Raw genomic sequence first — 61,545 nt, forward strand, 5'->3', positions numbered from 1 at the left:
AGAAATGGCTTGCAAGAGATGAGAGGGAATGGGATCAAGCGGACAAGTGGTTGCATGGCTAGATAGCATGAGATTGGACACCTCAGACTCAGAGAGCTGGGAAAAAGAGGTGAGTGTGTGTGGTGTTGGTGTATCTTGCGTGTTTGTTGTAGGTGCAGCAAATTGAGCACAGATTTTTGCAGTTTTGGTGCAAAAGAATGTAGCAAAGTCATCAGTAGTGAGTGTGGAGGATGCGGGTGGAGGAGGAGGATAGAGAAGGGAGGAAAATGTTTAAAAAGTAAGCGAGGATTGGTGGCACTGTTGACTTTCTGATGGAAGTATGTCTGCTTTGCAGTAGTAACCTCAGCCGAGAAAGAGGACAGAAGAATTTGGTATGTTATGAGCTGTTCAGGATTTTTAGTTTTTCGCCAAATTCTCTCTGCAGCCCGAAGTTTTGAGCGATACTCACGGAGAACATCAGTGAGCCAGGGTGCAGGAGGACTGGCACGGGCTGGCCTGGATGTAAGAGGACATAGTCTGTCTAGACATGATGCTAGTGTGGAGCAGAGTGTATCAGTGGCACTGTTCGTATCAAGTGCAGAGAGTTTGCAAGATGGAGGAAGAGAGTCTGAAACAATGGTGGATAGTCTATTGGGTGAGAGAGTTAAGACAATGTTAAGACAACGTTAGCACCTGTCAGTTCTAATTGTGGGGAAAACTGGATAATTTTGAGCTTTTGTCAGCAAATTTCATCTTCCAGGTTTAAAATAATTTTGGGGGCAAGATCAAAATCGGTGACGTAGCGCGAATCTGCTAGTGGAGTGATGACATGTCAGTTTCTCATTATTATTCATAGCGCAGTTTTCTTATACTATGAGAAGACCCTGCTTCTTAATTAATTATTTATGAGAGAGAGAGCACGTGCTTTCCAGAGGCAAGGCAGACCTGCCAAGCGGTGAGGCCCAATGATGACAGGGTGAGACCACGTCCGCGAACACCATGCAGTATTTAGCCGTTCATGAAGGGTCGTAGAATTATGTGTTTGTTTCCATGATTCACAGGGATTGTTGCATGTTTTTCGATAAAGCAAAGGTGTTGGTTTAGAGTAAGCATTTTTGTCAGGAGAGCTGTACCAGAATTGGAAAATGGCAGACTTTGTCTTTTATCAGTTGAGTTCATAACATTCAGACACATCCCCTATATTTGTGCTGCTGTGTTCACCTATTTTTAAAATCCCCCGGATTACCGGCAGGGTTAATGGTTGGAATAGACAGAGCAAGAAACCTGCTGCACTGCTATCCACTGTGTCTGCATTCAGACCCTGGGATTCAGTAGGAGAGAAGTCCTCCTCCTTTAGAGTGTTTATATAAACATGGTTATCTTTATAATGATATAACAAATTGTGGTTATGTGTATATGAAATTATCAATAACATATGTAGTAGGACATTAAATTACAGTTTATTTCTTTGCATTTTAACTTTGTAAACTATAAAGACATGGGTCTCCTCACGGTTTGTGTCTCATTTTGTCTCAACTGACAACAGTTGTTCACTCCCCTCTTTTTCCCTTGCTCTGCTGGCCATGCCCACTCCTCCCTCTGCCGGCAGAGCTCCACGCCCATTATGACGCATTTTTGGAAAAAATTCTGAGGTAGACTTGAACCGAAAGAGAGGGGTTTAAAGGCTTTCTAAGGGGTTTAAGGGACCCTTTAAAGGCTGAAAATAGTATGCAGAGGAAAGCTATTTCCTTTCAGCATTCTTAATAGCAAAAAGTCTAGCATAAAATTATGGCCAGCTCAACTAAGACATTAGCACCAACTAAATCTGGTGCAAAGCTCAGATAAAAAAACAAAACATTTATGCTAAAATAATAAGTTAAAAAATATAAGCAATAGAAAATATTTAAAGTGTCTGAGAGCCAGTGACACTCAAGTTCTTCCCAACACACCGCAGGGGCTGAGAGGATGTTTGTCATCATTGAGGACATGACAAACTCACGACCCAACTATTGGTTCATGCTGTGCTGGAAATACCTGACTCCTATTGTGTCCCTGGTGAGTGCATTTCATTGATTTTTTTTAGCTTCATGGCTTGTTAAAGGCCCAACCAATTTCTTAATGATTATTATTTAGTTGCACTATGCATACATAGCTACTGTATATTTCTCACATTTGTCTGATATTGTTCCTTGCAACTCTTTTTTTCTCCTCTGCCCATTTTCAGGCATCATTTGTCTGCTCTTTGGTGAAGTACAAGCCCTTGACTTTTAACCGCTGGTATGTGTACCCGGACTGGGCATATGTACTAGGCTGGTTACTGGCTCTGTCCTCTATTCTGCTGGTGCCTGTATGGGCTCTTGGGCGAATGTTTGCTGGGAAAGGAAGTCTGAAACAGGTGAGATTAAACAGTTGTACCCTAATATTTTTCATGAGATGAACAAACACTTGATATATCAGAAAAGCAGTTACACTTGAAGCATTAGCCTAAAAATGTATGTTGTTTCACTGTGTCTGCCTTAACAGCGTTGGCATCACCTGTGTAGTCCCGATACCAATCTACATTTTGCCTGTAAGGTACAAAACAAAATACAAGAAACGACCTCTACCACAGAGACGGAAGACTTGTTCAGGAGCAACACAAACTAAAACAATATAAGAGATCGGACGCATGATAAAAACAGTTTACTGGAAAAAGACAACTGGCATAAACATAATTTACAATGCTTACTCTAAGTATGTTTGTTATTGACAAAAATGTGAAAGAAAAACATTTAAATTAAAAATTATATATATATATATATATATATATATATATATATATATATATATATATATATATATATATATATATATTGTTTAAATTTGTGTATATCATAAATACTTAAGTTTGTTGCAATCATTTATGCATATAAATAAAACTTGGTAATAAAAAAACTTTTAACCACATGCATGACTCCATTATTTGTAATTCAGGAATCCTGTGGAAAAAAAAAAAAACGGTTTAACAGATATTTAACAGCCTATTTAGTCTATTGAGACCCATCCAAAATACTGGCCTATAGAAATACCAATTTCAGTCTCATCATCCTAATTCATATGTACTGTAAAAACTTTTAAGGGATAGTTCACTCAAAATCAAAACTGTAATTAATTACTCAACTTCATGTCCATTACAGTGTGTGCATTTGTATTTGTTAAATGCAGTGCTCATGGGAAAAGGTTCAAAAACAAGTTCATGAAACATTAAAGGTTATATAGGGGATTTTGGATACAGTCCTAAATAAGCTTGTTTAGGTGTGTTTAATTAGTTTGGTTGGAGCTAAACTCTGCATGACACCAGCCCTCAGGAAATGAGCGTGGCGACCCCTGCTCTACAGAATCACCCTGTAGCTACTCAACATTTCCTTATGTGCCTGGCACTCTCCAGCTGAAAGTACGAAAAAAGCACCTAGAATTTAAATACAATGTTAGACCTGGTAAGTTCCCACACTAAAGCAGAACATTAGGTAATTTGGATGGGATTGGATTCAGCAGTGGATCTTTTGTGGCAATGTGACTATTGTACCAGTCGCACCAAGATTTTTCAAATGATTGTATTGACAGAACTAGCAATCACTTGCATTGACATTGAATACTTTATATAATCATTCTGAGTGGAGGGAAGAATGGTTAAGAGATCTATGTTATTGGTAGGAAACTAAAGAAAGAGATTTAGAACCAGATGTCTGTATTATAGCTTTTTTTTGTATTGTCCATGGACAATAAATAAAGATAACAATACAATAGCCAATTATTATTATTATTATTATTATTATTATTATTATGATTATTGCAGCAGTTGTTGTTGTTATTATTATTATTATTGATTTAAAATTCAAGGTTCTAATGAGGTCAAGTGACAGGAAATTTAATTAGTCCCATATAATAATTATCATTTTCATAATTGTACATGCCTGTGCATGTTTTTGTCTCTTTATTTCTTCTTTTATGGCTAATTTGTATTTTACCCTCCGAAATTATTTTTACATTTTCATATTTTTTCACAATTTCCCAGTCAGTCTCCTTACTGCAAGTTAACATTTAGACTGTAATTAATGACATTCTTATGTATTCTAAATGAGCACTACAAAAAAAAAAAAAAGGAAAAACACACCAAATTTTATATCATTCTAAATACACAAATAATAAGTAAATATTAAGTAAATGAACAAGCATCTCATTTTCTGGTCTCTACAATTGTCCTATTCAATTGTCACAAAAACTCTTGGTTCATTTAAGTGCTTGCTTTTAGAAGAGAGATCCACCAGGAACCATTATATACATGTTTTCAGATCTTACAGTAACTCTTTTTTGGAATTTGAGTTCTTCTATTAACTTTCAAAGTGCTTCGGGGTCTTAGTGTAAGAAAACAGCGACTCCAGAACCTCAGTATTGATAAAAATGCTTGAAAGATCCCAATTGCTGCAAAAGGTTCCTGCAAGTTCTACAAAGACTGTCAGTGGTTCCTCAAGGAACCCCTTTTTAAGAGAAAGAGCTTTGAGGCACTTCAGTACATTTTGAAGTTCCTTGAGTAGAACAGAGTATTTGAAGCACCTTTACTTTTTACAGTGCATACGAAGAGGTCGACGAAGGGTTGTTCTATTAGTTTAAAAAAAAACTCTATTAGAAACTGGTATGATAAATAATAAAAAAGTAAAATAATACAACTCAGGATGTAAGCACTAAAAGTGGCAATGGGGAAAAACCAGCCTGATCTCATGAGAAAACGTAAGTATTTTAAGTTTTGTCAGTTTAGTGGCTAATTCGTACAAATCTGTACGAATTCAGACATACGAAATTGTACGATTTTAAAAAGGAGGCATGGCACGTAACCCCACCCTTAAACCCAACTGTCATTGGGGGATGAGCAAATCGAAGTAAATTGTACAAATTAGATCATACGAATTCATATGTATTAGCCACTAAAGCAAAAAGTTACGAATTGCCGTAAGATTGTGTTGGGAAAAACATATGGCTGCATCCGAAATTGTGTACTACATTTGAATTTGAATTTATTGTTAGAAACCATTAGAAAAGTACATTCCACATAGCACTCACCCTCACAATAACTTATGGACTACAATTCCGCCATTCATGGACTACATTTTCATACATGCACTCCGTTCACTAACACACATGCTTTCTCCTTTGGACTGATTACACTTACACCAGCTGAGGATTGTCAAAGACTGATTACACACACCATTTAAACATCACACACACTACCTGCCTTTGCCGAGTCTTGTTTACTGTATAGTGACTTTACAACGCGTTTCCTTAGTCTTGTTTCTCCGTGTATTTACCCTAGCCTTGTTTATTAAGTTATCTGTGTCTGCCGCCTGCCTTCCGACCTCTCGCCTGTGACTGTTTACGATTCTGGACTGCCTATATACATCTGTTTGCACCTGTGTTGACCATTGCTTCTCTGACATCGAATAAACCTGCACGTGGATCCTAACCTCAGTTGTCTGTCACTCCCCGTGTTACAGAAGACTCGGCCTAACTATGGATCCAGCGGGGATTAAAATCATGTGCCTGCGTCAGGGAGCCCGGTCAATCGAAGAATATGTGGAGGACTTTATTGAACTATCACATCTAACATCAATAAGTGAGGTATGTCTCATGATATTTTTTCATGGTGGGCTATCTGAACCACTATACTCACAGATGCCATTAAATGATCCTCACTGTTCAATAATGAACTATATCGAACTGGCACTACAAATGAGTGGGTCCCCCTTCACCGTGGGCGAGGTGGAGGAGACCCCTAAATATTTTTTGGGAGGGGGCAATGTACAGCAGGACCAGAGGACAACAGGGCTTGCTGCACATCCCAAGGACACAATGCTGGCATCACCATCTCTACAGTCCACAGTACATCCTCCAGCTCACAAGATGGCCGCTTCCAGTCCTCCAGCTCACAAGATGGCCGCTTCCAGTCCTCCAGCTCACAAGATGGCCGCTTCCAGTCCTCCAGCTCACAAGATGGCCGCTTCCAGTCCTCTAGCTCACAAGATGGCCGCTTCTAGTCCTCCAGCTCACAAGGTGGCCGCTTCCAGTCCTCTGGCTCACAAGATGGCTGCTTCCAGTTCTCCGGCTCACAAGATGGTTTCCTGTTCCGAGTCTGTTCCTGCCTTTGTTCCTGCCATAGTTCCTGAAAGACCATCGCCAGAGCCACTACTGCCAGAGCCACTGCCTGAGCCACTGCTGCCAGAGCTGCCAGAACCGCTGCCAGAGCCCCCAGAGCCGCCAGAGCCCCCGGAGCCGCCAGAGCCCCCGGAGCCGCCAGAGCCCCCGGAGCCGCCGGAGCCGCCAGAGCCCCCGGAGCCGCCAGATCCCCCCGGAGCCGCCAGATCCCCCCGGAGCCGCCAGATCCCCCCGGAGCCGCCAGATCCCCCCGGAGCCGCCAGATCCCCCCCGGAGCCGCCAGATCCCCCCCAGAGCTGCCAGATCCCCCCCAGAGCTGCCAGATCCCCCCAGAGCTGCCAGATCCCCCCCAGATCCCCCCCAGAGCTGCCAGATCCCCCCAGATCCCCCCCAGAGCTGCCAGATCCCCCCCAGAGCTGCCAGATCCCCCCCAGAGCTGCCAGATCCCCCCAGAGCTGCCAGATCCCCCCCAGAGCTGCCAGATCCCCCCCAGAGCTGCCAAATCCTCCAGAGCTGCCAGATCCTCCGTCATTTCCAGAGCTGCCAGATCCTCCAGAGCTGCCAGACCCTCAGTCACTGCCAGAGCTGCCAGATCCTCCAGAGCTGCCAGATCCTCAGTCACCACCAGAGCTGCCAGAGCCACCGCCGCCGCCTGAGCTTCCTGAATGGCCGCCGCCGCCTGAGCTTCCTGAATGGCCGCCGCCGCCGCAGCCTGAGCTTCCTGAATGGCCGCCGCCGCCGCAGCCTGAGCTTCCTGAATGGCCGCCGCCGCCGCCTGAGCTTCCTGAATGGCCGCCGCCTGGGCTTCCTGAATGGCCGCCGCCAACGCCTGAGCTTCCTCAATGGCCGCCGCCGCCTGAGCTTCCTCAATGGCCGCCGCCGCCTGAGCTTCCTCAATGGCCGCCACCGCCGCCGCCTGAGCTTCCTCAATGGCCGCCACCGCTGCCGCCTGAGCTTTCTGAATGGCCGCCGCCTGAGCTTCCTGAATGGCCACCAGGTTCATATGACCCGCCGACGTCTGATGAAAGTAAGACTTCAGGCCCTCCAGAGCTCCACTCTCCAGGCCCTCCGCAGCTCCACGCCCCAGGCCCTCCGCAGCTCCACGCCCCAGGCCCTCCGCAGCTCCACGCCCCAGGCCCTCCGCAGCTCCACGCCCCAGGCCCTCCGCAGCTCCACGCCCCAGGCCCTCCGCAGCTCCACGCCCCAGGCCCTCCGCAGCTCCACGCCCCAGGCCCTCCGCAGCTCCACGCCCCAGGCCCTCCGCAGCTCCACGCCCCAGGCCCTCCGCAGCTCCACGCCCCAGGCCCTCCGCCGCTCCACGCCCCAGGCCCTCCGCAGCTCCACGCCCCAGGCCCTCCGCAGCTCCACGCCCCAGGCCCTCCGCAGCTCCACGCCCCAGGCCCTCCTCAGCTCCACGCCCCAGGCCCTCCTCAGCTCCACGCCCCAGGCCCTCCGCAGCTTCACTCTCCAGGCCCTCCTCAGCTCCAGGCCCTCCTCAGCTCCATGCTTCAGGTACGCCTCCTCTACATGGTCCTGGCCCTCCATCCCTCCCCCTCTTCCGCCTCCGCTCCACCTCCCGCCTGATCTGTATTAGGAGTGTCTGGAAGCCACTCCTAGAGGGGGGGCTCTGTCATGATTACCAGCGATCTCTCTCTCTCTCTCTCTCTCTCTCTCTCTCTCTCTCTCTCTCTCTCTCTCTCTCTCTCTCTCTCTCTCTCTCTCTCTAACCACCAGAGGTCGCTGGTAAGCACTCACCCTCACAATAACTTATGGACTACAATTCCGCCATTCATGGACTACATTTTCATACATGCACTCCGTTCACTAACACACATGCTTTCTCATTTGGACTGATTACACTTACACCAGCTGAGGATTGTCAAAGACTGATTACACACCATTTAAACATCACACACACTACCTGCCTTTGCCGAGTCTTGTTTACTGTATAGTGACTTTACAACGCGTTTCCTTAGTCTTGTTTCTCCGTGTATTTACCCTAGCCTTGTTTATTAAGTTATCTATGTCTGCCGCCTGCCTTCCGACCTCTCGCCTGTGACTGTTTACGATTCTGGACTGCCTATATACATCTGTTTGCACCTGTGTTGACCATTGCTTCTCTGACATCGAATAAACCTGCACGTGGATCCTAACCTCAGTTGTCTGTCACTCCCCGTGTTACAGTAGTATTAATAAAACTCTGAACTACACTGTAAAACCCAACAGTCAACTTTATCAAATGAAATGAGTGTAGTTAACTCAAAATTTACTGAAAGTTAATTCAACTCATTTGAAAAGAGTTTTGAACTCAGTGTTGAAGGTAATGAGTTAATCAAATACCTCAGTTACGTCAACTTAAATGGACTAAGTTCACGGTAATCATGTAGACTAATTTTTTTTAACTCAAATGGTCTGTAGCAATCGGTTTTCCTCAAACGGTTTGAGTTGCCTTAGGTTTTACAGTACTCAGTTGGTTTGAGTTCTCCTCATTTATTGGGTTTTACTGTGCTCAAATTGCTACATTTATACAAATGGATTAAGTTGACAGTACTCATTAGGATTAGTTTTTAAACTTAAATGGTTTGTTGCAATTGGTTTTTTCAAATGGTTTGAGTTACCTTCACATTTTGGGTTTTAAAGTGTATATTTGGCATTTGTCATGATCTCGTAACCTACCCGCATGAGATGCATTGCTTCACCCTATTCATGAATTCTCTTGCATGGCATTATGGGATAACATATCGTCCATCGGTCAGGAGTAGGTAATCCGGGTACTTCTCGCATACTGTTTTTCGAATACTAGGAATTTGGACGTACTACTTGGCTCGCATGCTGTTTTTAACGTACCACATAGTATGGAAGTGTGTGATTTCGGATGCAGCGTAAATCAAAAATGTCCTACCATAAACATTTTTTAATTACTTTAGAACAGGAACTCAGGGCTGGAACCTGGAGACATATACCAAAACGCATTCAACAACTGACAAACAACAAGCGAAACAAAGGTGCTTAAATACAAGGTTAACAGACTGACAAGGGAACAAGGAAGGGGGACAGTATGAATGTATTCCAGTGACTGAACCTTTTACATATTTGAATGTCCCTGAAATGAATTACTGTACTTATTATTACGTTTTCAACCGGAGGCTGACCATAATAATGACGAATGAACTTTGTTAGTTTTAGACTTGCCCGTTGATTTTTGTTATTCAAATGGTGTCTTTCATCCTTGACTTTTGTAGTGTTATATCTGAAAGTAGGATCAGTGCAACTGGAAAAGATTGGCAGAAAAAAAAATGAACACAATAAAAGGACAAATAAAAGAGAGAGGATACTGGGGAAGAAAAGCAGAGTTTCTTCTGGCTGTGGCAGGAAGTGTGGTTGGACTGGGTAACGTGTGGAGGTTTCCTTACCTGTGCTACAGAAATGGAGGAGGTATGATAAAACCTAAATGCAGATTTTAGTAAAAACATGCCAATTTTATAATGTTCCTATTTATTAAGAAAAAACATTTTCTCTGTAATCTAGAATTGTAGTGGGTGTTTTTAATCTCAACAAAGTGCCTGATTTTAGAGCTTATTTGTGTTTTTAAAATGTAGACAGAAGCTTTCCAAATAAACTTGTGAATGATGGATACAACCATAATGCTGCAACACAAGTTGGTTGAGGTGGGAGTAAGTCACACATCTGCAGGGCACAAGTAAGTCTTGAGTCTTAACCTTCAAGTCTCACGCAAATCAAGTCAATTTTTTTCTCAAGACTCAAGCAAGTCAAGTCACTGCTTAATTCAAGCAAGTGAAGTCAAGTTGTACATGTAGCTTTGGTTAAGCAGGTCACTGTCAAGTCATTTAAATTGTTGATATTACTGAACTTTTAGTTTAAAATACAGTAGTTGTGTACTATAAAAGTTTTGTTTTTATCAAATAATATCAAATATGTTTGTATCAAGTGGAGGTTGAGTAAATTATTTTAATTTTTTGATGAACTGTTTCAAATGAACTGTTGCCATTACACACTACCATATTAAGCTCAGTAAAGACTATATTTTTAAAAGATGAATTTATTGGATGCACTTGGTCGTTATATAAACAGTCAGATGAGGTTATGTCTTATACAAGTACTTTATATTTATTTCTGAGAGAAATTAAAAAGCACTGCAGTGCTTTAGGTTGTCTCAGGTAAGTAGTCAACAATTACTGCTGTAATGTGTGCAATCTATGCAAAGTGTGAAGCTGGTCGGATGGTTCTGGTCACCTAAGGCCCTGCGCATGTGGAATTCTGAAAAGTGTAGTTGTTTATAACTGAAAACGAGAGCTCGGCTCACTCGCCCAAAGACTATGTGGAATAGTTCGGACTATTGAGCGAATCATTGGTACAACCCTTCCTACTCTTCAAGAACTGTACTTATCCAGAGCGAGCAAAAGGGCTGCTAAAATCACTCCAGACCCCTCACACCCAGCTTCTTTGAACTTTTACCTTCTGGTCGACGCTACAGAGCACTGCGCACCAGAACAGCCCGACACAGAAACAGTTTCTTCCCTCAGGCAATCCATCTCATGAACACTTGATGATAATAATTGCGGAACCAACATCACTACTTGCTAAACACTTTTATACACATATACACTTATTTAACAACACACTTTACATGCCAATTTGCACATAACAGCTGCACATATAACGTTGTATTTAGTAATATAGCTGTACATACACTTGTCAATTTGTATATTTGCATTCACTACTTACTTCTATTTTTTTAAACATATTTATTATCTGTTTTTTTTTGTCCTGTCTCTGTAATTCTGTTGCACTGTAGAAGCTCTTTCACAAAAACAAATTCCTCGTATGTGTGAACATACCTGGCAATAAAGCTTGTTCTGATTCTATGTGTGCATCCCTTCCTATTTGAACTTGATCGTGAAAACAACGTGATATGTAAATTGCTCTTATTCAAATATGACTGATTTGATTATTTAAATAAGGCAGCAGCTTAAAGTGATGTTGATTTGGGTGTTGTCCATTTTTCCTTTTTAAGGGCTCCTATTTTACCCATTTTACAAGCTGTAAGATAAGTTTTGGTCTCTCCAATGCAAATGCAAATGAGCTGGTTCTCCTCACCCACCGTTCCTACATGCGTGTCTGCTTCTGCTTTACATTAGATATGCAGTAGTCAGTAATAGAGTCAGACAAGAATGAAGCAGAGATCCAGTTTATTAGTCAAAAATACCAAACAAGTTATTTTAAATAAATTTGTTGTGGAGTGTATTCAAGAGTCAATGAGTCACACACAAATGCATTTCAAAGTTCTTAGTACACACACACAGGTTTAACTTCGGACTGTTTATGGCAAAATATACAATTTAAGATTATGATTTTTAAATATACAATAATTAAGGAAAATATTCAGACCCCCTTTTTTACTCTGTGTTACATTGCAGCTATTTGCTAAAGTCCTCTAAGTTAATTTTTTCCTCACACTGCACCCCATATTGACAGAAAAGGGGACAGAGGATGGTATCGCGGATATAACTTCTGAGGACGCGGGAGGTGAGGGAGGTGTCGCGGACGCCGCCCTCTCTATTCTGCTGCCCTAGGCAGGGATATAACTTCTGAGGACACGGGTGGTGAGGGAGGTGTCGCGGACGCCGCCCTCTCTGTTCTGCCACCCTAGGCGGCCGCCTAGGTCGCCTCAATGGAAGCGCCGGCCCTGGTCCTAAGTATTCAGACCCTTTGCTGTAACACTCTTATATTTAACTCAGGTGCTGCCCATTTCTTCTGATCATCCTTGAGATGGCTCTACACCTTCAGTTGAGTCCAGCTGTTTGAGTATACTGATTGGATTTGACTAGGAAAGCCACACACCTGTCTATATAAGACCTTAGCACTCACAATGCTTGTCAGAGCAAATGGCATCCGTGAGGTCAAAGGAACTGCCTGAAGAGCTCAGAGACAGAATTGTGGCAAGGCACAGATCTGGCCAAGAATACTAAAATAGTTATGTTGCACTTAAGATTCCTAAGACCACAGTGGCCTCCATAATCCTTAAATGGAAGACGTTTGGGATGACCAGAACCCTTCTTAGAGCTGGTCGCCTGGCCAAACTGAGCTATCGGGGGAGAAGAGCCTTAAAAAGTAAAGAAGAACTCAAATGTTACTCTGGCTGAGCTCCAGAGATGCAATAAGGAGATAGAGCAAAGTAGAAAGTCAACCATCACTGCAGCCCTCCACCAGTCTGGGCTTTATGGCAGAGTGGCCCGACACATGAAAGGTTACATGGATTTTTTTTAAAGGGCACCTATGGTATTAAAGGGCACCTTTTCAAGCTGTTTGGACAGAAATGTGTGTAAGTATAGTGTCTAAACTGTCGTACTGGGGTGAAATAAACACACCCAGTCGTTTTTTTTTTTGCAAATTTAACAACATAAAAACGGTGGACCAATTGGAGCGGTTTTCAGATCAAGTGCAACTTGACGTAGGAGTGTGGTCCCCCCGCCCACCAATATTGATTGACAGCTGTGCGTATTAACATGTCTCCGTAGCAGGGGCATAGCTAGACCCAATTTACTGGGGCACGTGCCCCAGTAAAAATCTCCAGTGCCCCAGTAAATGCATTGAGACATGATTTACTTCATATGCAAGTGTATTTGTTAAGAGTGGTAATTCCGTAATAAACACGTTATTCTCTATGTGCAACCGAACCAACGCTGGTGAAAGCAATGCGTTTAATCAAGAAGCAAACTGACGCATCTCCACATGTGCACAGAGAAACCGCGTGCCTCTCGCACGCACTGCTCTTCTGCCGGTGCGAGTGCCGGTAGTTAACATGTGTGCCAAAAAAGCAGGCTACTTGCTTGTCATGCGCTGCTCATGGGTTGTAAAACCGGCGTAACAGCCTTTTTTGTTTTGCAAGTCGACAAAACTAAAGTTTAAACAATATAATGGTGATCTTACCAAGCATGCATCCTGATAGATTTTTTGTATGAAGCAAAAAGGAGAGATGAGGAGTCAGGGAGGTAAAGACTTAATAAACCTAATTCTCTGCCATGTGTCAAGTCTAAGACAACAGATAATTCTATAACACATCTTTTTTTGTATTTTATTGAATTGTCTATAGAATTTAAGTCAAATAAAATGAATATTTACGCAAAATATTTCTTAAATGATCTTAGCATCACTCCAGTTGTTGCTAAACATTGTTTTCCAGTTACATTGAAGATTTTTAGAATAATAATTGTATAATAACAAGAATACTTTTATTTATAATAAATGTACATTTTTTTTTTCTTCGAGGAAGGGGGGGGGGGGTTTGGGGGGTAGAAGAGCTTTATGTCTATCAATGCCCCCGTTTAATAATAATGCATATGATCATATCAACAAGACAGGACAAGCGCAAAGCAACTGGAAATAAAAGGTGCGTTCAGTTTGCTAGGATCATCAATCATCATCAAACGTGATCAAGAATGAGTTTTAATAGTTTAAAATGTTTTAAAACAGAGCATGTGTGTAATGAATTATAGCGATTCACTTCATCAGCACAGCCACGTGTCAGAACAATTATAAAAGAAGACGCTTCAATTTATTATTGTGTACTTTAACATAACAGATATCCATACAGCAGTGTATATTTCCAGTATCATGTCACATATGCATGCAAAACAAGTGCAAAGCTTAACGCGCTGTCTCTCTCTCTCTCTCTCTGTGTGTGTGTGTGTGTGTGTGCGTGTGCGTGTGCGTCTGCGCTATGTGTGTGTGTGTGTGTGTCTGCGCTATGAGTGTGTGTCTGCGCTATGTGTGTGTCTGCGCTATGTGTGTGTCTACGCTATGCTTGTGTCCTCGCTGTGTGTGTGCGAGAACTTTGTAATGACATTGTGTGTGACTCATTGTTGCAACCCTTACTGTAGTATTTCTCACAAACGTTACATGAGATCTGCTTCCTGAGGCAGCCGAGGGCGGCGATTGAGGCATGTTGCTGAAAGGCATGTGGGAACGGTGGGTGGGGAGGACTTGCCTTAAAGGCCCAGTGCAAAAAAACAGCAACAACCTTTTCCCAGCTATAATACAGACACTTCAAACAGCTATAATAAATAATCTGATGGGTGTTTTGAGCTGAAACTTTACAAACACATTCTGGGGACACAAAAGACTTATATTAAATATAAAAAAGGGGTAACTTATGTGCCCTTTAAAACAGTGGTTCTCAAACTTTTAAGCCAGCGACCCCCAATGTAAGATTGTCAAGAACTCGCGACCCCCCACTACCAAAGCATATCCAAACAATAAAAATAACTTATTTTAAGTTTTATGAACAGATTTATTGCATTTAAAATCAACACTAATCAAAACTAACAAGCAAAAAAATATATATATGCATGCGTGAGGAAAATATGTCTCAATGAAATCCCGTTATCACAAGAAAACACATTTTTATAGCATAATTGAGTGACCAAAAGATACACGGACGAACCGCTCACCGGCCCTGCACGCACTGCTTGACATGAATTTATTAATGAATATGTTAACAATACGTTAACTGTACTGTGTTCTCACAGATGGTGTCTGATATTGCACAGATGCTTTTGACATATACCTTATTATTTTTATACATCATTTTAATAGCAATACCAGTCTTTTCGTGAGCTGCAATATTAGTTTAATCTTGGTCAGTGCAAGCCCTTTTGCGATGGTGTATGTGGTGCTAAATTTTACATATAGCTGCCACTTGCATGGCTGACAGCGTCTGGCCATTAAATAAGGGATTAAACAGAACCTATCGTGCTTAAAATGTGTAGATGTGGCAAACAGTTACCTGAAAATTCCATCCCACAGACTTTACAGTTAACACTTTAGTTATTTCCATAGCAGACTTGAAGCCAATGGAAGTCTTTTATCCACTCTTCGAAAAGTGTAGATGGTGGATTAACATTCACCACGTGATCAGTAATCAGATGTGCCATTATTTGTAGCTTTAGCTGGTTTCTAAAACTAAATCTGTCAGTGTTGTTTTCATTCTCTCATCTTCAGCTGTTACATTTTCGCGGTTGTATCTCCTGTCATCTGAAGGCAGAAGGCAATGACAGAATGATTTAGTCTAAAGCAGTGGGCCAATAAGAAGAGCGCGAAGGCAGGACAAGTGTTGCCGGCTTTGTTTACTGCAGCAAGTTGACATGACAACAGTTTTAAACTGTTCCTGAGTGCTGCGCTTCAAGTGCAAAGATGCATTCTGCCTGAATGTGTCCTAAATACTTAATGAATTCATCAGTGATATCTTTAAAAAATCTGAAAATATTAGCTTTCACTTGTAATACTGAAAAATATTTATTATAATCACTGAAAATTACACAATTTTTAAATCACTCTCGCGACCCCTTGAAATTATTCTGCGACCCCCACAGGGGTAGCGACCCCCAGTTTGAGAACCACTGCTTTAAAACTCCTGAAGGACCCCAAGATAATAAGAAATAAGATTCTCTGGTTTAAGATAGAACTTTTTGGCTTTAATTCTAAGTGGTATGTGTGGAGAAAACCAGGCACTGCTCAGCACCTATACAATACAGTCCCAACAGTGAATCATGGTAGTGGCAGCATTATGCTGTGGGGGTGTTTTTCAGCTGCAGGGACAGGACGACTGCCAAGTACAGGGAAGTCCTGGATGAAAACCTTCTCCAGAGTGCTCAGGACCTCCTCATACAGGGCCGAAAATTTATCTTTCAACAAGACAGTGATCCTAAGCACACAGCTAAAATAACAAGGAGTAGATTCACAACAACTTTGACTGTTTTTTAATGGCCCAGCCAGAGCCCTAACTTAAATCTAATTGAGGATCTCTGGGGAGACCTAAAAATGGCCAACCTGACCGAACTGGAGAGGATCTGCAAGGAGGAATGGCAGAGGATTCCCAAATCCAGGTGTGAAAAACTTGTTCCATCTTTCCTAAAAAGACTCATGCTTCTACTAAATACTGAGCAAAGGGTCTGAATACTTAGGACCATGTGATATTTCAGTTTCTTTTTTTAATGAATCTGCAAAAATGTCAACAATTCTGTGCTTTTCTGTCAAAAAATAAACTTAAATGATTTTAACAAATGGCTGCTAAATAACAGTGAAAATTTTAAGGGGGTCTGAATACTTTCCCTACCCACTGTATATGTATATATATATATATATATATATATATATATATATATATATATATATATATATATATATATATATATATATATATATATATATATATATATATATATATATACACACACACACACACACTCTCTCTCTTTTGGCCCACCTGGAAGCTAGTGCCGGGCCTGCTATAATCACACATTTTCAAACATTCACCATGATTAGGTACAGCAAAATTGCACAATTACAAGAGAATGATTAGCAATATTTTAGCAATTTTAGCAATAGCCAATCATCTAATCAGAAAGAGCTTTATTGCAAAGTGTTTTTGCACACACAAGGAATTTGTCATTTTGATAGGAGCTTCCAGTACCGAAGTATAAAAAGTACAAACAGTTCAAACATAAATAGAAAAAAAAAGATGAAATAATAGCATGTAATATATATAAAAAAAAAATTCCTTTTAATAATGTATTGTTGATCTGAAAATGTTTTAAGGCGCGCTCCTGATACCCTACCTGGTGTTTGTGGTGACCTGTGGGGTGCCTCTGTTCCTGCTAGAGACGGCTATAGGACAGATCACACATGAAGGGGGCATTACATCTTGGAATCACCTCTGTCCACTGGCTGAAGGTAAGAGTCTTAAAAAAACAATTACTTAATTTATTGATGAAAAATATATTATTTGTAAAGAAACAAAATGAATTTTAAAAACTTTAGCGAAACATTTTTTTTATAATACAAACTTTGTTTCTGTTACAATTTAAGCTTTGTCATTGTCAAAATTATTTTTGCCTTTATTCATATATTGGGGTATCATAAAGCTGAGTAAGTCCCCTAGCTGCTGCCTCTTCATTCTATAATTTGTAAATATGTAATATGGGTAGTTTTTCACCCTCCCAAATTTGAATTTAGCATACAGTGACTTTTGATATATCACTATTTAATTTCAATATTTATTTTCTTTTTGAATATGTGTGTATTTGCTTTTATCAGGTATTGGCTATGCAGGGCAGCTGGTTCTCCTGTACAGCAACATGTACTATATCATCATTCTGGCCTGGGCACTTTTCTATCTCATCTATTCTTTCAGTCCCCAACTACCGTGGGCCAGTTGTGACAATATATGGAACACAGGTGATCATCTGCTAAATTACAAATATGTAAGATGGACATGGGTTCAAAATTTAGATTTTAAAAAACTAAGGTAAACTAAAGTAAATTAGTTTCAAACATAGACTAAAGTAAATTTTTGAATCAGATTGCAGTGTTTGGAGTACACAGATCTGTGATTGGATTTGATGAATTTGGATTGGCAAAATTTGGTGCATCTAAACAGTGGGGGGAAAAAGACAGAAAAGCCCTTTATTAAACTGCCTTGCTAATGTTTTTGCTCTATGCTTGTCTTAAGATAACTGTGTAAAGCTTGCTGCAAAAAATCTGACTCTCAACTGGACAGTACTGACTAATTCAACACCTGCTGCTATTGAGTTCTGGGAGTAAGTACAAATTGATGCAAAAATGTTACATTAACTGTCCCAGTTCTGCCACCTTGGATGTGTATTTTCTGAGTCTGTGGAAGAGCTGTGACGCTGCTCTAGTCTTTTGTTGTTTCTTGTGTTTTCTGTGAGCACATGGCTGATGCTTTTGTTTGTGTTGCCATGTGCTCTCCTGTCACATTCTTCCTGCCTCTCGTTTTCTGCTTGTTGATTTATTTGCCACACCAGGGAGTTACCGAGTGGAGAAGCTCCAAATAAGCATACAACGCAGACTGTTGTATGCTGAGAGTGAAGCATGGTGGTGAATCAGTGATGGTTTGGGCTGCAATATCATGGAATTTCCTAGACCCAATACTTGTGCTATGTGGGCAGTAAGATTGATGACAGAGTGGTTTGATAAACTTGAAAGTGAAGTTGAACATCTCTCATGGCCTGCACAGTCACCAGATCTATATATTATTGAGCCACTTTGGGTAGGATCGAGTCAGGAAATATTTTCCTCCACCAGCATCACGTAGTGATCTGTCCACTATTCTGCAAGAAGAACGAAACGACTCATATATATATATATATATATATATATATATATATATATATATATATATATTTTTTTTTTTTTTTTTATAATATACAGAGGTTTATGGACAGGGAACTGTACAAGAGTCTATAGAACAGTTTAGTGTAGACATACTTTATGGACTGCTCTACACAATGTTTACATTTACATTTAGTCATTTAGCAGTTATGTCAAAATGTACAGAAAATGCCCTGATGCAAAAACAAAGACACATTCGCTGAATGTTTTCTGTTGTAAGCCACGGTTTGTTACATTTGATGAGGTTTTGAAAGGTTTGTTAAATAAATTAACAGTTTTTTTTTTTTTAAATAATAACGCTCAATAAAATATTCAATTGGATATGAAAACAAACATACGTGCACTTATAACCCTCACATGATGAAAAAAAAAAAAAACAACTTTATCTGTGCTTCCACATCCAATCATCATCAAAAAAAGCATGCAATGCTGAGTAACCTCTCTGAAACAAACTCTGAAACATAACCAGCTCTAAAACTGGTTATCTTCAGGGAGTAAGTTGCTAAGCTTACTTGCATACCCCAATCTGTTTTTGGAACCAAAACCTGAGATTATGCACTTACTTACACTGAAACGTACCTGTATGTCACATAACCAGCTTTCTGGAATACCTCCCTGTTGTATAAAGCTGGTTTTGGTTTCTACAAGTAAGTTCACATTTAGATTGAGCAAACTTTTGAGTTTTCAGGCTCAAGAATGCGGGATGGTTTTGATAAGGTTTTGTCATCGCTGCATCTATTAGTTTTTTTGTTGCTAATAATGTTTTGCATTTAAATTGAAATATTAACCAATAAATTTGCCTTAATCTATAAACACTTCAAATGGCTGCCTTTTGAGTCTGTGAACCTACCTTCAATACCCTATTAAAATAAATGATTGATTTGCATTGAAATATTAATTTTTCCTTTAACTTGCCATCTCAAACTTTCACTGTATTAACTGTGTTTAAGCATTAAATATTTTTCTGATAATGATATTTCTTAATCTTCAACAGAGAAGCGAATTCTCTTTCATCAAATTATTCAGAAATTATTAAAACTGACTCTCTTGTGTGCAGTGTGATTTGCTGTTTGCTGCCACATCATGTGCATGTGTTCCAGGGTTAATTACTAACTCTAGGTTAAACCCTGACTTAACAGAATGTTTATATCAAGCGTTGTTAAACAACTTAACCTCATATTAACCAGTTTGCATTTCTTTGAATTTGTCAACCCGAAAATCACTCTGCAACCTGAAGTTTGTTCAAACTGTTTTGTACAACAGGCCTCAGGCGTTTAGGGCATCGCTCCAGTTGATTCACTCCAGGATTGGAGTGAAACCATAGTTAACAATAAGCTCAATGTTAAATATAAAATTGCAAATGTTAAACCTTTACAAACTGCAAAAAGGTTAATTGTATGCTGGCACACTCTACAGACGCAGAGTTCTGTCTCTGTCTGGAGGTATTGAAGAGGTTGGTAAGATCAACTGGGAGATTCTTCTATGTCTCATTGCAGTGTGGATAATATGTTATTTCTGCATCTGGAAAGGAGTCAAATCTACAGGCAAGGTGGGTAAGAATATTATTCGAAAATGTGACCCAATGGTTTTGTGTTTTGTTTTGCTTGAAAATTAACTATGTGGATGTGTTAATGTTTAGCTACAAACCCATCCTGTAAAATACAATAAAATCAAGATTTGTTTTTTATTCTCTTTAACTTGTATTTAATTGACAAACACAAAGAAAATATTTCCAGAGTTTTTGCTGAAACTTCAATCTATTTTAGAAATGTAAAAGTTATTTCTTGTTGGCTGCAACAAACTCAGAATAAGTTAGGATAGAGGCAAAATAAAAGTGTAAAGGTTAAAGAACATCCAAATTTAATGATTTTAAGTGTTTCACAATAAGCAGGTGAGCTGGCCTAAGAGTTTTGTGTTTGGGTATAATATTGAGCAGTTAAGATTTGGCAAGTAAACCAGGTTTACGTATCACATTGTGCCAATGATATATCATGTCAGAATTGCAAACCAGGTTAAAAATGTCTTTAATTATTTAATTTGAATTAACATTTCTCAATGCATAATTGCAATTCACTGTATTGAAGCTGATGCTTTGAGTTTTGTTTTTCAGTAGGACACAGGATGATGAACTCGTTCAGAATCCTCTTGTATCAACACTGTTCTGCCTCCTTGCATCCACCTGCAACTTAAAAGGCAGATTGGGGATCATTGCATAGGATGTCCTCCGCTGCTACAAAAGCACGTTCGCATTCTGTAGACCCCACAAACGTCTTGGAGACACTAATGCCAAGTTCAGACTTCACGATTTTCCAAGAAGTGGCGTCACAGATGTTTTTACACTGCATGACTATCTGGGGTAGCGTTCCGTCGCTGCTATGTTTACGCTGCAAGATGGATCTGAGATGGGTTTCACACTGCATGACTTTACAATATAGGAAGAATCGCAGACATCTCACAACCAAACACACGTGAGAAGTGACATGGATTTAACGCGAGCTTTACGTAGGTAACATAGGTTAGTATATCTTTTGTGATTAACTACATAATGAAAAAGCAAGCCTTTATTGGGGTAGAAAATGTACTTATTTTGCTCACCTGGGTTTTGAAAAGAATTAGCACAGACACAGGTGCTCTTGCCAAATTTCCACTAGTTTTTCCTCCATTTCTTGGGTCCAAATAGAACGAAAAGAAACACTTTTAACATCTCCCCAGCCACCCGCAGGCTGCAGATACCCATACTAGTGGATGCTGCTCTCTCATTGGCTGTAAGTAATCAACAATGTTATTTTTAAATCAGAACACATTTCACACGGCATGATTTTGAATCGCCCACAGCTCCAGATATTTAGCATGCCAAATATCTGACAGGGGTCGGCAACTCATCAGCGATTCTCTCAGATCGCATCTTTGATAGTTCACACTGTGTGATTTCAGGCATTTGTCTGCAATTTCTCAAAACCTGTTGGCGAGTCAAAATCAGGGCTAAAATCATGTAGTCTGAACTTGGCATAAGAATACCACTCAATGGAGATACAATTCAAGCAAACCCCCGCCTGTAATACAGAGTCTTAACTGCTGTTTATTCACAGGAGGAAGAAGGAAGAAATTCTAACATGTCAGCAATTTTTGCTTTAACTGGCAATACCAGCCTGACCTCACAAGGAAACGTAACTACTTTACGTTTTATCAATTTACTGGCTAATTTGTCCGAATTTGTAAGAGCTCAGTCGGATGAAATGAAATGATTTTAAAAAGGAGGCGTGGCACCCAACCCCGCCCCTAAACCCAACAATGGGGGATAAGCAAACTCTTCTAATTGTATGAATGAGATCGTACGAATTAGCCATTTAATCAAAAAGGTTCCAATTGCCAATGGATTGTGTTGGCAATACATAACCCTGGCCGATCTTTTTCCTAAGATAAATCAATACCAATTTTGCAAATTCACATTTAGTCAAATTCAAAGTGAGTGAAGGTTTAGCCAAGCTCTCAAGTGTATTTAAATGATCCTACCAATAATTTGTATGCTGCGCAGTTCTGGATGTAAGACTTTTTGCATGCTGTCTTTAAAAGCAAAAGGGGTGGTAGAGTGCTAATGATTTATTTTTTCTTTTCTTTTTTTGTAGCAGCTAAGGACATATTATGCAATGCCCACATTCTCTAAGCCTCAATTTTGATCTGCCTTTTAAGTTGTAGGTAGATGTGAAAATGCTTAAGGAACTGATCATCCTGCGACGTATTACTCACAAAAATTCTCAAAGAATCAGCTTCACTTTAGTACAATCAGACATTGAGCTCTAAATCACAAATTCCAAAGGAGCCCACAAACTTTGAGCGACATACTGTACAAAAACAAATGACATTTGCAAATGGTTGCGAGTACCATTGACATGGATTCATACATTGTAAGAATAAAACCATCATAAACTGGCATCAAAATCATTTAACTTTAATTTAATTTATATAAATTTATGTTTTAGCTTATATTTGGTTAAACTCTCACTGTTAATATGTTGTATTGCATATGTAGGTGGTGTATTTCACAGCCACATTTCCTTACGTGATGCTGCTTGTCTTGCTGATTCGTGGGTTGACTTATCCTGGAGCTCTGCAGGGACTTGTGTTTTACTTGTACCCTGAACCAGCTCGTCTCTCTGATCCACAGGTAGCTCTACACCAGGGGTTACCAACTCTGATCCTGGAGAACTACCTTCCTGCAGATTTCAGCTCCAACCCTAATCAAACACACCTGAACCAAATTTTTATGACTTTAGGCAGTACTTGATAATTACAGTTGTGTTTGGTCAGAGTTCCAACCGAAATCTGCAGGAATTTTGTATGTGGCATAGTTGGAGCTTTTTATATCAATAGTTTTGGTGTGTTTATAGTGGGAACTGGTTGATAACTCCAGAGGCACAGTACCTAATTACATTCTTGAAAACAATGGGGGCACCCACATTTAATAATGTTTTTGAATTGTGTTTTGTCTACGTATTTCACAAAGAAGCACCATTCATTAATTAATTTTCCTTCGGCTCAGTCCCTATTTTATCAAGGGTCACCACAGTGGAATGAACCACCAACTATTCCAGCATATGATTTACGCATATATGCCCTTCCAAAACCACAAGCCAATACTGGGAAACACACATATACTCATTCACACATAATCACACACTACGGTCAATTTAATTCATCCAATTCACCTACACCGCATGTTTTTGGACGGTGGGGGAAACCGGAGCACCCAGAAACATGCAAACTCCACACAGAAATGCCAGCTGGTCCAGCTGGGACTCGAGCCAGCGAGCTTCTTGCTGTGAGGCGAAAGTGCTAACCACTAAGCCACCGTGCCATCTATAGAGGCACCATTTACATTATATTAAGTCATACATGTCTTGATACCCAGGGTTCCCTTTATTAAATGTAAAAGTAAAAGACCTTTAAACAAAACTACTTTGTACAATTTAATTAAGATTGTAAAAGCAGTTGAAAGTATTTTCTTATGTAAGAAATAACATAATTTAAATCAGCAAAACATATATCCAAATTTGGGTGACGTGTGTCTGTTTAGGTTTGGATGGAGGCAGGAACTCAGATCTTTTACTCCTATAGTGTGTGCTGTGGCATTCTGATTACACTTGGCAGCTATAGTAAATACAGCAACAACTGCTACAGATCAGTATTGGTACCACATGAAGAAAGAATAATTGCACAGATTAATTGCTGAATCTGATCTATTTTATATCCATCAGAGACTGCTTTTGGCTTTGCCTTCTGAACAGTGGCACAAGTTTTGTGGCTGGGTTTGCTGTGTTCTCAGTCTTGGGCTTCATGGCACATGTGCAGGGCGTCCCTATTGGAGAGGTAGCAGAATCAGGTACTGCAAGAAAATTATAACAAGAAACTAAGGACTTGTCATAAGAAAATGAAGTCAGAACTAATAACTACCCCTGGTTCACAAGACTATGTCTTAGACTAAAATGTAAGCATCAGCTGTTTAACTGAAAGAAACTGATCTTTCTAATCTTTTTATAGTGCTTTTGTTAAAACTTAAAGGTGCGAGTTGAACTTTGGCCTAATCCTGATTTAGTTACTAGTTAACACTGTCTGTCAAACCAAGCCTAAGAATATTAAATGCTTAAATTCAGTGGCCAGTAACAAAAACTGCTTGTAGTTTTAAAAAGAAGCCATGAATTGTTTTCCCTCTTAAGGGCACCGCTGGCCGGGATGAGCCCTATGAGAGCATTTACATTGTGTGAAAGTAAAGACTGGCAGCGGGGGAAGAGGAGGACTGTCGACGAAAACGAAGGACGCTGGGGGTGGATGGTGGTAGGGGTGGCTGGAGGGGGTTGGTGTTGTCGCAATACAAAGTGAGAAGAGGGGTGGGTTGAGTCACGGACAAAATGGAAGACAGGGGGAGAGTGTTGATTGTTGGGGTTGTCAGGGAATTTGGGGGAGCTGTGGCAGGCCCCTAATTGTATCTCTGGGGGCCTCAAAATGGCGTAGACCCTTAGAATCGTCCTAACTTTTTGCCCCCCAGCGGCGCCCCTGAATCCCCCTAAAGACTGGTCTTAACTAATTGGGACGAACTTTAATAAAGAAAGTAAGACTATGATTACCCATTTGTTAGTTGGTGAAATTAGTACTTAAAACCAAGTCCTAACATAGTGGGTATGCTTATGCAACCAGGCAATGATCTCTCTTTTTTCTGTCAGGTCCAGGATTAGCATTCATTGGTTATCCACAGGCAGTAGCCATGATGCCCATGCCTCAGTTGTGGGCTGTTTGTTTCTTCATCATGATTATTTTGCTAGGCCTAGATTCACAGGTGAGCAAAACTATCACATACACTAGATTTAGAAAATTTCTCTTGTTTTATTTAAACATTTGTACATACTGTAAATGTTTTACAAATAACATTTTACAAGCAGATTTTAGTGTAACTGTTGGTTCGTTTCCATTACTCTTTGAATTGCGCAAATTGAAACTGAAAATATGAAATCACAAAACCAACCCTTTTTTGGTGCAGTTCATAAAATGCAGCAATAGAAACTTATTTAAAGCTCACATGGCATATGTAACATACTCTTTCTTTGTGGTGGTGTAAAAGCAAATTTTATTTAGATATCAGATTTATACAGTTTGTAAAATATTCTGCATACAGGCAACACATGAACACAGAATTTAAATTGCACTAAAATGCGCAATGCAATGCATTAAGTGCATTTCAAGCATCAGAGGGCATGAATATTCTTTCATTCAAATTTTATTAATGTATTTGCTGGAATCGCCAACTATTCCAGCATATGTTTTAAGCAGCGGATGCCCTTCCAGCTGCAACCCATAACTGGGAAACACCCATACACATTCATTCACACTCATACACTACAGCCAATTTAGTTTATTCAATTCACCTACAGCGCATGTCTTTGGACTGTGGGGGAAACCAGAGCACCTGGAGGAAACCCACGCCAACACGGGGAGAACATGCAAACTCCACACAGAAATGCCAACTGACCTAGCCAAGCCTCGAACCAGCAACCTTCTTGCTGTAAGGCTACAGTGCTAACCACTGAGCCACCGTGCCGCCAGCATGAATATCAGTCTGTTAATTTTGGTCGCACACATATAAAGTAGGATATGATCCACTGAATCAACTGAATTGGCTCTATCACTGTCGCTCCTCTCCACCTGTAGCTGGTGTGTGGTGAGCGCACTGGCGCTGTTGTCCTGTGGCTGCCGTCGCATTATCCTAGTGGATGCTCCACACTGGTGGTAGTGTGGAAAGACCCCCCTCATGACTATGAAGCGCTTTGGGTGTATGGTTATAAACAATAAATGCGTTATATAAATACACATTACATTACATATGATCCTAACTGCAAATGTGTATTTTCATTTGTTAAATTAGCTTTAAGTAGTTTTACTTAAATTAGGATGATGCAAAAATGAGTATACCGTTATTTGTGTCTCAAGTACAGTGCACTTGTATTATCATTAAAGCTTGTGTAATGTGTACATCTCCATCTGTGAAAAATAATATTGATTTGACTGTAACATGCAAACCTACATGAAACCCGTCTATGAAAATTACTTGAGAGGACATGTTTTAGTCGCATAACAATATGGAAATACTGTCATTTGACAATAGTTTTTTTTAATTGACACTTAAAGACGTGCAAGTTTGTCATTTAAATGTGCCTCATACATGCAATGTTTACTCATGTAATGCATTTCTGTTAAATCCTTCAAAGTTTGTTTCAGTGGAGTGTGTGATTACATCAGTGATGGACTTGTTCCCTGGGGTTCTGCGCAGTCGCCGAGAACTTTTCCTCCTACTCTTCTGTCTAACTTGTTTCTTCGGGCAAATCAGCATGGTTACAGAGGTCAGGGGTGTGTGAGTGTGTGTGTGAGAGTGAGGGTATCTGTTAAATATGACAGCAAAACAGCAACATGACATATAAGCCTTTATATTGCACTTTAAGCTGAATACTAATATCTTGAGAAATATCTAGTAAAATAAGATAAAATAAATCAGTTATTAGAAATGAGTTATTAAAACTATTATGTTTATTAATGTGTTAAAAAAATCTCTCCATTAAACAGAAAAAACAAATCAAGAGGGCTAATAATTCTTACTTATATAAAATATATATATCTTGTTTTAATGTTGTATTGTGACCTGCAGGGGGGGATGTATGTATTCCAGTTGTTTGACTACTATGCCTGTAGTGGAGCCTGTCTTTTGTTCTTGTCACTGTTTGAATCACTGGCCATTGGTTGGATCTTTGGTGAGTTTCATTCGAGCTACAGAAACTGATCTTAGCAGACTATGTTAAAAAGTTATATACAAAATATGAAAGACTGCAATGACAATAGTTGCTCGATTTTTCCCTTTGCACCACAGGGGCTGAGAGAATGTTTGACGTTATTGAAGACATGACAAAGTCACGACCCAACTACATATTCATGCTGTGTTGGAAATACTTGACTCCTCTTGTGTCCCTGGTTTGCATCTCTATCTAGGATTTATAAATGTTTTAAGAGATCACACTTAGCTGATGATTGATTATAAAGCGTGTTTGGCATGCTGTCCCAGGAGAGAGCCCTGGGCTCATAAGATCTTCGAGCCCAGAACTCCCTTCCGTTTGCACGGCGTGTGGCGGAGTTTGAGCTCAGGTAGGTCTCGAGAACTCCCCTGCTGTTTAAAGCTAGGAAGCAGTTAGGGATTGTTATGAAGATATAACTACTTACTAGGAACACGTCTATAGTGGCGATTTGGATTAGTCAATTAACTTAAGTTGCGTGTTTATGGATGGTGGGAGGAAACTGGAGAACTCGGGGGAAACCCAAGTGAGCATGGGGAGAACATGTAAACTCTGCACAGAAACGTTGACTGGGTTGGTAAGGACTAGAACCAGTGGCGTTCTTGCTGTGCGGCAACAGTGCTAGCCACTGGGTCGCCGTGTCACCTATCTAGGAAAGGAGGAGTAGTAGGGGAGGAAGGGGGGATTCTTCAAAATGAAGATGACTATGGTATAGAACTTAGGTTAGTTGTGGAGACTTAGGAATCGTCTAATTGGCAAATCATAAATTGGATAATGCGGGACCAGCATAAGCACGTGATCTTCTCAAAATTAGTTAGTAAAAATCACACTGAAAGCAATACATATTAGAAAAAATAACTATATATATATATATATATATATATATATATATATATATATATATATATATATATATATATATATATATATATATATATATATATATATATGAATTTGCACTTTACAATTAATATTAATAACACAATGTTTAATAAACTATTATTTTTTTTGTCATATCAACACAATATATATTTTGAAAACATTTATTTAAAAGTTAACATTTAAAAGTCAATTTCCTGGCTGAAATAAATTTGCAGGGGTGCAAACTTTTGTTGAAATTTGCTGTTTTCATCCTGAAACAGGTCATGAGTCTAATCGCAAAACCTGCACTTAGATCAGGGAATGGGCACAATCATCCTGGAGGGCTGGTGTCCTGCAGAAATTTGCTCCAACACCAGGGTTGGAGATAAAAAAATCTCAGCAGTACACTGACCCTCGATTACAGAAGCTGTCCATCCCTGATTTAGACACATGTCAGTTCGAGAGCAAATGCATGACTGTCCTCGTACATTTCAAAGATGGCCTCCGAGTGAAATGACTTGCTTTAAAGGGACTTTGGTGCATCTTCATCCCCACCAATCAGTAGTCCCAAAACCATCATGTATATGTCACTTTTTTCAACTTTTGAGGAGTTTGCACCCCTGATTTGTCATCTCTGTTTTTTTTTAATTAGACATATAGTATTTATTTATTTGCCGCTATTATTTTAATTTTCAGTCAATTAAGCAGTTTAAATTGTTTTTAAACAGAGAAATTTATTAAATATTACAATAAACAAGTAGCGAAATTTATTTTATCCATACAGGAAAAATAATTGTAGAGTAATGAATGTGTTCAGCGCATGTTGTATGTCCATGCCAGCTGAGGGAGCACTCACCTATGTAGTGAGTGATTATTCCATATTTAAAATTTCTGTACAGAGATGTTACATTTTGATCTTCTTTTGGTCTCATCCAATCATGTCATCCAATTTTGCAGTTCAGAATTTACCTTGTCGTACAAGCTTGCGTTTCCAGTCTGCTGCATTTGCATGCATTTGAATGGATGTCTGCGGGGCTTTAACCAAAAAGTTTTGACAATTTAATTATTAAATCCTTTTTTGGTAACACTTTATAATAACTACACACTATGAACCATTTATTAAGCATTAGCAAATAGGGAATTAATTATCTGATAAGCGTTAACTCTACATTAATAAACGTTAGTAAGCAGTTTATAACTGCAGCTACAAATGCTGTATTCTTGACTTATAAGCACATTTATAATGTGCTTAATAATTGTACTTTCATACTTTGTTAATTATTTATTTTTTATTACTAAATTAAGTATTGCATTATTTACAAACCAGTTATTTAGGCATAGTTGGTGGTTTTTTAAAGATCATTCAGAATGAGTTAGTAAATGATTAATAAACTATTCAAATTAACATTTATATGTTATTATTCAGGCATATAATAAGAGTTAATTTATATGTTAATAAATGCTTTATTAAGTCAACTTCATCCAGTTTTGTGACCTAATCTAAAGTGAGGACTATTCATGCTTTATAAATCCCTTATAAATTACAAGTAAAGGGTCAGTTATATTCTAAACAGGAAAAAAGATCATAAACAACATTATTCATTTCTGAAGATACACAAATGAAACTATATTAAACAAAAATAAATCTCTGCAACCTTATCTAAAACAAAATTACTGTATAGTTTAAACATTGCATTTTATTATATTGTTAAATTAGTATATTGTGTATTCAGCAATGTTTAAACTTTACAGTAATTTTACTTTTTAGATAAGATTGCAAAGATTATTCCTCATGTGATACCAAGCCTTTACTTGTCATTTATAAGGGATTTCTAAAATATAAATAGTCCTCACTTTAGATTAGGTCACAAAACTGCATGAAGTTGAGTTAATAAAGCATTTATTAACATACATAGTAACCATTACTATATGCCTGAATAATAAGATATATAAACGTTGATTTCAATAGTTTATTAATCATTTACTAACTCATTCTGAACAATCTTAAAAATTACCAACAACTCTTAAATACTAATGATTTGTAAATAATGCGATACTTAATTTAGTTATGAAAAATCAACCAGTCACAAATTATGAAAGTACAATTATTAAGCACATTATAAATGTGGTTGTAAGTCAAGAATACAGCATTTGTAGAGTTAATGCTTAACAAATAATGAATTCACTAGATGCTAATGCTTAATAAATGACTCATAGTGTGTAGTTATTATAAAGTGTTACCAACTTTTTTATATTATAATTATTTATGATATATTTATTATATTTGGTTTATTTTTTCTTCACAATGGCTTTCTTTTCTGTTTATTTTCAGGTTTCTTTTGTTTACTCTATTGTGAAGTACACACCTCTGACTTTTAACCGCTGGTATGTGTACCCAGACTGGGCATATGCACTAGGCTGGTTGCTGGCTTTGTCCTCTATTCTACTGGTGCCTGGATGGGCGCTGGGCCGAATATGTGCTGGGAAAGGAAGCCTGAAACAGGTGAGGATGAAAACACATTCATGCATTCATCAGGATTACACATCTAACATTTATGGTAATTGTTTCATTAATTCCTGGTGGAATAATATGGAGAATTCTGCAAAATGATGCAAACTAACAATTTAAGCCAAGCAAGCTTACCAAACCAAAAATAAATGTCTAAAATCCTAATATTGTTTCCTTTGTCTGTTTTTGACAGCGTTGGCAACACTTGTGTATTCCTACACAAACAAATATTTACTGCAGAGATGGAAGACACAGTCAGGAGCTATTCCAACTAAACATTTAGGCACCTGAAAAAGAAATGATGCAAAAAATATGATGATAAAATAACCAAAGCTATGTTTCTGGGAGACACTTTGTCTTTTCTTCTATATGTTTAAGTTTTTAGCCATGGGTTGAATCTTTGGTAAGTTTCACATAAACTAATAATTGTAATAGATATATAATTATAGTAGTTATAGAAAAAACATTATAGTAGCTAGCATTCAGACTAAAGTTTTGAATTTTAGCCTGCCTAGTGATGGTAAAGATCAATCTGAAAATAAAGCCATAAATAACATAAGAGCTCATTACCTTTTTATCGTAATTTATATGACCATTCTAGATTATTTATCCCTTACAACTGTTAAAAATGTCTATAAAAGTGCAAAGCTTTAAGCTTAAGAGGTAAAAACACAACCAATAGAGCACAAACATGAAAGACCCATGATGCAATCATGAGCTATATCATTTATTAAAATATATGTGGCCCAGTGGCTCAGAATTTTGTATACCTATTTAATATTAATGTTCAGAGATATAACTTGTTTATCTCAGGAGTTTCCCTAAATGAGACTCTGAAAGTACACATTCACATGAAAATCTTAATAAAGGCATAAACACATTAAGGGAGTTTATTTGCTGAAATTCATACTTATATCTGTTTTATTTGTATTGTGCAAAATGTTTTTGTAAGTCTTCTGTACATGTAGGGGGCAAAAAAGCTCCTTTTTGGAATGCACTTCTGCGTAATCTTAATGAGATGATCAATGAGGTGTGCTAACTGTATGTTGTACTTTCATTCATTTCAAGAGTTCACATTTAGCTGATGATTGATTATAAGCAAGTTTGGCATGCTGTCCCGGGAGAGAGCCCTGAGCTCAAAAGGTCCTTGAGCCCTGGGCTCCCTCCCATTTGCAGGGCAAGAGGGGAGCCCAACTACTTACTCAGCTCCGCTCCCTCTGCAGTCACTTCCTGTTTGTGGTGTATTTTAGCAAGAGCTCAGGCCATGCTTCCTTGCGAAGTATCTGTCTTTGCCCTCTTGTTCTGTTTTGGACTGCTTATTGTTGCCTTAAACTTTTGCCTGCCTTCTCACCACATCTTCTGGATTTGCCCCTGTGTATCTGGATCTGTTTTGGACTGTTTGTTGTTATACTGAACCTCTGCCTGCACTCTCACTACGTCGTCTGGATTTGCCCCTGTGTTTGTTGACTGGATTGGACTGCTTATGTGTTTCCGACTTTCCGCCTGTTTACTCACTGATGTCTCTGCCTAAACCCTTTAATAAAACTTCTGCATATGGATTCTAATACTGTCTCAGACTCTCCGTTACATAAATTTAGATTGATCAGCTAAATTGTAGTGCATGTTTTTGGAATGTGGGAGGAAACCAGAGAACCAGGGGGAAATCTTTGCGAGCACAGGAAGAACATGCTAACTTCACACAGAAACAACAGCCTGCCTGTTAAAGGACTAGAACCGGTGACGTTCGTGCTGTGAGGCAACAGTGCTAACCACTGGACCACTGCGCCGCCCTGTGAAGGGAAAGGTGGAGGAGTAGGGGTGGATTCTTTAAATCGAAGATGACTGTACTGAGAACTGTAGGGAGAAAACCTGGCTCTTTATAGTGATTTAGGAATCGTTTGATTGGTGGATCATACATAGTTAATGCAGAACCAGCTGTGTTCAATCATAATCGCGTGATCCTCTCAAAATTAAATTATAAATAAACTTCACTCATTTTCCTTTGCCTTAGTCCCTTATTTATTAAGGGTTGCCACAGCAGAATGAACTGCCAAATTTTATTTATTTTTTTGCATTTTAATATTATAATTTGAAATAATGTACTGTTTATAAGCCTAGATATGATGATAGCTGAGCTAGGCCGTGGCCTCTGGTGCTCAATGGCATTTCCATTTGAGTTTTGACCCTCTGAGGTTCCTCTAGTTCAGGGTTCATCACACCTTTTCTGCCATTTCCCACTTTGGAGGTAGAGGAGGGCTCTGTGCCCCTCCTTTTCCAAATCACATAAACAAAATGGTCTGTCTTGTCTTGAGGTCGTTCATCAGTAGGTCGTGTGCATGAATTGGAGCACTGTTAAGGAAAGTGATGAGCTTGGTTCACTACATATTGGGGCACACGGAGTATGAAAACATGTTCCATACGGAGTATGGAGTCACAGTTCTACCAGAAAGACCAGGGATATAAATATGATATTGAATTACATTTATTTGATAAGGATTATCACATATCACATTATTATAACATAAGATTTCTTTGGCGGAGGCCCCATCTATAGCTTGAATTGGAAGCTTTTAGATCCAGCGATGACTGCCAAAGACAAAGGCAGGGCGCTGCCTACCCCCCTGGACAGGGCCAACATGGTGGTGGTGAGGAGGATGGTGGGTGAACATCCACGCCAGTATCTGCAATCGAATGTAATCAATGGGCAGCTTATATATTCCTTGTGTCTCTTGGCTATTGGTTGGAACTGATTGTAATGAGTGACATGACATTAGGTCTTTCTGGTAGAACTAGCGCTGAAAGCTAAGTTTCTAAAGTTCAGTTTCAAATGGTTTATTTTATTTTCAAGATTTGAGGTGAACTATTTGCTGCTGCTTTCATTATGGCAGTAAATGTCACCTAAAATGTCATTCGAACTCACATTATTAGCATTTAACACCGAATAAAGCACATCAGGTGTACCTGAGGTGATCATTTTCATTTATCCTGTTGTTCAGCTGTGTGTCTTTGTTTCTAAAAAACAAAAACTCCTTTATAATATGGAAAATATTCCTTCTATTTCCCAATGATGGGTTGCGGCTGGAAGGGCATCCGCTGCAAAAAAACATATGCTGGAAAAGTTGGTGGTTAATTACATTGTGACGACCCTAGATTAATAAAGAGACTAAGACGAAAAGAAAATGAATGAATATTCCTTCTATCATGTGTCGCTGCTTTAGGACACGGTGTAGGATCGGTAGTCAGGCACGGTCTGTTGATGACGTCAATCTGGCAACCTGCGCTTGTGTGGATTTGTCAAAGGAGGGGCAGAGTGAAAATGTGTATTGAACCAGGAGTGCAATACCTAGTTCAACCACAGGGTGTAAAACTTACATACTGCACCTTTAAATTTTTGTAATGTTATGCATGAAACCAAAACTCGTTAATACAATATAAACACAAACACATGAATAATTAAACACTCTCATTAAGCAATACCACATTAGATGTAAAAAAGACAAAAAAGCAATGGGAACAAAACTGTTTCAAAACAGATCGTAAACACATGAGAAATCTCACACAGGTACAGTGATGTTACAGTAAAACCATAAAATTGTTAAATGTTGGTAACAGCAGTTCACTGTGTGCATGCATATGTTTTACATATGTAAATGTACATATTTAAATTAAAGACTTATTACATGTTTTACCTGAGGCTTACCCAACCATCAGGCTTATTAATTTTGGGCTTACCCACTAACTTTTTCAGATTATGTCATTTATCCTCCACTTCTTCATGGTTGCAGCTGATAGCGTGATCAGTGGAAACTGGAAGTGAAGAAATGAACACAAATAAAAGACAAATAGAGGAGCGAGGATCCTGGGAAAGAAAAGCAGAGTTTCTTCTGGCTGTGGCAGGAACTGTGGTTGGACTGGGTAACGTGTGGAGGTTTCCTTACCTCTGCTACAGAAATGGAGGAGGTATGAATATAGCCTAAATGCAGATTTCTTTATACACACTTTTGAACATATCTGTTTTTTGTTTGTGAAGAGAAATATGCCAAAACAGGATCACATAGTATAAGTGTAGGGTGCTTTCATACCTGGATTTTTTTCTTTTATATCGTGGTTACTTTGAGAATACACTACCTGACATAAGTCTTATTGCCGATCCCAGTTTAAGAGCCACAAATAATAACTTGACTTGTAGTTTATCATTTGGAAATGTGACAGAAGGTAGATTTTTCCGATTAATCATCTGTTGATCTGCATCCCAATCATCACAAATACTGCAGAAGACCTAGTGGGACCAAGATTCTCACAGAAATGGGCTAAGATTCTCACAGAAATCAGTCAAGTGTGCTGAAGAAAAAATTCATGATTTGGAGTTACATTTAGTTTGGGGGTGTGTGAGAGATCTGCAAACGTTGAAGAGGCCGTTTTCTTTCTATAACGTTGCTGCTCTGTCTCAGTGTGGATGGGGAAAACGGAGACATCTGAAAATGGAGGCTGACATATGATTGGGGCTTTTTCCTAAATATTAAGTACCCTACACATAGTTCAGTCTTTCATCCTTTCCTTGTAAGTCCAGATTTCGCAAGTTTGATTTGGAAAACAAACTCCAGAGGACACATGGGGTAAATCTTCAAAGGGAAACGTGTACTTTATAACCTCATTCACATCACCCTGGATTTGTTGTTTTACTTTCTTAACAACAAAATGAAAACATGATATAAGGAACTGCCTATTTTCATTTTGATATCAGCAACTTAACAGACAGAAATGTTGAGGCTTCGTGTAGCTCCATATTTATATGACCATCATCTTCATGCATATTTATCACAAAACGGAGCCTATAACATTACTGTCTCCTTTCATTTTCATTGAAAATACGAAACATAACCTGTCTCTTTCACTGAATATCAGCTTTAATAATCAATAATAGCCATTATAAAAGTATAACGTACAATAAGTTTATACAATATAGGAAATAAAGGCAAGCAATCAGTCAATATGCAGAATCAGTGTTCGCGGTTACATTAATTAATATATTAACCCAACTTATCTTTGCGCTCAACCAAAGCACGTTACCTGAGAACAAGTAATAGATTCAAAAGACCAAAGTCGGGGAATATGACATTAGATATAGACAAGATGAATTAAATATCACGTTTAACACCTATAGTGAGATTAGATCTAGCGGTAGATCCTTGATGAACAGTCCGACGTGCACAGCTCTCATATATGGGTAGATGTGCTCAAAGCATGCTGCAGTGCATGTTAGAGTGTGTGTTGTCACATGATGTGTGTTTTCAGCAGTGTAATGTAGATGCAGAGTTGTTTAGAAATGCCAGTGTGAACACAGATCGTTTTCATTCTAAAACGCCGTTTTAAAACTAAAATGTATTAATGTACACAGGACCTAAGTTATCAAGGTATTTGTGCTGCCTATTACATTACAAACCACAGGAGAGGGCAAATTCTTCAGTAGGTTAGTGCTCCTTCTCATACTTCAACCTCCACAGTTCCTGAAAGCAAAGAAGGTCAAGGTGCTCCAGGATTGGCCAGCCCAGTCATGAAAATTATTGAGCATGTCTAGGGTAAGATGAAGGAGGAGGCATTGAAGATGACTCAAAAAATCTTGACGAACTCTGGGAGTCCTCCAAGAACGCTTTCTTTGCCATTCCAGATGACTTTATTAATAAGTTATTTGAGTCACTGCAGAGATGTATGGATGCAGTCCTCCAAGATCATGGGAGTTATACACAATATTAATACTTTTTCCACTGCACCATGACTTTATATTCTATACTGTACATTATTTCTGTTAAGTGACAAGACTTTTGTCTAAGCAAAGTCAGACCTTACTGTCCTATTTAAATAATTAAAAATCAAGGCATGATCATATTTTATTTTGGTAAAATCCGTGTACTCTACAGGCCTTTGCCTGCATAAGCCACTTCTGATACCAAATGATCAACAAGAAGTCAAGTTATTATTTGTTGTTCCTAAAACTTGGATAGGCAACACGACCTTTGTCAGGTAGTGTGTGTGAACACTGGAATTTCATTGTGATTTGTATCAAATACTTTAGTGATCAACCCACTTGTGAACAAACTCTGGTTGAGAAATCAATCCAAACCAGTTGACCAATTGACTGCATCACAATATGTGATGAATTGTAATGGCTACACTGCCTGACAAAGAGAAAGCCAAGAAAATAACTCTATTTCAGAACAATGCACATCTACATGTAAAAATGCCACAGACCTGTTTGATTTTCTAAATACAATTCACAGCTGAAAGGTGTTGCTGCTGCATTTCTTCCAAGGATTTTACTATTTGAAAAGTGACTTTAATTACAGCAAAATATCTATGATTAGGGCATATTTACAGTATCTATTTTGCAATTCAATTCATGATTTGTAGTCCTCATATATGGTGGCTACAGCTTAACATACACTGTAGTTAATTACTCCCATTTTATGTAAATCCATCTACACAAGTGTCGCCAAACTGTCAATAACAATCGACTGGTAGATCTTACTCTCCTGTTTGTTTTATGATTTGGCTAAGATAAATGCCTTAAGAGTTATAGTCATAGACTAGAAGTTTAGGCATTTTTGGCGTGCTGTTCCAGGAAAGGGTTCTGAGCTCAGAAGGATACTCTAACTCGTGTTATTCCCCTCAGAAGAGAGAGAGTGAGAGTGGTATGAGTGCAGTGTATAGCCCAGCCTCCGAACGCTCCTCCATTAAAGGGTCATGAAACACCAAAACACTTTTTTATGACATGTTGACAGTCATATATGCATCCCACGCTGCTAAAAACACTGTTAGAACACATATATTTCACTAACAAGTGAAAATTGTTTTTTGCATTATTTCAATTAAATTCGTTCCTCCGGATTGAAAATAATTTTTGAAGCTACATCACGGCAATGAGATTCTTGTGTAAATTTCAGTGTGGAGACTGGATGTCTGTACTGGCAGGTCTGTACTGGAGTTTTCATTATTAATTCATGAGAACCCTACTGAAAAAAACAGCTTAAACCAGCCTAGGCTGGTTGGCTTTAGCTGGTCAACTAGCCTGGTTTTAGAGGGGTTTTGGCCATTTCCAGGCTGGTTTCCAGCCTGGTCTTAGCTGACCAGCCTAGTCAGGCTGGGAGCCCAGCCAAAACCAGCTATGTTCAGCTTAAACCAGGCTGGAAATGGCCAAAACCCCTCTAAAACCAGGCTGGTCAACCAGCTAAAACCAGCCTAGACTTTTTTCAGCAGGGAAAGACTTGGTTCGAACCATTCAGCGCGATCTATTGTGAATGAGGTGCAACTTTATTAATATGCATGATAGCTTCGAAGACAGTGTTCAGATGGCAGAGAGATGCCACATTGTGTTGCCAACCATAATTAAAACAAATGTAAGAAAAAGAATTGTTTGAAGACATTGGGTCATCAGTGTTACGTTTATAAATGTGCCACAACGAAGGTTTTGTTCCATTTTCCCGCATTAACAGAGGATCCACATTTGTGGATTACAGTGGTCTGCTAACACACGACGAAAATATGTTTGCAAAAAATATTTTTAACCCGAGAGCTTTTCACATCTGGAAATGGTGAAATCTGGATTTGCCGCTCATCTTCTTTTTAAAAAAGACACAGTTCCAGTTGTTGTTTATTTTCCTCTCCCCACAGATTTGGTAGGTGTGTGATCAGTGTTCTTTGTTTATGTTTATTCAGATGGCAATGTTAGTTAGCATCATCAGCAGGACTCTTTCAGTTTTTAAAGACACACCTTAGTCAAAATGATTTAGTTACAAAGTTTACAGTAATACATTCATTCATTCATTCATTCATTTTCTTTTCCGCTTAGTCCCTTCATTAATCTAGGGTCGCCACAGCAGAATGAACCGCCAACTTATCCAGCGTATGTTTTACGCAGCGGATGCCCTTCCAGCCACAACCCATCTCTGGGAAACATCCATACACACTCATACACTACAGACAATTTAGCCTACCCAATTCACCTGTCCCGCATGTCTTTGGACAGTAGGGGAAACTGGAGCACCCAGAGGAAATCCACACGAACGCGGGGAGAACATGCAAATTCCACCCAGAACTGACCCAGCCGAGGCTCGAACCAGCGACCTTGCTGTGAGGCGACAGCGCCACCTACTGCGTTGCCGTTTACAGTAATGTCACTACAATATTTGTACTGAAAGATCCACTGTAAATGCTGCTCTCCAAATGTAAACAAACAAACATCTTAATCAAACTATTACCGTCATGTAGGATTTTCACTGTGCATGATTTTCGCCAAATTTTGTGACAGGCTGGTGCATATACACATGGCTGTTTGACGCTATTCTCTGCACCTACTGAGTCTCTGCATCTACCGAGAAATGCAGAAGGGTTTTTTTCTCCCTTATGGCGTGCGGTATCAAAATTCCATTAAAACAACACTCTTCCAGTAGTTCCTCACATCCAATATCTCATTTCTCACGGGGACATGCATGAAATGTTCCTGAATAAAGGTGAAATTGCCAAACTGCAGTTACAGTCGACAAATTAAGAATAAAACACCCGATATTACATTAAACGTAGTCACATGTCTATCTCCACTGCATCTGTAATTTGTTGCCACTGTGAAAATCAGCTGTTGTTCATGTAATGAAACTCCCCTTTTCATGCAAACCCTTCCCTCTTTCGCCTCTCGACACTCCCACTTAAACAAAGCTGGACTCACCAACTTTCCTGACTTTTTTCAAACTAGAGGTACGAAAACACCCTGTTGAGATGGGTGTACATGGCCCTTTAAGTAAATTAATTTGAAAGTGCGAAGATGGGGTGCTAGAGGGATGCTGAAGATCGAGAGAGATAATGGGATCGGGCATACAAATTGTGTCTATGTTACACTTTATAAGATCATTCACGAAAGGAGGGTCACTCAGCCAGTCAGTCCATACAAATAAAAAAATAATAAACTTTTGTCATTGCATTGCACATGTGAAGATAATAGGCCTGGACACTGCACATAAATCTTCATCAAAACCAATTATGAACCCCTTTATATAATGCATTGTTGAACTGCTCTGCTCTCAGGGGCGTTCCTGATACCCTACCTGATGTTTGTGGTGACCTGTGGAGTGCCTCTGTTCCTGCTGGAGACAGCTATGGGACAGTTTACACAGCAAGGTGCCATTACATGCTGGCGTCACCTCTGTCCACTAGCTGGGGGTAAGGCAAATCATATGAATGATTTCAAAATAATTATTAGCATCTTTTAAAATGTGTTTTTTCTTTCCTAACTAAATTTACCTTTATCAATATATGTGCATTAGTGCCATGATGCTGGTTATGTCCCCAGCTGCTTTCTCTTATCTGTATAATATGCAAATATATAATACAGTTAATATTTTAAACTCTTATATTTGCATTTGTTTTTCCAAAAGTTAGTGTTGATAAATTAGTTTATGTTGATTCCAATAATAAGTGTGTTTGCTTTTGTGAGGTATTGGCTATGCAGGACAGCTGAAAGTGGTGTACGGCTGTATGTATTATATCATCATTCTGGCCTGGGCGCTTTTCTACCTCATCTACTCTTTCAGCTCACAACTGCCATGGGCCAGCTGTGACAATACCTGGAACACAGGTAAATTATTATATGCAAAATAAATCAACTGTATTTTGTGTGTGTGTGTGCGTGTGTGCGTGTGTGTGCGTGTGTGTGTGTGTGTGTGTGCGTGTTGTTGTTGCTGTTAAACCAGCAGTCCAATGATGTTTAAATTGTTGATTGACTAGTTTTAAAGATATTCTATAGTGAATCAGTATGTATGACTAGGACTAGATAGGCGACGAGGTGGAGCAGTAGGTAGTGCTGTCGCCTCACAGCAAGAAGTTCACTGGTTCGAGCCTCGGCTGGGTCAGTTGGAAATTCTGTGTGGAGTTTGCTTCATTTAAAGAACTGGGCTGCAAAACCTTCTTAAGGTTACATCATTCATAAGTTGTACCTTATCGTTAATATGTGTTTCCTGAAGCATACTTGGTTAAGTATAACCTGATTAAGTCATACTTTCATAAGCTTGGTCTGGACTCTTAGCTATTCCTTATCACTCCTTTTTTACATTGTTCTCTGGCAATGATGATAAAAACTGCAAAAATAATAACAATAATAACAATAAAAAATAGCTCCATTTTTAGATATTGCTGAAATTCAGCTTCTAATGGCTTCTCTTTCTTTTTTCCACTATACACACATACACACACAGTATTGCGTTTTGAGTATTTTCTGGGAGTGTCACGAAATGTCGTGTCACGAGATCTCGTGAGATTAAATCGCAACGCGATTTCTCGTCGAGGTAAAAAGTTGTCTCATGAGTTGAGATGTTAGCAGGATGGAGCTTGAGGGTGAAATTAGCATTGAAGATTGGAACCAGGATTGAATTTGAACCGCAAATCAAGTGCTTTGCACACACCTGGTAAGGCTGGCCTCTGTGTTGCACATGTCACTCGGTTGGACAGGAGTGACGTAACCACTTTTTTTCTCACCGGAGTTCAGAGGCTGCTGCGTTATTCATGTCCAAGCAGAGGCTGCAACTGCAACCGCAGCCAAATAAATTAACCATGGACAGTACTACGCGATGGAATGTCACTTTAGATTTACTATTAAACTACTACCATTGTGTGGGACTTTTAGCTGTATTTTGCGACAGGACAGTCCACACAGCTGCTTGACAATTTTCTCTGCACCTACACACATCTCTAAGCACACACACATACTGAACTGCTGGAGACTCAACACACCTGCCTTCATCATTACCAAACACGTTGAAAGCTGCGGTCACACTGGGCTTTGTGTGTGCAAAATTCTGTCATGCGGTGCTGCTAAAAGAGGCGGGATTAAACAAGATGATTAGACATTTAAAAAAGCCAGCGATTGGTCCATGTTTTAAATTTCTGTCCAGAGAGGTCCGGTTTTGATCCTCGATTGGTCTCATGCAGTCAAGTGATGCGATTTCGCAGGTCAGAGTTCACCAAGCTTGAACTTTGCACCGCAGCAACATGCGAAACTTGACGCATGACCTTGTGTTTCCGGTCTGACGCATTCAAATAAAAAAATAACGCAAAAATAAAATTATATGCATGTTCATTAAAATGGAAGTCAATTCAATACAAGTTGATTAAAAAAACACCAAATTGTTTTGCATTTTGTGATTTTTTTTTTTATTAATTTTTTTTATTATTTTTTTAATAAAAATCTTTTTTCCATTCATATATTGGCAAAATATTTGAATTCTAAGACTATTCCATTTATATGTTTCATCATTAAGGATTTCTTTAAAAAAGTGTAAAAATTTCGTTCTCGTGAACCCAACCTCGTGTCTCGTCTCGTGGAGTAGGCGTCTCGTCACACCCCTAGTATTTACACATGCTGACCCCCTTACTAAGGGAAGTTTCATAAACGAGTTTCGAGAGGAACACGTGATATGATCAACTTCAGCTGATCCTCATCACTAATCATTAGCTAGCCTATCGGAGCACTCCAAAACTACTATATATATTCTAGCTAAAACGTCATTCTCTATCTCTGTTTTCAGAAAACCAGCAGATAGCTATCATCTCGCTATTCCACTAAACATGGATAAGCAACTGACCACCGGCAACAACCCTACCAACAGCTGCAGCCGCAGCTACAGCAACAACAACAACAACATTGAAGCTAACGAGGGCGACGCTCTCCCAACAACTCCAGCCGTAGTCCAACGTATCATCATCCAGCCCACACCGCAGCACGAGCCCGATGCTCCAGTGAGAGGCCGCAGGCCCATCCGCTCAGCAACAACAAGATCATCTCGCTGACTCCAATCTCCGTCTCCTACAGCTTCAAATCGCCACTTACCTTCACCAGCCTCTTCCTATGCCTCCACCACTTCTTCACCAATCACCACCAGGAAAATGACCGCAAATGAACTCCGCCAATGCATCACAGACGCCGGCATTACAATCCCAAGCCGTTGCAATAAGTCCGAACTCACCAAACTCTACGCATCCATTTCCTCATCGACCAGCCTCCCAAAGACACCAGAAAGTCCGGCTCCCGCCACGCCCCCTATCCTCAGCGCAGCAATTCTCAGCCAGCACTAAATCAACCAAGACCATCAAGAAAAGCACCAAAGAAATCAAAAAATTCAACATCTCATCACTATCAAGAAAACAGGAACACTATTGAAGCCATAGACATACAAAATGATGACATCACCCAAGACATTAATCCTATTTCCTTAACCAACAACCCCCCCTTCTGGCCACCAGCTCCTAATTCCAATGAATCCTCCAGCTCTCACCATCCAGCTACATCTACTTCTTTCAACCAAATCCAGTTTTCCCTTCCTTCTAATCTTCCCATCCCTCCAACTCAGCCTATTCTTACTCATCAGCCTATTTTTTCCCGTCCTAATGCCTTCCCCCCCACTGCCGCCTTTCATTCCTCTACCCTTCCCCCTGTTTCGCTCCCCCCATCCCTTCACAACGCACTCACTTCCAGTACTAACCCCCCCCAGCAACCCTCCATTTCTACTCATATTTCTTCCGCATGCCCTCCATTCACCCTAGCCACCGCTACCCCCCTCCCTATTCCGCAAAACGCTCCAGTTTTGGAACCTCCTCCCATTTCCAACACTACCAAGAACCTCATAATTTCAGGTGCAGATATAGATCTCTCTACACTCCTCTCACCCATTGCACCTCCCACGGCGGAGCGCCAGATAGATTGCGGCGAATTCTCACTCACCCTAAAATCATCCGCCAGCACTCAAATCCGTACACTCTCTCTAGCAGAATTTCATGTAGCATTTTCTAGATTCACAGAAACGATATGTTCAGTTTTTCCCCATAGGAGGCGCGAGCTGAACGATTATATGGCCATCATTTCGGAGCTCACGCTCTCTTATGGGGGAACTCATTTCTATACCTACCATAAACTATTCTCAGCTAAATGCGCCATCCGTGTCTCACAGTGGAATCAATGCCCTTACTGGGGGGCTTTGGACACTGATCTCCACAACAGAGTTTTCCTAGGTTGCCATAATCTTTCCTGCGCGATCTGCCGTTCTAGTTTCCACACCACCACTTCCTGCCCCCTAGTATTTCCTTCCCCCGACGCAGCTCCTCCTCTCCCCAAATCCACTAGCTACGTTCCCCGCCCATCTATCCCTAATATCCCCTCTCTTCTTCCTACTCAACCCTCATCTTCTCATAACTATCCCACCACTCATCCCTGCTTTAATTTCAATGCAGGTAGATGCTTCAGGCAATCATGCAAATTCCTCCATACCTGCAATTACTGTGGCGGCACGCATGCCCGCATAATCTGCCAAATAGCAAAAGCTAATAAAAAATCTAAACATTATCTGTCGACTCCTGTTAACATTACTCAACTTGCATCTGAATTAAGTTCGCACCCTGATTCAAACTTTTCTGAATTTCTCATTACAGGCCTAAACAATGGATTCCACCCCGGCGTGTCAACTCTCCCTTCCTACAATCTCGCATGCCCTAATTTACTATCCGCCAATGCAGAACCAGAAGTCGTCCAACAATTAATCAAAAAAGAGATCGATAATAAATTTATGATCGGTCCCTTCCTTGCCCCCCCATTTAGCGTCTACAGAATTAGCCCTATCGGCGTAGCCACCAGAAAATTTTCTGGTAAAAAACGCCTCATAATCGACCTCTCATCACCCCACAATTCTCCTTTCTCTAGTGTAAATAGCACCATTTCTTCCGAAGATTTCGCCTTAAACTACCACGACATAGACCAAGCTATTTCCCTAATTAAACTAGTCGGCCGAAACGCTTGGCTTGCCAAAGTGGACATCTCCTCTGCTTTCAAAATAATGCCATTACACCCTGATTTCTGGCACCTCTTTGGCATTAATTGGAGATCCAAATTTTACTTCGCAGTGCGTCTAACTTTTGGATGCAGAAGCAGTCCAAAAATTTTCGATATGCTTTCAGAAGCTATCTGCTGGATCCTATCTAATAACTATGACATTCCGTATCTAGTACACCTTCTCGACGATTTCTTAATCATTTCTCCCCCAAATTCTCCTCCAGCTAAACACCTTACGATAACTCAAGAAGTTTTTGCTAACCTGGGTATTCCACTCGCAGAAGAGAAAACCGCCGGCCCTAGCACGTCGCTAGAATTTTTAGGTGTTAACCTAGATTCGGAAAAATTCCAAGCATCTTTACCCAAAGAGAAAATCGATCGCATTATCTCACTCTCTTCCATATTCCTGGAAAGAAAGCATTGCTCAAAGCGCGAATTACTGTCCATTTTAGGACACCTAAATTTCGCCATGCGCATCATTCCGCAAGGACGCTCCTTTGTCACTCACCTGCTCCAACTCGCAGCATCGGTTCACGGATTAGAAGATAACATATCTCTATCCGATCCGTGCCGTAACGAACTAAGTCTCTGGATTTCCTTCCTGAAATGCTGGAATGGCTGCTCCTTTTTCTATAGCAATCTAATAGAATCACCAGTCGATATTCATTTATACACAGACGCTGCGCCCTCTGTAGGTTTCGGAGGCTATTACCAAGGACGCTGGTTTGCTTCCTCCTGGCCCCCCCAAATGCAAGAAATTCCCCCACCTTACCAATCATCAGCACCATTCGAATTATACCCTCTAGTCGCCGCTTCCCTATTGTGGGGTGACGAATGGTCAGGCTCCTGTATATTAGTCCATCGTGACAACGAAGCCGTAGTTCAATGCATTAACAAAGGGCGCTCTCACTCACCAGCTCTAATGCCGTTTCTCCGCCGCCTTATCTGGACCTCTGCCAAAAAACAATTCATCATAACAGCTAAACATATACCAGGTTTTCATAACCAAATTGCTGACTCTCTTTCTCATTTTTTGTTTCAGAAATTCTGGCTGCTCGCCCCGGAAGCAGAACCAAATCCGACTCCAGTCCCTCCTTATTCAGAGATGATATTCCCGTAAACCACCCCATGCATCACTTACATCAAACATCCATCTCCCTCATACTACACGCAGTAGCCCCCTAGAACTTTACAATCCTATTTTACAGCCTGGAATACTTTAAAAATTTCCATTCCCTCTACAACACCTCATTTCCCAATTTTTCATTACTCACCATTTCCTCATTTATCACATACCTCCATACCACCAAAAACATTCAAGCTAGCTCTATCAGAAGCTACTTAAGCGGCATCCAATTCTTCCATAAATTAATACATGGCTCCGTATCAGATTCCATAGCTAATTCACAAACCAGCCTTCTTATTAAAGGCATCCAAAAAGCTAACCCCCCCCCACCCAGATTCCAGGCTGCCCATCACACACCGTATTCTATCCAAATGCATTTCTACACTACGGAAAACTATCTATCAACACATACCGACCGAACCCTAGATGCCATGTTCATACTCTCATTTTTCGGATTTCTCAGGTGTTCCGAAATTTCCATTGCGTCAAAATTCGACCCAAACATCCACCCCACCATCTCAGACCTAGCTTTGATTGACGAAGAAACAATTTCTTTCCACATCAAGCAAAGCAAAACAGATCAATCACGCATAGGACACTCTATTTACATATTCAACATCCCCTCCTCTACACGCCCATTCCAAGCACTCTTAGCATACATGCACTACAGGAAAACCCTTAGCTCCAACCCCATCTCTCCCCTTTTTATAGATGACTCATTCCACCCAGTTACACGCTTTTGGTTTCAAAAACACCTAAAAGCAGTCCTTCGCATCTCAGGTTTTACACCAGAATCATACTCTAGCCATTCATTCAGAATTGGTGCAGCCACCACAGCAGCACACAAAGGATTATCACAAATGCACATATAAACACTAGGAAGGTGGTCTTCCGAAGCTTTCAAATCATACATCCGCCTTAACCAAAGCCACCTTAAGGCAGCCCAAATGACAATTTCCAGATGAATCTATCATCTTGCATCAACACTCTGATTTGCCTAGAGTGAAGCTTTACAAATATTGGTTTTAAGGAAACAGGCAAATATAGCCTACACTCCTTCTAACTACGCTTCCTTCAACCCAAACTCCTTAAATTTTTTCCGCCAACTAGTGCTCCCAGGAGTCTCCCCTAATCCCTGACTCCTTTAAGAGCCAGCCTTTAATAGCTCACAATACCCGAGCTGTGACTTTGTGCCCGAGTCACGTCACTTTCCCCCTTAGAGTAAAGCCTTTCAGCTATAGGATTTAAGGAAACAAGCAATATAGCCTATTCCCCCTTTTTTTCCTTCCAACTACGCTTCCTTCTATCCAAACTCCTTAGTTTCCCGCCACCCAGCGCTCCCAGGAGTCTTCCCCACTCCCTGACTCCTTTAAGAGCCAGCCTTTAATAGCTCATCTTACCCGAGCTGTGACTTCGTGCTCGAGTCACGTCACTGCCCCCCCCCCCCCAGACAAGCTATATGTGCATGAAGCAAACGCGTACGCATACGCATGCGCTTTCGCACCCAGTGCATACACATGCGAGTGATGTGGACATGCGTCTGCCTACATCCACGCATTAACGTTCAGCCGGCACCCCTTTGCCTAACCTCTAATGGTAGTCTTCACCGCCAACCGACTCCCGCTAGAACCAGCCTTTAATAGCTCATGGCCCGAGCTGTGACTTCTAGCTTCGAGTCACGTCACTGCCCCCTAGCTAACCCAGCTTCATTTGCATATGCACGTGCATATAGCAGACAGGTACGCATTCGCGTGGTAGTCTGCGTTTGCATGCACGCATGCAGGCATGTATGCACGTGTACGTGCCGGTAATGTATACATGCGGCCTGATACTCCCATATGTCTGGGCGCATGTCATACAAGGCTGGCCCCCCAATCTCACCCTCTAGCAGGAGTCTTCACCGCCCACTCCCTTCTCCCCGACTCCCGTTAGAGCTCAGCCTTTAATAGCTCAACAGTCCAAGCTGTGACTTCGAGCTCGAGTCACGTCACTACCCCTCCAAGCCCTAGATTAACCCCCCTTTTTTATGCTTACGTGCCCGTTCGCATATGTATGTATGATTTTGTGCGCGTGTGAGCATGTACTAATATATGTCCTTTCTTCCTTCCATACTGCCATATCCAGCAGCCGGATATAACATCCCTTTTTTGCCTTTTGGGGGGCGTTCTCCGAATACACGGCTGCTGTCCCGAGTTGATCTGCATTTTGGGGGACATTTGAGAAACACCTGATCTCGTGTCCCTCCTAATGCTCATTAACCAGGCGGGAGCCTTGGGCTCATTTATCTCCGAGCTCAGGGTTCTCTCCCGGGACAGCATGCCAAACCTGCTATTATAGTTGAGCATTATCTAAGTGTGAACTCTTGAAGGGAAGTTTCATAAACGAGTTTCGAGAGGAACACGTGATATGATCAACTTCAGCTGATCCTCATCACTAATCATTAGCTAGCCTATCGGAGCACTCCAAAACTACTATATATATTCTAGCTAAAACGTCATTCCCTATCTCTGTTTTCGGATCCATCCCCCCCTCCCAACCCCCCCATATCCTTACATTATCCCTCCTCCTCTTTGATCAGGCAACACGGTGGCTCAGTGATTAGCACTGTTGCCTCGCAGCAAGAGGGCCACAGGTTCAAGGCCCATTTGAACCAGCTGGCACTCCCTGCGCAAAGTTTACATGTTCTCCCTGTGTTTGCATGGGTTTTCTCCGGGTCCTCCGGTTTCCTCCCACAGTTCAAAAACATGTATATAAGTGAATCAGAATACAGTCACAAGCACCCAGTGTATACATGCCTAACCAACCAGCCAGAAGCGGGGGGGACATTCGAGAAACACCTGATCTCGTGTCCCTCCTAATGCTCATTAACCAGGCGGGAGCCTTGGGCTCATCTATCTCCGAGCTCAGGGTTCTCTCCCGGGACAGCATGCCAAACCTGCTATTATAGTTGAGCATTATCTAAGTGTGAACTCTTGAAATATCTTATAAAACATTTTGACAACAAAATTGGAAGAAAATTTCAAATATGGTCCTCATTTAAATGCGAATTCAATACCCTGCATATTAATAGCATCTTCCTAGCACACAAAAAAAAATATAGATCTTCAACATTAAAATTTGGACTAGATCAGGATTATGAGTAAATAGTTCCTCAGAGTATTACCATGCATATCAAACATTTTAGCACTTCACAACATCTTATGTAAGAATGTAAACCTTAAGCAACCTCTTTAAGGTTGAGGAGCACACTAAAAAGTGCTATACCTTAAGTTAAGATGTCACTTTAGAGTCTTCATAGCTTTCTAAGCGACAACGTTATCCAAAAATGCAGTCCAATGTTGACCCAATTTCTTTTTCAACTTAATGTAAAGAATGGTTTCAATATTGTATATTATACATGAAAAATATTTGCATAGCTTTTCCATGTTTATGAATTGTATGTCTGCAGTATCTATGTATTTGTGTTTATCAATTTCTCACTTACTTTCTCTGTTTTAGATGGTTGTGTAAATCTTGCAGCAAAAAATCTGACTATTAACCAGACGACATTGGTGAATACAACACCGGCAGCTGTTGAGTTCTGGGAGTAAATAATATATCTTTAAAAATAGAATTTACAATAAGCTAAATGTTATATAAAATCTTAAAACGTTTAGAAAATAAAAAAAGAAAATAACTCATCTTTCTTTCTTGACACACTACAGACGCAGAGTTCTGTCTCTCTCTGGAGGTATTGAGGAGGTTGGTAAGATCCACTGGGAGATTCTTCTGTGTCTCATTGTAATGTGGATCATATGTTATTTCTGCATCTGGAAAGGAGTCAAATCTACAGGCAAGGTGTGTAAGAATATTATATAGAATCGTCTGCTTTATTTATGCTTTGGATGGGCAATGCGGTGGCGCAGTGGGTTGCACTGTCGCCTCAGAGCAAGAAGGTCCCTGGTCTGAGCTGGGTTAGTTGGCATTTCTGTGTGGAGTTTGTGTGCTCCGGTTTCTCCCAAAGACATGCGCTATAGGTGAATTGGGTAAGCTAAATTGGCCATAGTGCATGTGTGTGAATGGGTGTTTCCCAGTGATGGGTTGCAGCTGGAAGGGCATCCGCTGCGTAAAACATATGCTGGATAAGTTGGTGGTTCATTCTGCTGTGGAGACCCCAGATTAATAAAGGGACTAATCTGAAATAAAAATGAATGAAATGAATGAATTTATGCTTTGGATTTGGATCATTTTTATTTTTTAAACTGAGGTCACTCTGGGAATTATTGTAGAGTATAGACTTGTTGTCTTTTAGAGAATTATTCCTGTTTTTACTTTGCATTAGTATCATTATTTCTTGTATTGCACTTGTAGGTGGTGTACTTCACAGCTACATTTCCTTACGTGATGCTGCTTGTGTTGCTGATTCGTGGTTTGACTCTTCCTGGAGCTCTGCAGGGGATTGTGTTTTACTTGTACCCTGAACCGGCCCGCCTTGCTGACCCACAGGTAACTGTCCTCAACCTCCAAGATACCTTATAACCAAATAAATGCAATGGCTCAAAAAAAAAAAAAGAATGAAACTGTGCAACAACATACTATACATTCAAATTTGTGTGTTTGTTTAGGTTTGGATGGAGGCAGGAACTCAGATCTTTTTCTCCTATAGTCTATGTAGTGGCTCCCTCATTTCACTTGGAAGCTATAATCAATTCAATAACAACTGCTACAGGTTAGTATTCGCCATGGAAATGGCAAAACAATAAATAATGCACAAATTGATGGAATAACTAAAACATGTTGTATTTATGTGTTTTATATTATTGTTGTCCACCAGAGACTGCTTTTGGCTTTGCCTTCTGAACAGTGGCACCAGTTTTGTGGCTGGTTTTGCTGTGTTCTCAGTCTTAGGCTTTATGGCACATGTCCAGGGCGTCCCGATTGAAGAAGTAGCAGAATCAGGTACTTTATAAAAATACAGCAGGTAATATAGTGATGACAAAATGAATGACTAAGAATGTGAAATGTTCAAAATCAGACCTCCCTCTGTCTCTGTCAGGTCCAGGATTAGCATTCATTGCTTATCCACAGGCAGTAGCTATGATGCCTTTCCCTCAGTTGTGGGCTGTTTGTTTCTTCATCATGATTGTTTTTCTGGGGCTAGATACACAGGTCAGCTCAAACTAACACATACACATATTTATGAAAATATCTCTTTGTTCATTTAAATCATTGAAATATACTGTATATTAAATGCATTTAAAAAAAACACAGCCTTTTGTGGAAGCATTACTTTTTTGCATTTGCTTACTAACAGATTTTATCATTAAAGCATCCTTTAATCTTTGCTTATGTTTTCTACATGAACTAAAAAACACTTGTCTTGAAAGTACAGTAAATGCACACTTTATCCACATCCAAAATGAAGTCATAGCATTGCAGTCCAAAACAAACCCTAAAACACCTGTAAAAATGACGGTTTAAATAACTACAGCTCAAACATAATCAATTTATAAAATTACAATCAAATTAAACATTTTAATTCCCGCTAAATCTATCAGAATAATCATAAACCTTTTGTTTTTTAAAAAAAATAAAGTTCTAAATATAAATAATATATAATAATAATATAAATATATTTAAATATTTTTTGTGCTAATTAAAGGCACAGTATGTTATTTTCACCACTAGATGGGGTGTATTCACAATAAACAAAGGCATATTATGATGATGCTGTTGATCATAATAATTACATTTTTAATAGTTCTGTTATAATGCTGCTCCTTGCAGTAATGAAAGGCACAATATGTCAAAATCATCTTCAGTGTTTTCCTGTTTTCTAAAAAACCAAACGTAATTAACAGGAACACACAGCACGCGATCCATTTTACTACTTAAATTTGCTTATTGTTCCCGAAAGCATTCTTCAGAACATTTGTGTAAAACTTGGCCTGATGGGCTTTATAACGTTTATGCTTATCGAGTTTTATCCATGGGTTCTTGGCTATTACCCGGTCTATTAAGGCCACTAGATAGAAGAGTCCAACTCAACTTCTGTCCATAAAACATATGGTTTGTTTTCAGAGCGTTTATCAGCATAATCTCTGGATGAATTCACAGACTACTCTTTTGCGTCTCTCTGTTTTTATTCCTTACTGTCTTTTTTCTTTTCCTCTCCCCTCTGTACACGAGATATCGCAAGAGTAGAATCTCACATTATTTAAACACATTTTTAACTCTTACATTTGGTATCATGTAACTACATAAGTCAGCTAAATAAATAAGACCCTTCTAGTGGTTTTTGATTATTTTGATACAAATATCTTACATAATTAACCGCTACTTTTGTCAGTTGATTTAAACATTTATTGAAACAGAATTTAACCTCTAAAACAGTGTTTCCCAACCCTGTTCCACGAGGCACAACACCAGCAGTACATATTTTGGATGTCACTCTTTTCTGACCCATTAATTTTAGATTTTGAAGTCTCTTCTAAAGTTTTGATGTGTTGATTCAAGTGTGTCTGATGATTAGGAAGTTTAAAAATGTGAACTGTTGGTGTGCCACAAGGAACAGGGTTGGGAAATAATGCTCCAAAAATCTAGATTTCAATGTGCTTGAATTTAGAAAAACTCAGTGATTTCTTTTAATCTATTCAAAAAATGTACAATTTAATGTCTGTCTTGCCAACACACCAGTCAAAAGTCATGGAAATAAAGTTATTAGCACAATCTTTCTGGTTCATATTTTCTACACTACAGACTTTGTGAAGTTTTGTAAATGAATTTCAAGAGGAGCACATGATACGATTGATCTCTCATCCGTAATCAGCGATAATCCAATTAGATCGATCCAAGCCTAAAATAAGTAGACCGATTTTACCCTACTGCCTTATCTTTGTTTGGAAGTATCTCCTCTTCCACCCCATTTCTTCTTTTCTTCCTTTACCAGGGGGAGCTCTTGAGAACTGCCGGTTCTCTGACTCCCTTACATGCTAATTGACCAGGCAGAAGCCCTGGGCTCAATTTTCTCCGAGCTCAGGGTTCTCTCCCAGGACAGCACGCCAAACTTGCTAATAGCGTCAAGCAATATCTAAGTGTAAACTTCTGAATACTGTTATAACCAAATGATTTCTTATAATATTTACTGATATTAACATTCTAATGCATTTTCTGCTTTATTCTTCAAAGTTTGTAGCAATGGAGTGTGTGATTACATCAGTTATGGACTTATTTCCTGGGGTGCTGCGCAGAGCTGGACGTCGAGAACTTTTCCTCCTACTCTTCTGTCTAACTTGTTTCTTTGGGCAACTCATCATGGTTACAGAGGTCAGAAGAGTGTTTGTGTGAACATGCATGCGTGTCTGTGTGTCTATATGTGAAAGAGAGTATGAGAGAGACAAATAGTCCAATATTGGTGGCACCACATAATGGACTTTAGATTTGATTATTACATGTAATATCAAGCTGCATGGTGGCGCAGTGAGTATCATGTTCGCCTCATAGCAAGAAGTTTGCTAGTTTGAGCCTCGGCTGGGTCAGTTGGCATTTCTGTGTGGAGTTTGCATGTTTTCCCCATGTTTGCGCTGGTTTCCTCCGGGTCCTCTGGTTTCCCCCACAAGTTCAAAGACATATAGTACAGCTGAATTGGGTAGACTAAATTGTCCATAGTGTATGTTTGTGAATGAGTTTGTATGGATGTTTCCAGGATAGCACACCTTCTTATATTTCCTGAAAGCAAAGAAGGTCAAGGTGCTCCAGGATTGGTCAGCCTATTGAGCATGCCTGGGGTAAGATGAAAGAGGAGCCATTAAAGATGAATCCAAAGAATCTTGATAAACTCTGGGAGTCCTGCAAGAACGTTTCGATTGCCATTCCAGATTACTTTTCCAGATGAAGTTATTTGAGTTGTTGCAGAGATACATGAATGCAGTCCTCCAAGCTCATGGGAGTCATACACAGTATTAATACTTTTTCTACTGCACCATGACGTTATATTCTATACTGTACAATATTTCTGTTAAGTAACAAGACTTTTATCTCAACAAAGTCAGACCTTACTGTCCTAATCAAATAATTAAAAATCGAGGCATGATCATATTTTATTTTGGTAAAATAAGTGTAATCTAGAGGCCTTTGCCTTTCACATAAGCCACTTCTGATACCAAATGATCAACTAGAAGTCAAGTTATTATTTGTTGTTCCTAAAACTTGGATAGGCAATAAGAACTGTATTTGCTTAAAAGCCCTGTAGGTAAACAAATATTCCACTTTTTTGCAGGGGGGGATTTATGTGTTCCAGTTGTTTGACTACTATGCCAGTAATGGAGCCTGTGTTCTGTTCCTGTCTGTGTTTGAGTCTCTGGCTATAGCTTGGGTCTTTGGTGAGTTTCAAACAAACTACAAAAAAACCTATTTTACCAAAAAAAAGTAATGACAGTATTGTTTTAAATTATTCTCTACACACCACAGGAGCTGAGAAAATGTCTGATGCCATCGAAGACATGACAAAGTCCCGACCCAACTACATATTCATACTTTGCTGGAAATACTTTACACCTTTGGTGTCCCTGGTCTGTATCTATAAGCAGAGCTTGTTCCCTTAATTACCAAAATTACCCTAGTAACTGGACAATTTTGCCTGTGTAAATTATGGTGAAACATAACATATCAGACACTGCCATCTTGAGGAATAAATGCCAACTGGATTTTTTTGAGTCATTACTGTAGATCCAATGTGTTGTACAAGAAAAATATACTTAGACTTTTACATACTTAATGAAGCGACAACAGACATTTATTTAATACTGTTTTAAATAAAACATTCTTTCTCCACATCATCTTTCTCCTCTGTGTTTATTTTCAGGGTTTTTTTGTTTATTCTATGGTGAAGTACAGACCTTTGACTTTTAAAAACTGGTATGTATATCCGGACTGGGCATATGCACTAGGCTGGTTACTGGCTCTGTCCTCCATTCTGCTGGTGCCTGGATGGGCGCTGGGCCAAATGTGTGCTAAGAAAGGAAGCCTAAAACAGGTGGGGATGAAAACACATTTACTCATCATTTTTATATTTACATATCTGAAGACATCTTCATGTATCCTTTAATCAGTTTGTGCGAATTAACAATTTAAACAAAACAAACAAAAAAAAGAAAGAAAACAGAAAACAAGTAATTAAATTGAATGTTCCAAAAATGCTAATGTTGTTTCCTTTTGTCTGTGTTTTTTACAGCGTTGGCGCCACTTGTGTAGTTTGAATACAAATCTCCCTCTGTCTTCTAAGAAACCAGCTGAAATACAGGATCAGACTTTTACTGCTGAGATTGACGACTTAGTCAGCAGCAGCACAAACTAAACCATTATATAATTTCAATATACATTTTTGAAATAATTGGGAAAAACTCAATAATGTATTGTTATTACATAAACTTTGTTGAGTGAAAATATCTGTAAGCATGTTTGGAATCATGACTCTGCAATAAATCACTTATCTAGCATAATACGGGTCAATGCAGTGAATTAATTGTGTGCTGGTCGGGAGCCAGCCCCAGGACTGGAGTTGGGAACCATTGCAATAAGTCTCTAGCTAATCTCTTAAGAGGGGTCTGGCTGCTGAATTGGTGCCGATGTAATCTGCACTGCATCCAATGCTTTTTAATGTCCTCCCTAACCCTCACAGTGACGTCACTAGCTCCATTGAGAGCATTGTGTCTGACATTGCATCTCTGGGTGATGCAATCTCAGCTTGCATCTCAGGCTGCATCCAGATACTATTGAATCTCTTAGGGTGTACTCACACTAGGCTATCCGAAACGTGCCCAGGCATGTTGTACCCCCCATTTCCCGGTTCGTTTGACAAGTGTAAGTGCTCTGAATCAGGTTCAGTTGGCAAGCCCTGACCCAGTTGAAAGAGGTGTGCCAGAGGGTGGTTCAGATGGGCTTTGGCGCGATACGCTTTTAGTGTGATTTTGTTCATTCTGCTTATGCTGTGAATGAGGTTCTTATACTGAAATGCCCTCATTCTTTTTCTGATCCTTTGTTATTGAATGTGTTTTTATAACTTTTGCCTTTGTACACATTTCTTGCCATGTTATGCGCTTTGTGCGAACAAACATTTCAAATCTTGAATTTTTTTAACTAGTGGGGACTAGTTGTTGGAACTTAGGTCTGTTCAGGGGGCTAGGTGAGGGCTGTCTATGTTTAGCCATTAATCAAACTTCCAAACTTGCTCTGGGCCCAAATGGTTTGGCACACTCTAGCCCATAGGTCTCAAACTCTATTTCTGGAGGGCCACAGCTCTGCAAAGTTTTGCTCCAACCCTAATCAAACACAGCTGATCCAACTAATCAAGGTGTTCAATACCACTAGAGATTATTAAGCAGGTGCGAGTTGGAGGTGGTTACCTATGCAGAGCTGGGACCCTCGAGAAATTGAGTCCTCTCTGTATACTGCTCTCTGATCGGTTGTAGATCATCGTACTGTCAGAAAAGTGACTAATTCATACAAATCTATACAATTTGGTTCATTTGAAAACTTACAATTTTTAAATGGAGATGGCTCCAAACCCCTCCAAGGATGGCTAAGTCTCTTCATAATATCAAACCCTGAGAACTGTTGTGAAAATTCTACGAGATGAGACCACGAGAATTGTCAGGCACTAAAACAATAAACTTTTTTGATCTGAGAAGAAGATCTGAAAACCAGCTGTTCAACTGTTCATCCTGTGCCCCCCTTCCACTGTAGATGTCTTTGACAATACAAGCATGGGCTGGAAACACAGAGCTACACCTCACAGGTGGGAATGCGAGGAATCACAGGTGGGAATCACTCCTCTCCTTTCACCCTGAAGCCCCCTTCCTGATCTTTACGTTGCCTTATCCATTAGAGCAGATCACTCACATTTCACATAAAATGTCTAAGTTTTTAATATGGTGTATCTTGTAGCTCTATATTCATGTTTGGTATCATTTTAAATGTCTCTGTGTGATTGGTAAAGTGGTCTTCATTTCACTGTAATATTTAAATACTTGTATTTAAATATTTGTATTTGTTGATTTGGTTTTTGGCTTTGATAAAGCAGGTGGTTCACACCTCAAACTCATTACCAGGCAGGGGTCTTGGTGATGCTTTTGTTGTCTTGAATTTATGGCTGTTTGTTCTGAGTTGAGTATGTCAGGAAAAGGTGCGAGATGGGTCCATACCTGCCAACACTTTTCCTGGGAGTCTCCCGTATTTCAGACCCATCTCCCGTATTGTTCTGTGTCCCTGAAAACATCCACCCCCCTCCTCAGCTTTTTGGTACAGTCCCCATGCGCACCAAACCTTCAGTTTGCATGCAGCACAACGCTCCCCCTTCATACCAAACCCCCCCCCCCACTCCTCACTTCGCGCACAACATAAGCACCACCATCCCCCGCTCTTCAATTCGCGTGCACCCCCCCCAACCCCCAGTCTCCCGGATTTGAGGAAACAAATGTTTGCAGGTATGGATGGGTCTTTGGGATCTTGTAGCCAGGATTCCCCATTGCAGTGTATGAGCCTCTGAGCATTTGCATCAGAGACTCACATGCTCCAACGTACTTTATGCATTTTGGCATGATACACTTTCACCTGGAAAATAAAGTGTTAAGTTTTGATTCATTCTAAATTCTCCTGAAATCTTTTATATCCAGTGGATTAAGTGGGGTCTGCGATACCATTATGATGTGACATGATTACATTTAGATTCTCGAGATGTATTTGACTGTACGCAGCCATTTTGGCACGACAGCGTGAAGATCTCTTAATCATCTAATCGCTGATATTAGCAAGTTGTATGGGAATGACTAAATCAACTACTTTTTTAGGATGAGTGAGCAGTAGGCAACCAGACTATTTGAGTATTAGTTAACCCTGCACGTCCCTTTGACTACCTTCAGAGTGTCGAGATAATGTCCGTGAGAGTGTACGCAAATCACGGGGCGTGACAATTCCGTGCAGTGTTTGATCCCTAATGCACATATAACTCGAGCATGGAATCAGATATAGATCAAAACTCTAAATTGAGTCATAAATGATGAATGTGATCCGTTCTTACAATTAGAAATACTGTCTAAATTTGAAGGTCACTTAAAATTGGAGGCAGATTAATTTCGGAGCTGACAAACAAATGTAAATAAATTCTAATAAATAACAGAATTCTTTTCAGATGCACTAGAGATGGCTTACATGCAGTTAAGCTTCGACCATGCTGTTGGTTTTGTCATTGGGCTAATAGATGAACTTCTACAGTTGGTGACAGTCCCTCCATGATCTCCCAGAAAAGCGAGTGATGTCTTTTCAGCGTGATATGCTACAGAAATGCTCCGAAAAGAGGTTTGAGTTTCTCTACAAAGATAAATACATCCCATATAGACACATTTTGTAGAATGAGTCGGAAATGCTTAATATTAGATCGGAGTCCATAACTCTGGAGCTGAGAATTAAACAAAACCACATTCCTTGTCAGGGATATAATAGCAGCAGAGTTGTAAAAAATACTGAAACCCAAAACCTAACATCTCTTTAAGGGATTGCATTTAAAAATTGGAATAACATCATCCAAATTTTATTCTGCCAATGAAATGCCAATTGAATTGGCGGAGCTTAGCTCCACAGCTGAAACTGATGAGCCAATTAGGGCTATATCAGTCGGCTGCTGGAGCCAGCTCATCAGAATTTGCCTGCTGAAGAGCCGATCGCTCAGCTCCCAGCTGGAGACTCAGGTGCTGTGGCAGTGGAGACACACGTCTCCGTTCCCTATTCGGGGAACGTGGGTTACATACGTAACCAGGACGTTCCCCTTCATAAGGGAACTTCTACGTGTGTCTGTATAAACAGACTTTGGGAGACTGTATGGAAAGCGCCACAGCAGCTAAGCTGAGTCGATGCTGGGGGCCTCGGAGGAATTCTCTATGGTTTGCCTGGGAAGGGGAACTTACTAGTAGAGTAGGAAAAGTGCACGCTCCTCCGGGTTAGGGAGCCTGGCGCAGCAAGCGTTTGTGACACCGAGCTGCCCGATGGCCAGCTGTGAGCCAGTGCATCCATGCCGAGGGGGGCCTCGGTCAGGAAATAAAACAGCTGGCAATGTGCGTTCTCGGTGGCAGCAAACAGGTCAATATCAGCTGGACTGAATCGGGGTAGAGTCTCCACTCTCCTCGGGACACTAGCTGCCGTGAGAGTGCATCGGCTGCACAGTTGAGCTCGCCCGGAATGTGAATGGCAAGCAGCGATTTCAGCTGCGTGTGACTCCAAAGGAGCAGACGGCGAGCGAGCTGAGACATGCGGCGAGAGCGTATACCCTCCATACGGTTGATATAAGCCACGGTGGCCATGCTGTCCGTCCTGACCAGCACGTGTTTCTGCTCCAGCACCGGAAAAAAACGGCGGAGAGCCAGATACACTGCCAACGGCTCCAGGCAGTTGATATGCAGGCGGGGTCCGGACCACGGAGGGACGTGCCAGCGGAGGGGCAGCTCGGGATTGGAGTGCTCATCCTGGGAAGTGGTGCATCCTGAGGAAGAGCTGAAAATAAGAGAATTTCTCTTGCCTTCCTCCCTGGATCAGCCTGGGATATGGGAGCGTTTAGAAAGCAAGCTTTGTCAACGTCTCTCACATCGGCCAAGCTCAGCCAAGGGTGGCGTTCCTGGACCACTAATGTGGCCATCGTCTTCCCCAGGGCACGAGCAGGTAGTCATGAGAGCATAATCAGTTGCCGTGCGGAGCTCATGCAGCAAGCCTGGGGGAGAACCGCCCTCCTGCATCTTGGCCAGCTTCTAGGCTTGGTAGCGTTGATAGGTGGCCATAGTGTGCAGAGCGGAGGCGGCCTGGCCCGCAGCAGTGTAGGCTCTGGCCGTGAAAGACTCAGATAACCTGCACGTTTTGGAAGGGAGTTTGGGCGAATCTCTCCGAGTGGAGCAGCTTTGCGGACAGAGCACGCTCCACCTGGGGAATCGCCACATATCCCCTGGCCGCTCCGTCATCGAGGGAGGTGAGAGCAGGAGCGCATGAGGACCGGGCAGAAAAAGATGCCCTCCATGCCTGCGTGAGCTCCAGGAAGAAGGGGACGGGGGGGTCTTCTTCGACCCCACGTAGCACCCGTCTAAGCGGTCCGGCCGCGGTTCTGGGGGACAAGCCATCTCCAGTCCTACAGCCGAAGCAGCCCGGGATAACACAGCTAACATGTCCGATTCCAGGTCCGAAACCACACTGACAACCCTGGAGGGTGACAGGGGGTCCAGATCTTCATCGAAGCATGTCAACCCGCCCTCCAATGCAGCGATGGACATCACATCCCTGGTGTCATCAAATGAAAGCACGGCCAACCCAAAGGATGGACCAGCGCTCGCACTCGAAGCAGAGACAGAGCGCGCTGATGAGGAGCAAGGGGTCCGCGGGCCTGAAGGCGACGGAATAGCCCCCACTGTAACCCCCAGGCCTGCCCAAGTGCTAACCGCTTGGCGGGGAGCAGCAGGGGTGACTTGCCCTAATAAAAGAGCTCGCCGCGACCTTAGTTGCGCAACAGTGAAGACATCGCAATGCGGGCAAGAACTGTCCGCGAGCACCGGATCAACATGTTGGACCCCCAAGCATGTGACGCAGTACTCGTGCCTGTTATCCGGGCGGGAAACCACCGCATTTAGAAATGCACGATCGAAACGACATCTTTAAAAAGACGCGCAACACAACCGTGTGCTCTCTTCGGGAATTCTGCTCTTTGTAGAAACTGCTCTTTTAGATCACCAGCGAAACGCCAAGGGGACGGGAAACCCAGCTCGACCGCTGCTTAAACGTCTTACCCCGCACTGGTGAAGGGAATGCTTCCTTCAGCGTTGGAAGTCAGCTCAGCAGAAGGGTTCTTCAGTCTCAGATCGGGTCTGAAGCAACAATTCTGATGAGCTGGCTCCAGCAGCCGACTGATATAGCCCTAATTGGCTCATCAGTTTCAGCTGTGGAGCTAAGCTCCGCCAATTCAATTGGCATTTCATTGGCCCATTTTCTTATCTTCAGAGGTGATTGGTCGTCTAAAGCACTCCCAAAGTCTGTTTATACAGACACACGTAGAAGTTCCCTTATGAAGGGGAACTTTGCAATTTTGAAATCTAGCAGCAGTTATATTTTCAGAATTTATGGAAAGTTGTAATCAGATGAACTGAAAGTTCTTGTTATAACCTTTTGTATGTGAAAGTGAAGAGGGCATATACAGTGCAATTAAATTCATAAATATGAATTTTTCATAAGAAAATCTTTCTATCCGAACAGAAACATTAGACCTGGTATTTTCTCTAGAATTTGAACTCTTAAAGAAGTAATATAAAACATTCGCTAAAAGAATGTAGAAGAAGTCTTTTGTTTTACTGTTTGGAGAAATTGTTAAAACAACATTCATATTGGGAGATACTGCTCACATGCAGTAGGTTAAGGGACTCACCCAGTAATAGTTACATCCATAACGTAAAGCAAATATGATTGCAATGTCACAGAAACTTGTAACAAAGCCTGTGAATTATTTTCATTAAAGATTAATCTTTAATATTTCCAATTTTATGAATAACATGTAATAAAGTTGTAGTTAATGTTTCTAATGGCTTTGCCTAAAAAGTAACTCAGTTACTCAATAAGTATTTTATTTACTTGACTAAAGACTAAAATTCAACATAAATTGCATGGGTAATAGAAATGAAAAAAAACAGGAATTTTTTAGTGTTGATTTGAGAAAAGACACAATATTTCAACTAAATGACACTATATTTTCATATATTTACATTTCATTATTTGAGATAGGTAAAATAGGGATCACCCTACTTCTCTGATGTGATTTAAATAAAACGGTTGAATTTCTATATAGCATTTTAAGGCTTTACTTGGCTCTTTGCGGAAAAAGTAATTTTAAGTTGCAGTGACTATTTACTTTGTAACTAGTTACCGCCGACAGTGGAAATGAAAAGATCATAAATCTAGAAGATGTGAATTCTGCATTTGCCCGGAGAAATCCAACTTTCAAACATTCACATATTAAGAAAGATTTACAAAAGAATTATCCTCTGCTAACACAGCTCAAAATAAGAAAAGTGTGACTAACTCACAAAAATCTTTAAACCGAGCAATGATTGACTTGTGCTCTCATGTAGTATGTGGTTGCATTTCAATAAAATTGTCCAGGCAATAAATTTAACGACCAGTTTGACTTGATCCTGTGCACACAGGGAATATGTAAGAACAGCTGCAGCACATGACCAAAACAAAAAGCGAGACTTCTAAAAGATCAGTAAGTTGATATTCAGTCTTTCAGATATTACTCAGCAGACTCTACAGAGTTCAATAATAAAATCTATTTTAAATTAATTCCATTTTAAGTTAATATAACTTTTATCATAACAACATCATGGTATATCATATTATCACAGCCAATAATGACATTTAAATCTCATGATGATTCAGCATGATTTAAGAATGAAAAAAAATTGAATGGGTGTAAAAT

The 61,545-nt window shown here is 40.3% G+C and overlaps 3 protein-coding genes across 4 annotated transcripts in view; all 3 read left to right on the plus strand.

Moving 5' to 3' along the window:
- LOC130245783 (sodium- and chloride-dependent GABA transporter 2-like) overlaps positions 1-2,736 on the plus strand; it is a 13,891-nt gene extending 11,155 nt beyond the window's left edge. The window contains exons 12-14 of the mRNA XM_056478548.1: positions 1,934-2,034; positions 2,204-2,374; positions 2,503-2,736. Of these exons, the coding sequence (XP_056334523.1) occupies positions 1,934-2,034; positions 2,204-2,374; positions 2,503-2,625 (395 nt within the window). The 3' untranslated portion in view covers positions 2,626-2,736. The remainder of the gene's footprint in view (positions 1-1,933; positions 2,035-2,203; positions 2,375-2,502) is intronic.
- A 6,725-nt stretch (positions 2,737-9,461) lies between these two features.
- On the plus strand, positions 9,462-30,361 carry LOC130246119 (sodium- and chloride-dependent GABA transporter 2-like). The gene is made up of 14 exons (XM_056478991.1): positions 9,462-9,600; positions 16,783-16,917; positions 17,281-17,421; positions 17,696-17,783; positions 19,795-19,927; positions 22,409-22,543; positions 23,453-23,552; positions 23,660-23,758; positions 24,597-24,709; positions 26,136-26,267; positions 26,570-26,672; positions 26,789-26,889; positions 29,902-30,072; positions 30,272-30,361. Exons 1-14 carry the CDS (start codon positions 9,462-9,464, stop codon positions 30,359-30,361), a joined length of 1,680 nt encoding a protein of 559 aa, XP_056334966.1.
- A 3,485-nt stretch (positions 30,362-33,846) lies between these two features.
- LOC130245495 (sodium- and chloride-dependent GABA transporter 2-like) lies at positions 33,847-54,646 on the plus strand. Of its 2 annotated transcripts, none has more exons than XM_056478192.1 (14): positions 33,847-34,038; positions 39,154-39,288; positions 39,578-39,703; positions 48,567-48,654; positions 48,773-48,905; positions 49,419-49,553; positions 49,673-49,776; positions 49,882-50,006; positions 50,104-50,216; positions 52,236-52,373; positions 53,326-53,428; positions 53,517-53,617; positions 53,911-54,081; positions 54,280-54,646. In XM_056478192.1, exons 1-14 carry the CDS (start codon positions 33,900-33,902, stop codon positions 54,400-54,402), a joined length of 1,734 nt encoding a protein of 577 aa, XP_056334167.1. In that variant the 5' UTR covers positions 33,847-33,899; the 3' UTR covers positions 54,403-54,646. The 2 variants fall into 2 exon arrangements, with proteins under 2 accessions (XP_056334167.1, XP_056334166.1); XM_056478191.1 differs by having other exon boundaries at positions 39,563-39,703; positions 54,280-54,580.
- The last annotated feature ends 6,899 nt before the right edge of the window (positions 54,647-61,545 follow it).

This window comes from Danio aesculapii, chromosome 18 (assembly GCF_903798145.1).
Source record: "Danio aesculapii chromosome 18, fDanAes4.1, whole genome shotgun sequence".
In the NCBI taxonomy this organism is placed as follows: domain Eukaryota; kingdom Metazoa; phylum Chordata; class Actinopteri; order Cypriniformes; family Danionidae; genus Danio; species Danio aesculapii.

What these genes read in the sequence shown, in the direction of transcription:
- LOC130246119 (XM_056478991.1), top strand. Translation starts at nt 9,462, where the DNA reads ATGAACACAATAAAAGGACAAATAAAAGAGAGAGGATACTGGGGAAGA. An exon ending in CCTCTGTCCACTGGCTGAAG is followed by an intron (nt 16,918 to 17,280) that starts GTAAGAGTCTTA and finishes TGCTTTTATCAG; the next exon opens with GTATTGGCTATGCAGGGCAG. An exon ending in TGCTAGGCCTAGATTCACAG is followed by an intron (nt 24,710 to 26,135) that starts GTGAGCAAAACT and finishes AATCCTTCAAAG; the next exon opens with TTTGTTTCAGTGGAGTGTGT.
- LOC130245495 (XM_056478191.1), top strand. Translation starts at nt 33,900, where the DNA reads ATGAACACAAATAAAAGACAAATAGAGGAGCGAGGATCCTGGGAAAGA. An exon ending in GAGTCAAATCTACAGGCAAG is followed by an intron (nt 48,906 to 49,418) that starts GTGTGTAAGAAT and finishes TTGCACTTGTAG; the next exon opens with GTGGTGTACTTCACAGCTAC. An exon ending in TTACACCTTTGGTGTCCCTG is followed by an intron (nt 53,618 to 53,910) that starts GTCTGTATCTAT and finishes GTTTATTTTCAG; the next exon opens with GGTTTTTTTGTTTATTCTAT.